The 72,089-nt window shown below is 36.9% G+C and overlaps 1 protein-coding gene and 2 long non-coding RNA genes across 4 annotated transcripts in view; all 3 read left to right on the forward strand.

Annotated features, from left to right (window-relative positions):
* Positions 1-12,697: 12,697 nt before the first annotated feature.
* LOC107762734 (uncharacterized) lies at positions 12,698-19,298 on the forward strand. Of its 2 annotated transcripts, none has more exons than XR_001642861.2 (4): positions 12,698-13,184; positions 14,416-14,530; positions 14,833-14,864; positions 19,110-19,298. It is a non-coding gene; the product is annotated as an uncharacterized LOC107762734 (long non-coding RNA). The 2 variants fall into 2 exon arrangements; XR_001642860.2 differs by having other exon boundaries at positions 12,708-13,184; positions 14,421-14,530.
* A 4,680-nt stretch (positions 19,299-23,978) lies between these two features.
* Positions 23,979-30,711, forward strand: LOC107762733 (putative protein phosphatase 2C 33). The gene is made up of 5 exons (XM_016581118.2): positions 23,979-25,079; positions 25,668-26,057; positions 26,150-26,267; positions 29,482-29,705; positions 29,845-30,711. Exons 1-5 carry the CDS (start codon positions 25,065-25,067, stop codon positions 30,325-30,327), a joined length of 1,230 nt encoding a protein of 409 aa, XP_016436604.2. The 5' UTR covers positions 23,979-25,064; the 3' UTR covers positions 30,328-30,711.
* Positions 30,712-68,628: 37,917 nt separating this feature from the next.
* The window catches only part of LOC107800591 (uncharacterized), a 4,270-nt gene continuing 809 nt past the window's right edge, over positions 68,629-72,089 (forward strand). Inside the window, exon 1 of the long non-coding RNA XR_001651443.2 lies at positions 68,629-72,089. This exon is cut by the window's right edge and continues 312 nt beyond it. This is a non-coding gene — a long non-coding RNA (uncharacterized LOC107800591).

Here is a 72,089-nt window from a genome sequence, read left to right on the forward strand (position 1 = left end):
ACCCAATTTAATTGTCCCAGCCCAAATAATAATCACCCGATACCCGGCCCAAACCCATGCTTTGACCCGGTCGGTCCCCCCCTCCCCCCGTACCATACGACGCCTTTTCATTAAGCTTAATCTGGGTCGTTGATATTTCCTAATCCAACGGATCAGAACTGGGGGGTTAATATATATATGTCCAAACGCTACCCTACCCCCTCGTTTCATCGTTCCAACACCCCGTCTTCAGAAACCTGCCCTCAAACCCTAGTAGCCGCCCAAAAATCCCATCACCGTCCAATGGCGGCGCAACCTCTAAATGCCACCAAAATCACACCACCGAACTATCCTAACCCCCTCGTTCCGAATCCCCATTCTGTTTCTCTCGAACATGCCCCGAGCTCGTCGAATCTTAAGTTGAAACTGAGATCTAAAATGTCAAACTTCAGAATCGGCAGATTTGGTGATGATTAAGAACAAAATGGACCTTGGTCATGTGTTTTCATCTGAGAACATGTGATTGAGGCCCTTTTCGGTCAAAATCGAGGGTTTGAGGAAGAGCTGCAAGGCTTGGCCAGCCCGTTAGGTATCTTTACATTTCTGTTGGCTCTTCTCTTGTATTTTTCTGCCTTTTTAAGTCATCCTGCTTCATCTCGTTTCTGTGTTTGTGTTTTTGCTTCTTTATAGCATGTCTGTTGTTATGCATGCACGACCCATTTGTTAGTCAACATAATTATCTGGTTGTTTGTTTAGAATGGGGTGAATCATTTTATTTTTCTCTTTTGGGTTTTGGGCTTTGGTTTAAAAGTTCTCGTGTCTCTTTCTCTTGGTTAATTTTAGGTCAGATTCTTTTTAGAATGTTGAGTCTTTGACTGATTTCAATCGATGCCTAAAAATTGAACCCAAAAGGAACTGAATTGGGTTTATTTGGACCCATTAACTTGGGTCAATTGGACCCAGGCTCTGATTGGTTAGAAGGGTAACAACAGGGTCATAGGGGGTAATTTAGGTAGTCTACTTAGGGGAATATTTGTGTAACTGTTTGGGAAGCTTCTAGGAAGCTGGGGAGGGGACTGCTTTGCAAAAAGTGAATTAAAACTAGGGATGTCTACGCTAAAATGGAAATTCAAAAAGGGTCGAAGTACAAATCTGTTGATTAGTTAGGTTGCCCTACTTTCTTGCCTATAAAGGCAACATTTCTTGCATTGAAAGGCAGAGGGAAGAGAGCTAAGAAACTCAGAAAAGAGAACAGCTAAAAATTGAAGAAAAATCACTGTTCCATTGAATACATTTCTGTTTTTTTTTAATTCCAACTTGCTTAAGGAAATTTTTGGTTCAGTGGGTATATGAGATGGCTTGAACTTGTTCTTCTTTTAAACTCTGGGGTTGAGTTCTAGGTCAAAGTTACTATTTCATTGATTATTCTTGAGCTGATTTCACTGTTCTACTGCTGAATCTGGGACTCTGTTCTGTTGTTGTTGCCTACTGATCCTTACTCCTTCTTGCTTTCCCCGTATTCCCAGGTACATGATCTCTGAGTTCTATCTAATGTGAGGCCTGATTCAAAGATGAAATGAAAATATGGAGTTTTGAGCATAATGTCACCTTGTTTGCTCATAGATTTACTTTTATCTTGTTTTAATTGCATTATTTTGGAATCGTATAGTGCATTGTATCCTACTGGTTGTTGATAGTACCCTTCTGAGAGCTGAGTTTGGTTTGTAATTGGTTGGTGACTCCATTTTCTATCAAATATCTCATAGCTAAATGTTGGTTCTGGGCATGTTGAACTCTTATCCCTAAATCTGATCCTAGACTATCATAGAAGCTTGATGAATAACTTGTTTAGTCGAAATAGTAGTTATACTTTACCATCAATCATACAAATCGAGTAATGTGGACTGTATGAAAGCTTCTTTTGCTGTGTAATTTATTTGAACTGTCACGGCAGGCTTGATGTACTTAAATAGTATTTGGTTTTCATGAATTGGCTGATTGGATAGGTTTTAAGTTAGTATTCAGTTTTATAGTATTTTGGACAAGGAAAATGTTTTGGTTCGTCACTTTAGGGTCTGAGACGTATATAGAAGTACCTTGATTATTTGTAAACATGTTAAATATGAGTCTATTGTTCAAGTTCAGATTCACTTATTTAGCAGTCTCAGGAGGTGTAATTTGTTATTGAAATGGTTTAATCAGGTGTAGAATCTCGCGTAATTGCTTTTGTTGAATTAGCTGAAGGGCTGATTTGTTTGAATATGATGGTCTGATGTCCAGGATCTCGGGTCTTGTTTGACCTTGCTTCATTCTGTTTAAAAAAAAATTACTTTGCCTTGGGGTTTGGATTTCGAATCCATGGTGAGACAAAAGGGGATGGCTTGTATTCACAGTTCTTCTGAGCCCATGATTAGAGCCCATTTGTTCCTCTTTAATCCTGAACAGATGCGCCACTTAAGTAATTGGGCCTGTTTTATTTGGGCCTTCTTATTAATTGAATGATTGTTATTTTGGTGCCAGATTTTTAGTTGAACAAGCTTGGATTAAGTCACTCGTTCGATAGTAGGGATTCAAATTCCATTAGTGCTTAATTAACTGGATTCCGTCAAATAGATTTGAGGCAAGCCATAGTTAGACATTTAGTAACAAAACAAATGGCTCTTGTGTTAATTTCATAATGTAGAGGTAAAATAATAAATGTTCATAGAGAAACCTTTTGGGGCCATTTAAAATATTAGCGTGATTGTGGATACGTTCACGTGACACGGTTATAATTTCTTTAAAAATAAATCGGAGTATACGTTCGCGTAACTTCGGTTAAATTTTCTTAAATAAATAAATAAGCGTTATTAATTATGGACACGTTCGTGTGACATGATTTTTGACCCGCCAAAGGAAAAGAGTATACGTACGCGGAACTCAATTCTTTAACTACGAATAATCAAGTGATTTAAAAGCGGTAAAGGGTAAGTGCACATAGGATCTAAAGTCAGTAATTAAACAATTTTAATAAGCTAAGTATGATCAAAGTGACTGTGCTGGAACCATGGAACTCGGGAATGCCTAACACCTTGTCCCGGGTTAACAGAATTCCCTACCCGGATTTTTGTGTTCGCGGACCATAAATAAGAGTCAACTTCCTCGATTCGGGATTTTAACCGGTGACTGGGACACCATAAATTATCCCAAGTGGCGACTCTGATTTTTAATGAATAAACAATTCCGTTTTGATTGGAAAAACTCCCTTGAATTTATACCCTTTACGGGGTGTGAGTGAAAAAGGAGGTGTGACAACTATGATGTGCAATTCGGGGTTTCAAACCCTCAGAACATTATTTACAATCACTACTCACCTCGAACCGGCTAAATTTCTAGCTCCCGACGCCTTTGCCCCTCGAATCGGCCTCCACGTGCGTCGAATCTATCCAAAATCAGAACGAGGACGTCAAAATATGCTAAGGGAACAAAGCCCACACGAAAATAATCTATAAAGGGCACAAATCCCGAAATTACAAAAACCTGACTCTCGGGAACATGTCTTGAAATTCAATAATTTTTATACCAATAGATTTCTTATCTCTCCACGAGTTCATACATATCAAAAGTCACAAATCCGACCCCAAATGGTCCTTCAAATCCCCAATTAAAGGCCTCTTAAACTCAAGCCTTAATCCCCAATTTTCCTTCCTTAATCTCCACTAAAACCATGATTAAACAATGGAAAAATGATCTTAAAGCCAAGTAATTAAGCTTAGGGAACTTACCCAACTGATATCCTTTGATTCCTCTTGAAATCCTATGCCTTAGCCTCTTTCCCGTCTTCAAAAATGATGAACTTAGCAAAATTTTACGAAGGAGACAATATATACTTTCTACCCAGACCTTTTAGCATCTGCGGTCCCATACCCGTTTCAGCGGTACCGCATTTGCGGTTATTCCTCCGCTTTTGCGGAAATCACTTAAGTTCCAGCCATCCACATCTGCGGTTCCTCGCTCGCATCTGTGACATCGCAGATGCGGTTCTCCTAGCCGCTTCTGTGGTCCCAGTCAACATACCTCTGGCTGCTTCTGTGGTCCCTCTCTCGCACCTACGGCACCGCACCTGCGGTCCCCAATCCGCAAGTGCAAAAATACCAGAAGCAGCAATTCAGCAGCTGCAACAACAATCCAAACTTCCCGTTAACCATCCGAAATCACCCTGAGGACCCCGGGAACTCAACCAAAAACATATCCTAATACCTTATTCAAACTTGTTCCAATCATCAAAACACCTCAAACAACACCAAATTCCCCGAAACACATCGAGTTCAAGCCAAACTTCTTAAAATCTTCCAAATTCCGCTTTTGATAAAAAATCCAACCAAACCACGTCCGAATGACCTGAAATTTTGCACACACATCCCAAATGACCTAATGGAACTATTGCAACTCTCGAAATTCCATTCTGACTCTTATATTAAAATCTCTCCTACCAACCGGAAAATCGCCAAAATATCAACTTCGCCAATTCCAGCCTAAATCTACTCCGAACCTCGAAAACCCATTCCAATCACACTCCTATGTCCCAAATCACCTCCCGAAGCTAACCAAACCATCGGAATTCACATCCGAACTCTCCAACATACAAGTCAACATCCTGTTGACTTTTCCAACTTAAACTTCCTTAAAAGAGACTAAGTGTCTCAAACCTTACTGAAATCATTCCGGATTTGATCTGACCAACCCGATACCACATAATAAGGATAACAAAGCATAAAGAAGTGGAAATGGGGAAAACAGAGCAGTAACTCATGAGACGACTGGCCAGGTCGTCACAGTTCTGGAGGTCTCCCTAAAGCTTCATTAGGTTGCTGGATTACTGAATTGGGAGTGTTGTTTGTAGATGTTTCATTTTGATTATTCTCAAACATGGAATGTTGCTCAAAGTTTGAAGTTGTATGAGAATTGGGTTCACTCAGCCTTGGTGATGAGGAATTTGGTGACATAGCTGGAAGATGTAGACTAGGTGAACTAGAAATAGATACTGACTCATGAGAGGGAAACAAATCTTGTGCCAAATCTGAATTTACTTGTGGAAATGAAGGAAAGAATCTATTAGAATCAGAATGCAAAGCAAAAGGGAATATACTTTCATGAAATACAACATCTCTTGATATATGAATTCTCTTTGTGACTAGATTGAGTACCTTATAACCCTTTATCCCAAAGGGGTATCCCACAAAAACATGAGGTAAGGATCTTGTTTCAAATTTATCTTTGTGAGTTTTGAGGGTTGTAGGAAAGCAAAGGCATCCAAAACTTTTAAGGTGAGAATAGTTGGGTTTTCTTTTGTAAAGTAACTCCAATGGGCATTTGTTTCTAAGGGTAGTAGAAGGGAGTCTGTTAATCAAATAGGTTGAAGTGAGAATGCATTCTCCCCAGTATTGCATGGGAAGTTTAAACTGATATAAAAGTGCCTTGTTGTTTCTAAAAGGTACTTATGTTTCCTTTCTACTATGCCATTATGTTAGGGTGTGTAATGGCATGTTTTCTGGTGTATAATGCCTTCAGACTGCAAGAAAGAGTTTGTCTCAGAGTTTATGAACTCAAGACCATTGTCAGTTCTTATGGTTTTGATGGAGCAATTGAATTGATTCTTTACAATAGCAATGAAAGCCTTGACTACCTGCAAAGCATTACTTTTGTAGCTAAACAGTTGTGTCCAAGTACACCTACTGTAGTCATCTACTAGGGTGATGAAGTACGTGTGCCTATCATGTGTTGTGACATGATAGGTTTCCCATAAATCAACATAGGATTTCAAATATTTTGGTTGTGACTGTAGTTCGTTTTTTAAAGGGCAATCTGTTTTGTCTAGCTATTGGGCATATAGGACAAATGAAAGGTTGTTTGGGTGAAAAATGAACAGGTATGGATTTTATTCCTTTCATTTTGGCAAAGAGTACATGTCCCAATCTATTGTGCCATAAGAGATCAACCATAATTTTTATCAGACATAGATGCATTGTATGTAGAAATAGCATTTCCTTTACATTGCATATGAGAGTTTGTGACAATCTTATTACATTTATGAGAAGAAGTGTGTGGACTAGGTACAACATGTGAAACAGAGTGTGAAACAACATTATTACTACTAGGTAGGCTAGATGGAATATTTGAAATAGACTGGGTGGCTATGTCATCTTTATTAGATAAACTAGATGAATTGACATGAATCAAGGAATTAGACTTGCAGGAATCTGAGATGTAAAGGTACATACCATCTTTGTTTTTACCAATTGCCAAAGTCCTCTTCAGTGAAGGGGCATGCAGAAGGATACAAGCAAATTTGGTAAATATGATAAAACAATCAAGTTGAATTGTTAAACAATGCACATAAATTAGGTTGAACTTGAAACTAGGGACAAACAAGACTCTTTTCCGAGTGAACTTAGGACTCATGACTACATCTCCTATTAATGTCACCTTCACCTTATAACCATTAGGCCATGTAACTAAGAAAGGATATACTAGAGTTTTTACATTGGTCAACATGGATTTGTTATAGGTCATATAGTTTGATGCCCCAGAATCAAGTATCCAAGAGTCAGCAATTGATCTAAAACACTCATACGAGTTAACACCTGAGTCAAAATAAGTTGAGCAAGCTGAAATACCTGCAAAGTTCACAACCCCTGCTTTCATTTCATTTCCTCCATTTCCAGCATGAAAATTTTCCAGGATGCTGAGCAGCTGATTGTATTGTTCCTTCGTAAGGTTCTGCATTGTTCGATCATGTTCCTACACTTGTCCATTGCCTCAATCTTCACCTTCAATCCCATTCTCTCTTCGACTTCCATGCACATTGGCAGCAATTCTTTTTCCCTTGTTGAACATTGAATCTTGTGGATAACCATGTAATTTGTAGCATATTTCCTTAGTGTGGCCTAGTTTCTTACAATAGTCACAAAAAGGACGGGGTCTGCTTCTAGAATATCCTCCCCTATAGTTATTTGTTTCCAATTATGTTTCCTTGTTGATTGTAGTTTGTATATCCAGTATTGTCTGAAGTGTTTGGTTGTTGATTATAGTTTGTTCTTAAAGAGTTTCCTCCTAATCAGGGCAGTACATTCAATTACAAACTAATTATTTGGCTTGACCTCTCTTTGTTTTTCTTCTTGGATGAGAATTAAGAAATCCTGTGCGAGTGAGGGCAACAGATTCTTCATCAGGATGCTTCCCCTTACCACAGTATACACTTCGTTTAGTCCCATTAAGAACTGATTAACCTTCTGTCTTGCTCAGCCTTTTGCATATTTGCTTTAGCACCACATGTGCAGTTGCACTTGCACTGAGCATGTGCATTCAATTTGTTCAGCTCTTCCCAGAGCTTCTTCATCTTAGTGTAATACCCGGTGATTTCTAGGGTTCCTTGACTCTTTCTACAATTGATATAACTTCGCTACGTTTGTCTGGTCATATCTATCCTTCAATTCCTGCCAAAGCTCTTGAGCATTATTAACGTATTGCAGACTATCTACTAAATCCTTCGATATGGAATTTAGAATCCATGAAGTGACCATGTCGTCACTGCGGTCCCATTGATCATAGCCAGGGTCTTCGGAATCTGGTTTCCTGCATTTTCCATTTTTGAATCTCACTTTTTGATACCTAATTTTTCCCTATATATTTTAAATATGCATAAATACCTTCAAAATAGCATATATATGTATATATAAACATGCACAAGATTTTTATAATTTTTTCCATAATTTTAACAGTTTAAATTGATTTATTTCCTCCCCTTTTATTCATAAAAACCCCAATAATTATTTTCAAAATTATTGTTATGATAATTTATTTATTTTATTTCTATACTTATGCCAAAATATAGCTAATGTAATTTTTATGCATTACATTTAGTATTTGTTTTAAAGCTAAATTGCATATAATTGTAATGTTAGATCATTTTAAGGTGTAATTATATTTTATATGCGTAAAATTAGTTCCTATATTTTTAAAATGTTAAATATGTATTTTAAATCATTTTGTCACATTAAATTATTTTCCAGAATTACCTATTATTTATTGTAAATTAAAATAGGGAAAGTGGCTATTTAAATAATAACCGGATTTGGATTTCAATTGTAGCCCAAGTCGGACCCAATCCCCAGCCCAATTTCCTATTAAATAACCCAACCCAGACCATATAAACCCTTACCTAAACCCGAAACCCACCTACCCGGTTGAATCCTGACCGTTGATCTCCCAGATCAACAGTCCACACACACCCTTTCCTTTTTAATTCCTAAATGACCCCCTAACCCTACTCATTTCCAAACCCCCACCGCCTTCAGATGCTCTCATCTCCCTTCTCTCTCAACCTAACCCTAATCATTCTTCAACCACCGCCTCCTTCTCCGGTCATCTCCGGCGACTATCTTTCAACCTCAAGCCTCCAATGGTCACTCCACCGCCTTACTCATAATCTCTAAGGCCTTCAAGGGTCCTGTGCCATGCCAATTTGGATCTAGGGTTTTTGTTTCTGTTATTCATGGCTTCTCCGGTGTGATTTTGGGCAAAATCACACCTTATATGTTACGATCGGTAAAGTTTACAACATGTTCTTTTGTTTCTATATGGGTTTCCTTTGAAACCCTAACTCTTGTCTGAATCTCTCAGATCTGTGCTATTTTTATGCTTTAAGTCTGTTTCTTCCTATGTTTTTCACTATTCTTGAACTTTTTCTGAAAGACTCTCAACTTTAAACCGTTTTACTTTCTTTAAAAATTAGGGTTTCTCGAAGTTTCTTCTACACATGTTTTAACCGATTTTTCTTTATGATTAAACTTCTTTCCTTGCTTATTTTGACTGATCTTATGTTCCTACTGCTTTTTAACTCGACTCTGTTAAAAAGCCCTAATTTTTCTAGATCTTCTTTGCTTTAGTTCTGTGTGTTAGCATGGCTGCCTAATTTTGTTAAGTTTCTGTCGGTTACCATGCTTCGAATGAGTTTTCTACTGAGTCTTTAGCCTACCTATGTCACTTCTGTATAATTGTGTTCATCTCTTTCTTCTTTCTGTCGATATGGCTGACCTTGCCTATTGTTACGCCTGTTCGTTCCCCTCTATTTATATGTTGAAGTACGGAATCATGACTCCCTCTTGATTGATTCTGATTTCATTAATTTATGGTTTGATTGCAAGATTTCCTTTCAAAACCCTAAAATTCTACTTGTCTGTTTAAATTGACTGATTCCATTTCCTTATTTGCTATGATACTTCATTCTTACTGAATCCTTTCCTTAATTGGTATGTTCTGTACTTAGACCCAATCATATGCTCTATACTTTTACTACCCCTTATATGGTAAAAATCAGTCTTTCTCAATTGATTTTCTTTCCTTGGTTATCCCTGTTGGTATCCGTTTAAGCTGTGATTCCTTGATTAAAGGGGAGTACTTGTATTACTTGGATTCTAATTGTGAATTCTTCCACAATTGTGCTAAACCTTTACTTGTTACCTTATTTTTTGCCTATTTTCAAAACTATAAATACCCTAAGTTTTTCATTAACAGAGACACTTGGTTTTCAAAACTACCTCTCTTACTAAAAATCTCTGCTCTCCCCTCTCTCTTGTGACATTTTCTGCTATTAGCCGGCTGCAAGCCAAGGCTAATCATCTGTGCTCTCTTATTCTTTCATTCTGCTTACTTCTCTCTTCACTGGTATGTCCTAGTTTTAATTTAAAGCTTCAATAGCAACATGTTTCTCTTATTGTTTCAGTTTCTCTTATTTCTAGTCTGCTTCTACTTGCGGTTCTGTTGTGAAACTTGTAGTTAAGTTACATTATCAACATGTTGTTATGTCTCCCCTTCCCTTTAGATTAATGTATTCCCTTATGTGTGTTTCAAAGCATGCCTTGTTAATTGTCTTTTACTTACTGTGTACTTACCATCTTATGAATCCCCAAATCCCTATCCCCCTCTATGTGTTTGTATTCTTCCTGACTGGTTTGTGATTATGCCAGTGTCAACTATTTCTGAGCATGTCCAAACAAGTACTAAAACCCTTACTGGGTTATATGTTTGCAGTCAAATGTCTATGTGTCCCAAACCCCTTGACACCTGTGTGACTACTGAATTCATTTGGATTCTGTAGACCAGCTGTGTGTAATCCTATCTTAAAGTGTTTAAGCTTTGTTCACTACTCCAACTTCTTTTCAAACAATCTCTGTTGCTTTACTAATTGCTTTCAAAAACAGACTTTCCGATCCAGTCATTAATAAACCTTTTTTTTCAACTTGTGTCCTGCACTTCCACTTTACTCTTAGTCAATAAGTTCTGCCCCCTTTAGTATGTGTACTGCCTTGGGATCCTCTTGAGAGCCCTCTGAACTTTGGCATACTGAGGCTGGCCTTTCCAAACTGCACTGGTTCAATTCTTGGTTGCTAAGTCTAGGTGTAAGCATTGCCCGGGGACCTTGAAACCCTTAGGGAACTTTGATGCACCTAGACTCTGATTTGTCTATGGAATTGAGGCTTATAAGACCATTGGAGGCTTTGGGGAAACTTGGGCTTAATTGCAGGCTCCCTATAGAATAGTTTCTTGATTTTCTATTTTACTTATGTAATTCATTCATTGGCCTGTAATAATTTGTAAACAGATATTTGAGGGTATTTAGTAAAAGGGTGGGTAGATGTATACTTTATGGGGTAATATGGATAGAAATCCTGCTCTTAGGATCCTATTTTTTAAAATTTGCCTGCTTTACTCAATAGAAAACATGCTCATAGGGTTTTACTCTTTTAAAACTGATTGCCTTGCCTAATAGAAATCATGCCTATAGGATCTCATTTCTAATTTCGTTTGCATCAAGCAGAAATCATGTTCCTAAGGTTCTACATTTTGTCATGTTAGAAACCATGTTTATAGTTTCCAAACAATCATGTCTTAAATCAGTAGATGTCATGCCTATAGGACTCAATTCCAATTCAGTTTTAATGAGCATTCTTGTATGTTGCTGCAAATCGATTACAATTAGTAATCCACCTAGACATAATGCCTATAGGGATTCTACTCGCAATACTGTCTGATAATTTAATTCGGCCTAATAAATCAACTTCACTACACCTTGTTCATTTTTTTTTAAAAACTAGTCTTATTAAGTGTTAAACATTTCCTGAAACAAGCTCTTTCACAATTGCCTCAATCTCATTAGATATCATGCCTATAGGTATTAAAGGAGTCTATTTCGAAAAACCTGTTTGTTTCAATATTAACATAGATACCAGTACTGCATATAGGCAAGCCTTAGGGCGTTTTCAAAAAAAAATGCATTTCCCTGAAGCTGTTTCTGTCGTTTAACATTTCTGATCCTAATAAGCTTTTAAAAAAAGGAGTCCCTAGGTAACTACTAGGTTATAACTTCTGTGTATAAAAGTTTTTGTTTGTTTCTGCATATTCACTTAGATATCCTGTTTTAGGACATTAATTAATAAAGACCTTAACTGTGTTTGAGTCGTGCTGCTTGTATATTTGTATGAGGAGGAAATCGTGAGCCTCTTAATTGCTGCCATTATGTGGAAGTCCTAAATGCTTTTTGACTGTCACCTTAGATTTTTTCCTTTTAAAACTTTAGGGGTACGTCTAGAACCACCTATAGGTAGAGTTCCTAACTCCCTCCGGGACTATTAAGAAGGGACGAGTAGCAGCACGCAATAGGAATCAGTGACCAAACACTCGCTTTGCATGACCAATAAGGGGATGGGAAGGGTAGACATGGGATATGATGACTACGCGTTAATGTCACGTGTTGCCCCTCATTGAGGAGTGTTTACCAGCATTGCGTGGGGTGATCCTATATGATAAACAACCTAGGACCCCTCTTACCAAATCCTCTCTCTCTCTATTTAAGCTTGTTCAAACCTTTATCTTGCCACTTGAGTTATCTAACGTGCTTTACTTGTAACTTATTTTGATTTAACTGTTTATATGGACTAATTTATAAATATAAGTTCGGCCAGGATCCACAGTTGTGGACCAAGAGGGGTGCCTAACACCTTTCCCTCGAGGTTACTTCGAGCCCTTACCCTAATCTCTGGTAATGCAAACCAACTTAGAGTTAATCGCTCTAGGTGCTCTAACGCACCATAACCCATTAGGTGGCGACTCTTCAAATACCCAATTCCCAAAAGGAAATGAGTCATTATACCCCATGAATATCGAAACCCGGACCTCTTCCCCGTCAAAAAGAGGAGGGAAAAAGGGGGCACGCCACCACCTTGTTTTTCACTGAGAGAGCTCTAAAAACTCCTCTTCTCCATGACCTACATCCAGATTCGTCGAAAGGTACCCGTACAAGCATAGATCATGCACTTTTAGATGGATGCATGTAAAGAGGATTTGTTGAATGTAGAAGTGGATTTGTGGAATCCGTTGGGTTTTCATCGATAGCCATACTTATCGATCAGTTTTGAAAGGAAATTGGTCTTGTCTGAACTTTTCCTGAATGATCAAATTGAAATTGGGGAAACTTCGCTACTCGCACAGAAAACTATTTTAGAGATGTAATTAAGTGAAGAATCAACTGATTGAGCTTAGGATTGAGAGCCTAGATTTGATACCATGACAAAATAGCCACTACAACAAATCTGGCCTAAGTACACACTAACTTTTGACAACGCGTAAAAAGTATTTCCAAAACTATATGTGGGAACAGTTTTCAAGGGTGGCCTTTGCTGATAGCGTTTGGCATCACATTTTATGGCCACGGTTGCAAAGCGTTTCTTTTTAAATTGAAAGGCAATGCAACTTAAGTGTTTCCAAACATAAATTAATTGGCAACACTTATGCATTTATATTGCGACGCTTTTAGAGTGAGCTGTATTCATAATTCTAAAAGCAACACTTCACAAGTGTGCGCTAAAGAAATTTAATAAAATTCCCCCTTCCTTTAAATTTCCCGTGAAACATTTCCCCCCATTTTGAAAGTGCAAACAATTTCCCTCCTAATGACATCAGTTCATTAGGTTTTCTGTTTTGCCCACCTTCACCGTAATCTCCATAGACACTATCACCTCATGTGCCAAATTTCCCTCCACCCTAAAATTTGCAGTGATGCCTCATTTTCTTTCTGAAATGTGCTCTTATATATGTCAATATTTGCTTAAGTGAAATTCAACAAGGAAAAAAAATTTCAACAGAGTTCAAATACAGATTTCATTCAGGTTTGTTTTATAGTACTAGTCTTAAGTTTAAATGTACTTGTGTTTAGATCTTAAACATTTCTATACTAGCTTTGCCTATTTGCGGAATTTCTTTTGGGATTGACCATTGCATATTACCTGTTTGATGAAATGTTTGTTTGGCCTATCCTTACCATTGAAATCATTTTGGTTTTGAAGCCAATTAATGAAGTGAAATTTGTTGGATAAATAGTAAGAATTTGAAAGAATTAGTAGGAAGCATAAATTAAGTATCAAATATGGATGGACAGAAAGCAATAATAAGTGTTTGAAAAGGAACTAAAGCATTAAGAAGGTATTTTCATGAGATGAAAATTTCTGGACCTATTTGGTTTGCCTTTTCTTATATGCTTATATGTTTTAATAACTTGTTAGTTTGTACGTGCGGCACAATTTTCATGTCCGCCACATCTTGCTTCATTTCATAGTACAACTATTATTATGTTCTTTTGTTATCAAATTACTTTCTTCAGTGCTTTGTATGTTTTTGTTTTGCATTTGAAGCATTATAGTATTACTTCCCAATTGTGGAGTTCAAAATGTTCGCATAAGTTTTTTACTTAAGTTTGACATAAAGTTTTTGTAGCATAAACGTATAAATGCTTATGACTTAATGGCATACATTGAGGCTTGGTAGTTGAAACTAAAATATTTTATTATTTATATGGTTTGATAATTAAAAGATGTGCAAGAAGATATGGTACTTTTTTCATGAAGCTTTATGAATTAGTGATAAAAATATGAGATAGTGATGAAGATATACTTCAATTACAATGAGATTTGGTTTTCTCTATTATAAATGATATTTAGTTATATGACGTTCTCTAGCCCATAAGGGGGAGGGATGACCTTCACTTGTATTTTCGTAGGAGAATAACTTTTTACGATTATACAATCTGGGCACAAATTCTTATTCTCACATTCTATTGTCTAGTAGTTAATTCTTGTTCTCTCTCTCTCATTATTAATTGTATAACTTCTGAAGCTAAGACTGAGGCTCTAGTTTGATATTGAATAAACATGGCAATATTTGAGTTAGGTAGATCAATTTGGCATATCAATTGACGCATACTATTTATTTTTTTATGCTAGCGCAATATTTAGTAATGTTATTAAGACTTTAACTTTGTGGTTGAAATATCAAATTTTAAAGATATTATCCTACTTGTGACTATATTGTATTTTGCATCAATTTAGTTCTTGCTTGCTTTAGTATAGGTTATACATGTGGACACTGCAGTGAACAGAGGATTCTTCATGTTCTCAAATAAGATCAACGTAGAGCAAAAGTGAGGAAGGCAAAGAAAAAGGATAGAGGTACTTCAGAGGTATGTTAAGGCATTATGCACTGGCATGTTTGGTAGGTAAAGCTGGGTAAACTGACTTTTTAGCTATTAACTTCCTGCTCTCCTTAAAATTGTTATATGAGGATTAGTTGATAGAAAATATACATCGACCAGGTAATCAAACTTTGGATGTGCCATCTTTGGAAATAAAAATGTTCTGCAGTATATCGATTTGTTGAGCATAATACAAAATTTGTCGTCTTTCTCCTACATTCTTTATCTCTTAACATATGAAACTTGCATATTTCTATTGCTGATTTGGTCTCTATTGTGTATTATCTCAGCTTAAGATCGTCCTTTGGGTTCAACTGAAGAGGTAAATTTGGATTTGTCTTCTTTGATTTACTATCTTATTTTCTGTTTGCTAGAATGGGAAGTACACAAATACAAATCTTGTTGTTTGAGAATTAATTTCAGATATCTTGAAATGAGTTTTTTTTCTAGTAACCTCAACAATTATGAATTTAAAGAGGATGCCAAGTTACTAAAGGTATTCACTACCCAACAAGTGTATATTTTTCACTCACTTTCAATCACACAAAACATTTTAAATACCCTCGCTTCCCTTTGTTTAGCTCAACTTTTAAGTGAATAGAGATCTATATGATTATCTTTGTTATGATAGGTATTTAAAATGTTGAGACCAATATTGCTTGAGGGTAAAATTGAGTTAGAAATTGTCTGATGAAAGTTTTTTAGTATCTCTCTATACAGATTGGAGGGTTAATGGAATAGAAATGTCACGACTCGGATTTCCCACCCTTGAGAACTGTGATGATGCCTATTAGTGTGAGCTAGGCAAGTCAATTATTGAACCATCTACCTTTTTTACCAATTTTATTCTCTTTAGCAATTACGAAGAAATAATATTTAAAGAGCGGAATATAACATAAGCGGAAGAAAACAATAAGCCTTCTAAACATGAATATCCTTTTACAACTGTTTGAGTCTCGACTACCCAGAACTGGTGTCACAGTTTCACAGACGGTCTAAGAATACTACAAATAAAGGTTTGAAAGAATTGATTACAACACTGTTTTTGGAAATAGATGTAAGAAACAGGAAAGTAGATAGAAGGAGACGCCAAGGCCTGCGGACGCCTATAGGACTACCTAGGGTTTCCTGATGATCAAAAATCAGCAATCTCATTGCGGTCCGAAGTCCACAACACTGGTATCTGCACAAAAGAGTGCAGAATGTAGTATCATCACAACCGACCCAATGTACTGGTAAGTGCCTAGCCTAACCTCGGCGAAGTAGTGACGAGGCTAGGACCAGACTACCAAATAAACCTGTACAGTTCAATTATATACAGCGGGAAAGAAATACAAAAATAAACAAGTAAAGTTGGGAGGGAAAAACATGCTCGGGGAATAGCAGGTAAAACAGAATATCAAGAGAATTATTAAGGAATCAAAACCACCCACTAACACGAAAAAGGGAACAAAGGTAGATTTCACTTTCTTTTCATATCTCGTGGCAGGCGTGCCATCCGCTCCCATTTCACTTGTCTTGTGGTAGGCGTACCACCCGCTCCCATTTTATTATATCTTGTGGTAGGCGTACCACCCGCTCCCATTTCACTTGTCTTGTGGCAGGCGTACCACCTGCTCCCATTTTATTATATCTTTGTTGCGGCGTGCAACCCGATCCACATATAATATTGTTGCGGAGTGCAACCCAATCCACATATAATATTGTTGCGGCGTGCAACCTGATCCATATATAATATTGTTGCGGCGTGCAACCCGATCCATATATAATGTTTACAATTATAATGAGAGTCCCGACAAGAGATCAATAAAGTCTACACTGTCCCGGCAAGGGATTCGACTTTATAAGCAATCACATCCCGGCAAGGGAGAAATAGCTATAACCAAACTTGATACCACACCTAACTACCTCAGCTATAACCAAACTCGTTACAACATCTAAACACCTCAACTATAACCAAACTCGTCACCACACCTAACTACCTCAGCTATAACCAACCTCATTCCGACACCTAACTACCTTAGCTATACCCATAATCCCTATCCAACACAAAGAATCCTCAACCTAAGCATCCGTAATATCAATTAAGAACACAATGCAAGGGAACCACAATTCAACAATAGCCCAGCAAGGGGGCAACATAATGATCTCTTCTTTTTCTCACTCTTACTTCACAATTCACTTCACAACTCGAGCCAATGCTCTAGAGGTTCAATTATTACTTATACTTTCACAATTTCACTATACAACTTGAGCTAACGCTCCTCAATGTTCATTGGTCACAATTCTTTCCACAAACTTTATACAACAATTAGAAATCTTCACCAAGGCATGAACAACGAAATCATGAAAATCACAATATAAGACTCACGGTCATGCTTGACACCAACGTATAGATACTCGTCACCATGCCTATACGTCGTACTCAACAAGAAGCAAATAGCAAATAGGACACAACTCCTAATCCCTCAAGCTAAGGTTAGACCAAATACTTACCTCGATGCCTCGAACACAACTCAAGTTTCTATTATAGCTTTACCCCTTGATTTCACCGCCAATTCGCTCGTATCTAACCACAAGTTACTTAATTACATCAATAAACGCTAAATGAATCAATTTGAATGCATGAAAATGAGTTTTTCAAAGTTTTACCCAAAAAGTCAAAATCGCTCCCAGGCCGACGTGGTCAAAACTCGAGGTTTGAACCAAAACCCAATTATCCATTCCCCCACGAACTCAAATATATAATTTGTTTTGAAATCGGACCTCAAATCGAGGCCCAAATCCCCAATTTTTGAAAAACTTAGGTTCTACCCAAAACACCCAATTTTCCCCATGAAAATCATTGATTTGAAGTTGAAATCATGTTAAAAGATGTTAATGATTGAGGAAAACTAGTTAAAAATTACTTACAATTGATTTGGAGAAGAAAGGTTGTTTGAAAAGCGCCTCTTATGTTTTTGGGGTTTTGAAAAATGAAAAATAACTGAAAATCTCGTCTATTTATACCCCTCGCAGACCCCCTGTGCGGACTACACAAAATGGACTGCGGCCGCACAGGCCTTCCTGAGGATACTGCGGTCCAGTGCCCTGTGCGGACCGCACGAAATGGACTGCAGCCGCACAGGCCTCTACCGCGCACCGCACAAAGCCGACCGCGGACCGCACTGGCCCCCTTCTGCGGTCGCACACATTTTTGTGCGGACCGCACTAGTGGGTTCAGAGACCTGCAACTTCTCTGAACCTGCCACAACTGTGTTTTTAGGCCTAAGGCATCCCATAACCTACCCGAGCTCTCGGGGCTCCAAGCCAAATATACACAAAATCCTCAAAAATATCCTACGGACTTATTCGTGCAATCAAATCATCAAAATAACATCATGAACATCAAATTAAGTCTCGAGATCAATGAAATTTTCTCAAAACTTCTTTAAACATCAACTTTGCGATTTAAGTCCGAATCACGTCATATGACATCCGTTTTTTACCAAATTCCACATAAATGTCTTAAATCATATATAAGACTTGTACCGAGAGCCGGAACCAAAATACGGGCCTGATACCATCATGTTCTAAGCAAATTTCATTTCAAATTTTTTAAAACAATTTTAGAAAATAATTTTCTTTAAAAAATTCATTTCTCGGGATTGGGACCTCGGAATCCGATTCCGGGCATACATCCAAGTCCCATATTTTCCTACGGACCCTCCAGGACCGTCAAATTATGGTTCCGGGTCTATTTACCCAAAATATTGACCGAAGTCAAATTTATTCATTTTACAGTCAAAACTTATCATTTTTCACATTTAAACTTTCCGGCTACGCGCCCGAACTGCGCACGCAAATTGAGGTGGTGCTAAGGGAGGTTTTTAAGGCCTCGGAACGTAGAATTTCATTGCAACATATGTGATGACCCAACAAGAAATTATGCCTATGCTTTTAATTTATTGCAAGATTCTAAGATATCAATGATAGCTAAGTGATTATAGTCACCTGTAAGAGGTACTCACTGGTGTCTGGTAGATTACATTTCTATCTCAAAAATTATTAATCGGATAGAATACTGGACATACCAAATTCTAGCTAACAACATCCTTGATTTGGGTAAGGTGTTTGTATTTAGTTATTTCTAGCTTAATTGAAAGTGAGCTGATTGAGTATATGATATATGCTAAAGTTAATGTTCCTTTTGAAAAAGAAATCCACTAATCTAGTTTTTCTATCAGTATACAGAAATTAAACAAAAAGAAGCAACATAATCATACTATAGAGAGAATATAACTAGATGCTTGGATGCTAAGAAAACAAATGAGGAAGGCCAATAAAGCATGATTTTTGTCCATAGGTTCTGTTACTCGAATCATTCGATTACATTTTCATCTCAATGCTACAACATATATAGATTTTCCTCTACTTTTGTCATTTGTTTAAATCGTGTATATGTATATCTCTTACTTATATATGATAGTATTGTCGTGAATCCCCAAGGGGACAACTCTACCACATTGCTCTGAGTTTGCACTTGCATACTATGGATTTCTATATAATTACTAATTCTATTTTGTAGGAAAGTTCTGGTGGACAATTAAAAATGGTGCCAAAAGACTATTTGATCTATTGGAATTTAACGATGAAGACTTTGGACAATTACGATTTTTGTAATTCCTGATACTATATTTGATTTTGTAAAGTTACAAGCATGAACCTTGAAATAATTTGCTTCATTGTATTACACAAGATTTAATCTTTTTTTGAAGTTCATTGCAAGTATATGCATTGGAATTATTCTTTTGTTATTTTTTTATATATAATTGAGTGTTTGAGATCTTCGTACGTGATTATGGGATACATACGAAAATATATTTTATTGAAAACAAATTACTTCATAGCTTAGATACAATTGCCACACTTCAAATGTGTGGCCATATGGATTGGAAAATTTGTGGCTTATATACTAGCAAAAACAACGCTTTCAAGTGTGATCTAAAGAGTAACAACGGCCACATTTTTCATGTGTTGTTGTAGTGCCGAAAAGTGTTACCATTGAGGGTATTACAAGCGTGGCTTTTATTAATTTTTAGCCACATTTTTTAAGCGTGGCTTCTAAAGCAACACTTAAAAAGCGTTCTCTTGAGGCAAATGTTACGCTCATTTAGGTCACCCCTCAAAAAGTGTTGCCTTAGGTCCGAAAGTGTGGCCTTTAGTCAAATGTCATACTTTCTGATAGTTTACGTCATGCTTTTCAGATGTAGTTAAAGGTCTAAAATGTTATAGTGAGCAGAAGAAACGAAGAAAGAAAGCTCACCTCAGTTGAGCTCTAATGGAGGATGAAGAAAGCAGTTGAGCTAAGAGACTTCTGGAACCTTCTCTTTCATTAGAGAGAATGAACGGAGCTAAAGAGAGTACAAAAAATATTAAAAATGTAAAGTCTTTTCTGTACAAAAATATCTAGGCCTATTTATACTGTATACATACATGTGTACAGCTGTACCAACTACACTACAATATGATTTGTACAAAAATAAATACACATATTCTCAATAATTTATCTTTACTAAAAATTAATAAGTATAAAATTAGATCAAATATCTGTTCACGAGTCGTGGAATTTGTAAACTAGTTGAATATATTAAAATAAAGTATTAGGTCTTTGTCATGGTAAAGTCAAGTACTAGGTGTGGTAGTTTAAGGTATGGGGAAGCAATTTAGGGGAAAAGTTATATACCAATCTTTAAAAAAAAAAAAAGTGGGTAAAAGCAAAGATTTAGCAAAAAATAAACCTAAAGAAGAAGAAAAAAAAGAACTTTATAGAAGCAGGGGCGGATTTAGGGGGCGGAAGGGGTCACCCGAACCCCCTTCGCCGAAAAATTACACTGTATATATAAGGCAAAATCTGGTGTTTATATCTATATATTAAGTTTTGAACCTCCTTAACACAATCTGAAAGTGTAGTTTAGTGATCAAGGAGGTTCAAAACCTTCATAAGGTTATAGGTTCAATTCCCTCCTAGCTACAAAAAAAATTTTTAAACCCCCTTTGTGGAGATCCTGTCTCCGCCACTGTATAGAAGAGAGGAAAGGGAAAAAAACCTCTGTAAAGAGAGGAATAAACCAAAGCCATTAAGAAACACCAACAGCAACATATAAATGTTAAGTGGTTACTTTTTTTAGGAGATATTCTTTTCTTTGATTTCATTCTTAACCCCATCAATTTCCCTTTCAGAATCTTATCTTCTTTTCTTTCTGTACACCTCTCTATCTGCCCAAAAAATTAATTAAAAATGCATGGGCACATAAGATACACGACCTATGGCATTAATGCATATGCATATTGTACACATGTTTATCTTTTGTGGAGTCGTGGTCTTATGAATAGAACTTCGTTGTCTTTTCGCGTGCTAATTTAGTTTGTATCTCTTAGAATATTACGAGAAATATATGTAAATAGTAATGGATTTTGCATTTAATTTATCTCATAGTATTCAGCATCCTCGTATAGATGAATAACACAGAGTATATAGGAAAAAGGTGGTTACATTCTTGTTATCGGACAGCTTGAGTTTTATAAATTAACAAGTAAAATAAAAGTAATTAGATAAGAGGGAAGGAATATGTACAGAGGGTTACCAAGAAAATGAGAATAGGTATAGAGCGACGTAGCTATTCCAATTTCAATAAGTCTAGTGTATAATTATATTTTGTCGAAAAAGGAGAAATATTCTTAATCTTTTTAGAAATTGTAAGAGTCTATTTTTTATTACTTTATTAGTCATATCTACAAAGAGGTTCTTGTGCATGAGTCTAAGTTCTCTCCTCTATATGGTCAAAGTCTCAAAGGTATCTTTATCATACATTTTAAATTTTAGGGGATGCACAAGAAACTGATTTTTATTTTATTTTATTTATTTTTATGTTTACCTACTTGGTGGTAATCCCTTACTTTTTTTTTAAAGAGTCGAAGCTAACAATTGAAGTGGGAAAACGTGATAATTAGAGCCCGTTTGGGCATAATTTTTTTCCGAAAACGTGATAATCTGTGTTTGTTTCATAAAATTACCAATTCATTTTGAAAAACTTCAAAAAGCTGTATTTCAATTTTTTTACTCAAATCACTCATAAAACTTCACAAACAACCCAAACTGAAATTTATGTCCAAACACAACTCTAAATTTCAAATACCATTTTCACTTGAAATTTTTTTCACCATTTTTTGAAATTTTACAATTCTTATGTCCAAACGCCTACTTAATTCTTTACTTGTACTTTGGACAGTGGGGGTTCATTTTCAGTCACTTTTGACTTTGCACTCCTTTAAAAAAATAATGAAATATATATTTTATAATTTTACCTATAATGAAAGCATTTTCAAAAATTTTGAGGAATGAGTAGTTAATAATAAGGGTAAAACAAAAAAAGTAATTATTTTTTTCTTGATTTAGTATAGTTGACAAGTAAAAGTAAAAAATATATTTACTATGGACAAGTAAAAGTGCACGGAGGGAGTAAGTTATTAAAGCTGTAAGTTTTGTTATAGACTTGGATCCACATACAAAATAATATTACATTATCAATTTCAAAGTTCATGTTTACCTTTTCTTTTTGTTTATATTTATAAACTAGTATTTAGTTTTCGTAAAAGAAAAATAAGTGTAACAGAGAAAAGGAAAAATAAGCTCGATTCGTTTTAATTTAGATGACACATTTTCCTTATTAGTCTGTTAAAAAAGAATTACACATTTTTATAATTGAAAATAATTCAACTTTAAAATTTTTATTTTACCTTTAATGTGAAGTTTTTATAACCACACAAATGTCATGTCTCCACAAAGTTTACCCTTAAGCTTCTAATACCACAAGTTTCAAAAGTCTCTCTGTTCTCTTAAACTTCGTGCCGAGTCAAACTAGTTCATCTTAATTGAAACGGAGAGAGTGTTTATATTCATGAAAGAAAAATGGGCAAAACATTTGCGGCAAAATTATTTTTTCTATTTTCCAATTAGATAACGCCTCTACAAGATTTTTCATCAATATTATTAATAAGCTGATACTAAAATTCAACATTTAAAATACTGTTGAAATGTCGAAAAGTTTTCTATAGAGTATTTCAAAGTTTAAGTTACACAGTGATTTTCCTAAAAGTTTTTATTTTTATGTGAAATTTATGTTTTTGTGTTATTTTAACTTTCACATTCTCCCGAATGTACAGTATAATAATTAAGAATGTTTTCCACTTACAGCTTGTTTGGATGATTATTACTTGTTGTATTGTATCGTATTGTTATTTTAAATACAATGTTTGTTTTGAATGTTACTTAAATTTATTGTATTGCATCTGTATAGGTCCAAATTTGGCGACTCGACGATAACGGATAAGTAAGACAAAAGACGGGGTCGACCATGATATAATGATTGAAAGTTGCTCTCACAAAGGCTGGTGCTAAAAGTGGGAAGCCAAGGTGAAAATATCGGTAGCATAATTCAAGAGGTGGACATAAAGAATAATTCTTTGGATATTTTTTATGCTGTACTTTTTAGAGTTTTTGGGGAATATCTCTTATAAATAGGAAGAGATAGAAAACAAGAGGGGATCTTCTTCACCTTTTGATAAGAGCACGTTGTAAAAGTTGACAAAAGAGAATATCCAAAAGTTGTCTTGTTCGTTGATGATATTATTGAAGCACACGATGTTCAATCTTTATCCATAGATCCAAAGATTCCATACTCATCTTGACTTCTCACTTTTCCACGTCGCTGACAGAGAAAAGGAACATCCCAATCACATAATAATTAGGTGGTAGATATTTTCTTATTATATTCATTGTCATTATTTACATTTATTATATATTCATGCTATCGTATTTATTGTCAATCATAGAGTATTAAATCCATTATTTAATGCTCTTGAGCACTGCTCGTCTCCAAAGTGTTCCATTTTATTCGGTCTAGAATTTATTAAGTTCAACTAAGATTCACCCTTTAATTCATCATTAATTGGTCTAGTTAAAAGGTTTAACACTTCTTTTCTCAAACAATATCGTTAAATTCGTTGTTACGTAATGATGTGTCACTTTATGGAACAACCGATTTGGTGTGGCCGCATTGTTACCTTATTTTTTCTCTCTCATCGATCTTACCCTTTCTTATTATTAAATAATCTTATTTTATCATTTACCTACCTTTTTATATAATGCTCGTACCTTATTTTTCTTTATAATATTACAAATTTATTGTTCATATTATTAGTGCATGACATCATGAAATGACGGCAAACAATATAATATAAATGTTATACATATGAAAATAATATAATACTTTATAATATAATATATTATGAAACGATATATAAGAACCATCCAAACAAGCCGTTAAGCAAAGCGAATTCGAATGAATCCACACCAATATATATGTATGTATGTAAATTACGCTCACACCCCCCCACCTAGACCCTAACCAACAAAAAAACACAAGTCCTTATTGGCGGTTTTTCTGTGATCTCTATTCTCTCTCCGTGTCTATAGAGTAGTTTGTTGTGATTCTTTTTTCTCTTTCTTTTCCTACTCCTCTCAATCTTGCCTCTTCCCATTCATTCATTCGGCTTCTGTGTCACATCCCATTTTCTATCCTCATTCTTGATCCATTTTCTGCTTTTGTTCTTATTGGATATCTTGTTTGGATTTGATCTGTCAATTTTGCCCCCAAACTTATAGTTCAATTTGGTGCTTTGTTTCCCTTTGATATTTATTGGACTATTATGCTTTCTTTGTGTGGTATCAATTTGGATTTTGTGCTATAAAAAATTTGTATGTGGGCGTAGTTTAGATAGATCTGCTCTCTTTATGTTTTATCCCTTTTTGGATGCCTCCATTTTTGCAATTACTTTTTCTAGTTTGAAGGGTTAAAAAAATTGGGAATTAAAGTTAGTGGTTATTATTTGGTGCTGTTGTTATTATTACTCCACCTATTATTATTCTATTCCTACAATTCTTGAATAATCTATTCAAGATTTTTTGTATAGATATTTTTAAAAGATTCAGCACTTTTTGAGGCTGAAAGATTTTTTGGGGGCACTAGATTCGGACTGTTTTTTTGGTTGAAACTGCACTTGTTGTAATGGTGCAGTTGTTGGATTGAGTGGAGAATTGGGTACTCGGATTTTAAACAGTTTTGTGTAGGATTGTTTGTTATTTATTAGAAGGGGAGGTGTGACGGATCCGAACACGGAAAATAGGGGGGTTGGTTGTGTAGCTGCTCTGGATTGTTTATTGAATATAGTCCGGGCTCTCCGGACGGGGTCCTGCTTAACTTATGAAAGCAGGACCCCTGTTCCGGGTTCTCCTACATCCGCAGTTGGAATTAGGAAAAAAAAGAGCTCAAAGAAGAGGCCAGTTTCTAGGAATTCTTCTTTTAACAGTCGTAAGGAAGAACAGTTGCGTAAGATTCCTGGCCGCTTATTCTTGAATGGCTCGAGTGATGTGGCTTCGCTCTTCACTCAGCAAGGCAAGAAAGGAACTAATCAAGATGCCATGATTGTTTGGGAGGTTTGTCCTTCATATTCATATTACTATCTTTGTAAATATTGTTGATTAGGATTTAACTTTATGTTCCCAGCATAGCAAAAAAGCATCTTTAGTTGCATTGGAAGAAGTTCAAAGGACAAAGTAGTCGTATTTTTTTTAGATTATGGTTTTTGGAGGTTAATGGTAGGTTCCCCCCCCCCCCCCTTCCTTTTTTTTTCCCGCAGAAATAGCCTAATCATAGTTAATTTTTTGCTTCAATCTTTATATAGTACTTGTCTGATCATAGACTGTTCACCTGAGTATTCTGATGACCATCTGATATTGTGATATGCTATAGTTTCCTGTACATGCCTAGAAAGAAAGTATTTCATTTTTTTATCAAGCTGAAGAAAATATTCCTTAGATACTGCATTTCTTTCTTATCGTTTTGGATCTACGGATTGTTTTCAGATACATGTCGAGGATTCTACCTTTCTCGGCCTTTTGGCTAAGGTTAAGTGTAGTATATGTCGAGGATTTGTTCGTACCTAGTGATCCTTTCGTTCAGATTGTCTCATTATAGCTATATGGAGAGCATCTTCTAATTCATCCTTTATAATTATATTTCAGAACTTTGGTTCCAGAACAGATACAGTATTCTGTGGTGTTTTTGATGGCCACGGTCCTCATGGCCATATGGTTGCAAAGCGAGTCCGAGATTCCCTTCCCTTAAAGCTAAGTGCACACTGGGAAGTTAATGTGAAAAGTGAGGATGTTCTGAAGGAGATCAGTCTAAATGCTGGGGCTAGCCTAAATTCTGAGGATGCTTCCCTTATATCTGCTGATGAGGAGTCGAGGGTCTCAATTGACGTTGAAGAGGCTGAAAAGCAACCAGAGGTCTTTCAGACTTTGAAGGAGTCATTTCTGAAGGCTTATAAAGTTATGGATAGGGAACTGAGAAGCTACACCAATATTGACTGCTTCTGTAGTGGGACAACAGCTGTAACCTTTGTTAAACAGGTCCCTTGACAGATCTGGAAATTTGAAGCTAGGTAGATTTTATAATGTGTTATTTAGAAGATTGAACCCAACAATTTTCATTTTTTTTGTAGGGTCAGGATCTTGTTATTGGAAATGTAGGCGACTCCCGAGCAGTTCTGGGTACAAGAGATAAAAGTGGTTCTCTTACTGCTGTACAATTGACAGTGGATCTGAAGCCTAATCTACCAGGTTAGATTCTATATCTTGTGTTGTGCAGATTGAGCTGATTTTGACTCCCGAGCACTTTTCTGGATTTTGCTTTGGTGTAGATCATCTTACAAGATTACCACTTAGCTTGTTTTATTTTGATGAACTTATTACTTTCTAGTCCTGATTCTTATGTCAGCATTTTGACTACTGTACAATTTCTCCAACTCTCGTATTTATGCAGCCATCAACTTGGATATGAATTAGCCATTCAGTTTAGCAAAAAATCGTCATGATAACTAACTGTCGTTCATATGTTGCTACACTTTCTTTCATTTTCCCTCGACTTCTGGAATAGTTTAAATTTAATCTTGACCTTCTAGTCAAGGATAAGAAGAGTCTTTTCTCATTTTATTTTTCATCTTCTTATTGCAATTATAGAAGTTAGAGAGGGAAAAAGAAGTTAAAAGATGGAGGACTTGGAAGGAAAAAGAGTTCAAAACTTCTCTATGCTTCTCATTCAACTATCGTAACGGACACCATATCCTATTTTGTTCTTTCTTCTTTTTCTTATTGTTTTTTATTTTGATAAAGTGAATCCCACGACCAAACCAACTCTCGAATACTCGAGAGTGGCCCTCTCCCTACCTTGCTCCTGTAATCACCTGAACTCCAACCTTTTAATGGGAAGTGGAGTGCTCTTGCCACTAGAGCAACCTCACTTATCATTTTGTGTTTTCTTCTTTTCTTTTTCTAATTAATTATTAATTATTAATTTCATCACTTCTTGTTTCTAGGCATTCTTTTATTTTGCTCCATATGTTTTTTTTTTGTTGAGAAATATTTTGAAAAGAAGAAGAGAATCATTACTTAATAGGTCAATTGTCAGGTTGACAGACAAGAAGAGAAAAGGAAGGCATTTGGCCTCCTTGCAGCATTGGAGGAATTGTTTTGGTTTAATAATATAATTTTGAGGGTTAAAAAAAAATATTCCTAGCAATTTCTCTGTACCTTTGTCCAAAAAAAAAAAAAGATAAATATCCTAGCAGTTTCTTGATGGAATCTCAGGCAAGTTCTTAGCCTAGGCAGAAGTGTCGATTCAGGGATAAGTGACAATGGGCCTAAAGATGAGTTTGTAGAATCAAATGTTTAACTACCCCCTTTTAATTTCTTATAGCCGGTTTTTGGTACACCCTGCAATATTTTTTAACTTCATCGTAGGTGTAACTAGTAGTGAGATAGTGATCATTCTTTTTGTTTTCCTTTTTCTTACTGCTGTTCTTGAGCTTGATTATGATTAGCAGCATCCTGAGAATTAACTCCATTTCTCCTGATTTTATATTCAACTTCTAATTACTATAAGAAACAAGTATCTATAAGTAAAACATAGTGATTTTATTTTGTGTTTCATACAACTTACACTAGTTGTGTGAGGCCTCTTTTTATCTCACATATTTGTGGACCCATATCTTACACATCTGGGTCCACAAAAATTCTGGGACCGCACAGTTGTGAGACAAAAAAGAGGCCTTACACAACTAGTGTCAGTTGTGTGAGGCACAAAATAAAAATTTTCAGTAAAACAGGTGTGCGCAAGCTAGCCCAGACACCATCGTCATAAAAGAAACAAAAAAAGACAAGTATTATAAGGAAAAAAGGTTACCAGAAACAAGTAACTTCATTTTGTTTTTATTTCTTGAGTGTTTTTGTTCAAGTCTCACTGTTCGGATCACTGGATTGCCTCTGTTATTAATTGCTTAGGAAGTGTTCATTGCACTGATGTTAGTAACAGACTGAAGGATTGACATCTATAAACCTTAAAATTCGAGATTTATATGTGAAATTGACAGTTATTGGGCAGTATGTGCAGAATATTGGGCAGTATGTGCAGAAATACATTATTTCTATGATCGACATGATAACGAGTGATGTCTGTTTGAGTTAATATAACATCACGATGGAACCACTGCATGTTTGAAAATGACGTGCTTCTGCCGGACCATATATTGGATTAATAGGAAAACATTGGCAGAGTTGTATTGAATTAAATGCTCATATGTTGTCAAAATAAGTGTGACAATTGTCAGAAACTGAAGTCTTAATTTGTTGACTGAAGTTCTACATAAACTAAAAAGATTAGGATCTCATCCATGTGTAGGTTCTGAATCAGGGGACTAGTTATTCAGGTCCTGCTGGTCAAATCATCTTCTTGTGGTGCCCTGCCATATGTAAACTACTTGCTATCAGAGCCAGTTGAACTGTCAATACAAACACATCCACTGTGATGAATGGAGAACTGATTTGTGATTATAGTTCATTTTTCTTGGAAGTTTTTTCTGTTTGTTTATCTGGTCTGATTCCATACTGCTCTCTCCATTGTATAAATCTTGTCGATAGCCAATTTGAATATATATGCTCATTTATTTAGAATAAATAAATACTGCGTTTGTTGTTGTTGTTGCATTGTTAGAAGTATCATCGTTAGAAGAACTGTAATTTGTCGAGCCGAGGTTTTCCCTTGACAAATTACAGTTCTTTTAAATTATGCTTCTGTTGAAATCCTCTTAAATTTTTGGTACGGCCATTCTGTCCGTCTTGCTTCCACGATTAAAGAGGTCTGTTGCATCGTTAGAAGTATCATGTTCGAGCCAGCTTTTTAAACTTTAAGAAGTGCTGTGCAATTCTACGCCTCTTTACATCCATGACCAGTTATAAACAAAAAATACTTGTGCTATCACAATGAAATAAAATAAAATGGAATAGAACACAGTTACCTAGATTTGAAGGACTAGGGCAGATACAAGGAAGAAAAGAGGATTGGGAAAAATCTGCCTAGCAAAAAAAAAAAAAAAAAGAAGATAGGAAAATCTATATCTCTGAGTGGAAGTTTACCGAAATAAATTTGATCAATATACCCTTGTGTCCGGCCCTTCCCCGGACCCCGCGCATAGCGGGGGTTTAGTGCACCGGGCTGCCCTTTAGATGTGTGCTTTGAAAAATTCGTGGAAGCTGAAGTTTTATACCTTTTGTTGGTGGATGTATTATACCGATAAAAAGCTTGGTGCTTTCTTCAAGAAAAATGAATACTTTAAAGTAGGGTGGTAGCCATCCTACATAGTGGTCAACCCCCTATAGATGGGTACCCCTTGAAAGCATAACTTTTTCTGTTTTTTTCAAATTGGTGATTCTGATTAATGCTATTGGTGCTTATTTCAATATATTGTTTGTTAATTTCCTTGTCCTTCTAAATGTACAGCGGAGGCTGAGAGAATTCGTAAATGTAGAGGACGTGTTTTTGCTCTTCGCGATGAACCGGAGGTTTCAAGAGTGTGGTTGCCACATAGTGACTCTCCTGGACTTGCAATGGCACGTGCTTTTGGGGATTTTTGCCTCAAGGATTTTGGTCTCATCTCTGTGCCTGAAATATCATATAGGCGTTTAACGGGAAAAGATGAGTTCATTGTTCTGGCAACTGATGGGGTATGAAACTTGAAATTTAGTACTTTTTATTACCATTTTACTTATTAAAAAAAAGAATTTATACATGGGTTCTTGGTATTACTTTCTCAATGGTTGTTACATTATATTTATCCTAGTCCAAAATTAATTCCGATGACAGATATGGGATGTACTTTCAAATGATGAAGTTGTAAAGATCATAGCATCCGCTTCATCCCGTTCATCTGCAGCTCGATCACTAGTTGAAGCAGCTGTTCGAGCCTGGAGGACAAAATACCCAACTTCTAAAGTTGATGATTGTGCAGTTGTCTGCCTTTTTCTTGATTCAAACTCAAATAACTTGTCTACTGCTTCTAATACAAACTACAATGATGAGACTGTCTCAATGGAAGCAAATGAAGTTGATGTCAAGACAGATGATGCCTCTGGTCCAGCTGCATTGCCTCGTTCTGGAACTGTTCGAGAAGGCGATGAGGTTTCAGGAGAAGGCGACGACGTATCAGAGGAAGGCATAGAGGAAACCTCAGAACATGAGGAACTGCTCGCGGAGGTTGGGACAGAATGGTCCGCGCTTGAAGGGGTTTCCCGGCTGAATACATTGTTGACATTGCCAAAGTTTGTGCCTGATAAAGAAGAGAAGTAAGATAGAGGTTTGAGATGTCAAAGTTTGGATTTATATCTTTTGATTATTTTCAATTTTTATTTAGTTCTTTCCATCCATTTAAAGGTCTGACATATCTACTGGGAGAAAAAAGAAAACAGAAAATGCAAAAATTTGATATTTGTTGTAGACAGGAGAGGTGGGCCCAGCAATATTAGAGTGTCTGGGAATCATCCTTTCTCTCCCTCCCTAGTGTTGGTAGAAGTGGAATTTTGTAAAAATCCAACTCTCCGTCTTCTTCATTCTTGGTTTCTACCTTTTCTTTTCTTCCGCATATATACCAAGATTGTGTACCTTATCAAAGATTGTGTGATTTTCCCTCATTGTTATATTGATACTAATGCAGTCCTTTTTTGTTCAAGTTGCATATTATGTTCATCTCTCTCGAAAGCTGCATTGTTCAAGTCCTTTTTTGTTCAAGTTGATAGTATTGATCTTTTTACTTGTCAAAAGCTAAGAACTCAAGGAAAGGGTGACAAGTTGCCATCTTTTGGCTCAATAGGGGTATGGCAACTAGCATTTGGGATGTCCAAGTGTGTAACTATCGAACTGATCCCTGTCTAGGAAGTGCAAGTGGTGATATAAAATCAAATGGTGGACCATTTTGCAATTTGCATGATTCACGTGTTCCCAATTTACATATATTTTTGTCCAAAAACTTAGAAATCCTGGGACCACGTTGCTGGTGGGTGTGACGCTTTGCGTTGCAACCACGAAGGGTATCTGTTAGGTCGCCAACGTGTCTTTGGAATGCAACTTACATTATGTCTTTATGTGGACATCCAAGAAAATTGAAACGATACACAAAAGATTAACATTGAACCCATTATATTTTTAAAGTTATAGGTTCAAATCTATTATTTTTGCAATTTTAATGAATTTTTACACATAAATTTCTATTCCGCGTCGAAAGTTATGGGTTCAATTGAACCCATAACTAACACACTACATCCGCCGGTTCAATTGAACCCATAACTAACACACTACATCCGCCTCTGCTCATAACAAGGATAACATGCACAAATCAATAAATGGTCTCAGAGGCAAAGCCAAGATTTGAAATGTATGGGTTCAGTATTCTAATTTTTTTAAGTTACTAAATTCTAAATTAATAATTCAGATATAATCTAATAATTTTTTAAAATAAATACAAGGTTTGGATAAAAGTTATTAAGTTCATCCGAACCCGTATTCGAAGGGCTAGCTCCGCCCTGAATGGTCTAACCACTTAACCTAGGCCGTGCCTGTGTACCCCTACCTGTGTTATTGTGAACATGGAGTTTTCTTCTTCTTCACTTGTCATTCATTAATTAATTTACTCTTTTAGCACGTTGAAAATTCTATCTTAAGGGAGGAATATCCAATCTATTCACAAACAAGTCAACACTAAATAGACTGGTAAATTATTACTTATTTCAGAGTTGCCAATTATTATCCCTTGATTGACCAACTGCCGACCTTTCTAGATCCTCATCATAGAATTCCCTTCAAATGATTTTCTTATTTCTTCATCCTATGAATTTGATAGCAGGTTTTCGTTGTCAAAATGTGATTACGTGGACTAGTATGTAATTTATGTGAACTAATAATCCTAAAGCAAGCCAATGACGCTACCTAGCTTTAATAGCAATATTCTCTGTGCTCTCAAAAAGTGATTATTTTGACTAATAACAACGCTAGTGAAGCTTTCTTTTGCTTGATTATGTTACACAATTGCAGGAATTCAAGAAAATTCGAGGATCGTATCACTGCTTCAGGATTAACTCGAGAAAAGCAATAGAGAATGTTGATGTTGCAGAAGAAGAAGAGAAGAGAGGAATGGTTGGTTACCGTCACTTGCTTGTAGGGCTGAACTTTAAGATAGACCAAATCACCAACCTCAAATTGTCTATCACTCCTCTGGGCATCTGCTTGTTGTTTCATTCTGTGTTGAGCGGTGGTGTTTAAGTAGCTATAGCTTTAGTTCCCTGTTGATCTAAGGTATTATCAACTTCAGTTGAAGGTGACTCTCTTGGCAAGTAGGGTAAATGTAGGGGGGGTGGTCGACCATATAATGCTTCATAAAGGGTGGTCTGTATGGCTAAGTGAAATGAAGTGTTACACCAGTACTCAGCCATAGGTAAGCAAGAGTACCAATTAGCAACATAGCACCTTAAGTAGGTCTCCAAACTTCTGTTCTATACCTCAGTCTGTCCATCAGATTGAGGATGGTATGCAGAAGATGTATTCAATTGAACTCCTTGTAGTGAAAACAACTCTTGCCATAAATTACTAAGAAAGACAACATCTCGATCACTAGTAATGGTATCAAGTAGACCATGTAACCTCACCACAGTGTCTAAGAACACTTGAGCGACTGATTGAGCAGTATAACGATGTTTCAGTGGAATGAAATGACTATATTTGCTAAGCCTGTCCACCACTACCAGTATAACCTCATAACTTTTTGACTTAGGAAGGCCATCAATGAAATCCATAAAAATTTGAGACCACACTACATTTGGACAAAGTCTTTTACCTCCTTCCTCATACTAATTCTACAATGAAAGTCTTGATAGCATCTGGCAAAGCTAGAACAGGAGCTTGAGTGAGTGCTTTTTTCAAAGCTGCATATGCTGCATCTGCTGAAGTCGACCATTTGAACCTATCCTTCTTAGTTAAGTCAGTTAGAGGTTTGCAAATTACCCCAAAACTCTTAATAAATCTTCTGTAATAACCAGCTAGACCTAGAAATCCCCTAAGTTGCTTGAGGGTTGTTGGTGTAGGCCAGTTTTGGACTGCATATCTTTTGAGGATCAGTAGACACTCCTTCAGCTGTGATGAAGTGTCCTAAATACTCAATCCTCTAAACCCCAAAGAAATATTTGCTCCTCTTTGCAAAGAGCTGATGTTTACTCATCTCCACAAAAACAGACTTCAAATGAGTTAAGTGGTCCTCTATAGTGCTGTTGTATATGAGAATATCATCAAAGAAAAGCAGTACATATTTCCTAAGGAACTCCTGAAAAATAAAGTTCATCAATCCTTGAAAAGTTGTAGGAGCATTTGATAGGCCAAATGGCATTACCAAATACTCAAAATGTCCAGAATGAGTCCTGAAGGCAGTTTTAGGCACATCTTCCTTGTCCATTCCGAGTTGATGATATCCAGACCTTAGGTCTATTTTAGAGAAAACCTTAGAGCCCCCAAGTTCATCTAACAAGTCTTTCACAATAGGAATGAAAAACTTGTTCTTTACAGTATGCTTATTCAAATCTCTATAGTCGATACACAACCTCCATGACTCATCCTTTTTACCTACTAGTACCACTGGTGAAGTAAAAGGACTGCAGCTAGGTTGAATGATACCTTGGTCCAGCATTTATTGTACAAGACTCTCAATAATATCCTTCTTAACTGAAGGATACCTATAAGGCCTTTTATTTACAGGTTCAGTACCATTTTGTAAAACAAACCTGTGATCAAAAATACTCCTAGAAGGAGGTCTTTCAGTAGGCTCTTCAAATAATGTAGAATACTCAACTAGTAATTGTACTAGCCTGTTATCTGTCTCAGGTTCCTCCTCAGCCTTAATAGCATGCCACTGTTCTTTTATCTTTCCCATAGGAACCACATGTATCATGCATAGTTGAGATAAATCCCCTGTATGTTTGACCAATTTCTCAGCTTCCTGTACTTTCACCTGATTACCAGCACCTCTGAGAAGGTGTTTCCTTCCCTTGTACCAGAATTCCATAGTCAACTTCCTAAAATTAAACTTAATGCCCCCAATTGTTAGTAGCCATTGCACTCCTAACACTACTACATATGAGCCTAAAGGTAGCAATAAAAATTCTGCTGAAAACTCAACACCTTGCAACAGCCAAGTGATTGTGCATACCCTATCTACCATCATATTCCCATTAGCAGCAACTACTAATTGGGGTTTAGTAGACTGGATTGTACATCCTAAGTGCTTGACCAATTCAGGATCTATGAAATGAACTACCAGTATCAATCAATATACGTAGAGCCTTCTTTACATGATAACAGTAACTTTTAAGGTCTTGTACCCTAGTGAACCATTCAAAGCATGGATGGAAATTTTCATCTGTTCCATACATTTAGATGGTTCTAGTTGATCCATTCTCTCCTCTTGAATTACTAACTCATGTCCCTCCTCTGCATGAGATCCTTCCTCCAACTCTTCTAGTTCTAATAAATATAACTGTTTTAAGCTATTAAATCTATGGCCTGGTACATACTTCTCATTACAGAAGTAACACAATCCCCTTGCCCTCTTTTCATTCATCTCATCTATGCTTAATGCTCGCTTAGTAAACCCCTTAGTATAAGTAGAACTACCAGAATTAAGAGTTGGTAATAGAGGATAACCACTACTATTTTGTGCTGCATATCTCTTGGTTGAAGGATTGGTTGTATAAGCAGGCTGTTTAGTTGCAGCCAAGTTAACTTCTTGCATCCTTGCAGTTCTATACACTTGAGATAGGGTTGTTGGATTAGTCAGCTTAACATTAACGTTCAACTCATGCTTCAGACCCCCAATAAACAACTGATTGCATTTTCTTGAGATAACCTCACCCTATTCAAATTTCTTTCAAATATAGCTTGGTATTCCTTCACACTCCCAGTTTGCTTAATCATTTTGATTTCTTCTATTGGATCATCGAAATCAGCTCCAAACCTTTCAACTAATGCCATCACATACTCATTCCAAGTGGCAGTTTGTAGATATTGCCTATACCTCATAAAAGAGAGATACCATTGTATAGTTTCTCCTTCCAACTATAATGCAGCTACTTCAAGCTTTTCTTCAGCATCTAACTTTTCCATAGAGAAGAATTGTTCGATTTTGAATCGAGCATGATATTTAGCATGATGTACAACTCATTTATTTTATCACATGGTGAAAACACAGATAATCAATAAAATAGGTCCACTATTCAATGTCCTAGATACAACAGAGTCATAACTCATAGGGTGCACGCCCACACGCCCGTCACCTAACATGTGTGTCACCTCAACACCAATCACATAATACATAATTTGGGGTTTTATATCCTCAGCATTAAGTTTAGAAGAGAACTTATCTTAAACAAGCCGATTCCGACACCGAACAAGCCAAACGATGATCCAAGAATGCCATCATGCATGTTCCAACCTCTGAACTGCTCGAAACCCAATTCATATGTTGAAAATCGCCTCGAAAATTGCCCAATTCCGAGCTCCCCAACTCAAAATATGTGAAATGCACAAAACCCTCGTTTTAACATTGTTCTGCCTCGTGTCTTGTGCCAAAAGATCTCAAAATGCACTTTTGATGCCTCCAATAGATTCCTTGTAAAATTCTAGTCAAGTTAGGCTCTTGAATAACTCCATTTGACCTTATATTGAAGGAGATATGTTGGTTTCAATATTTAAAAATAGTGCAGATTTTTAAATATGCAGCAGTAGCAATTTCGTAATTAATCTGAAAAAATTTGGCAACCCAATTCTCAGTAAAATGACCATAAAATCCTCATACGATGTCCAAATTTGATGATTCTTTTTGCTATGGCTCCGTAATTACGATACAGATCTAATGCTTCAATTAAAATAGAGACCGGAGCTCATTTATTCAATGTGGTACCATTTATGCTTGAAGAAACGGCGTCGGAACATAAGAAAAATGAGTGCAATACAGCCCAAACCTATACGAAACTCACCCGAGCCCTTCGGCACCCCGTACGGACATACCAACAAGTCCCATAATATAATACGGACCTACTCGAGGCTTCAAATCATGTATAACAACATCGAACGACGAAACACACCTTAAATCATACTTAATGAACTTTCGACTTCCAAAACTCGCGCTGAAACATATCAAATCAATTCGAAATGAACTCAAATTTTTCACAAAAGCCCTAATACATCATATGGAGCTACTCGTGTCCCTCTAACTACCAAGCGAAGTGCAAATGCTCAAAATGACCGATCAGGTCGTTACATTCTCCCTCACTTAAATATACGTTCATCTTCAAACGTGCCAAGAGTTGTTCCTAAGCCGTCAAACCTCCATGTAACCTTACCATGCACATATCCGGGGGTGATCCCACGTCACCCTATACCATATAGGCCTGACAAGATGATATAACTGAAGAACATTACTTCAACCTTAGTCCGTAAACCACAAAATCCAATTTCCAACATCCGGAATTTACTACAAGACCCGAATTTTGTATTTACATAGTGTATAAGTCTAAACAAGTTGTATCAAGCCATAACACCAACCCAAGATGTAATCATCTGACATACCACACGACTCACATACTCATAGAAAAATGTCTGATCACAGTAGCTACTCAAAACAACTCAATACCGGTAATAAACCTCATGTCAAATAGAGCCTCATTCTAACACCTTCATATACTGCCAACGATGAAAGAAACACGCATAAACTCATAACCATTCGTCAAACCAACAAGTTGTGGAACTCCATCTCTTTTGATAGGAACTATAGCAAATTTCTAAGCCAACTTTCGATGATGTCCTTCCAACCATGTTGTAATCACATTCTGATAGTAACCATTCTAGGTCTAATGACCTCATCTCATCCAACACGACCACTCTGGTGACATGACACATCAATACAATCTAAAGCCATAACCTGTGCAATCCATGCACCCAATAACAACATTCCAAATGTACTCAAATATGGAAAAATAACATCAAACAAGAGAACCATCCCGCCAGCTTAACAAGTACCATCACAACACCATGCTAAGAGCCTAGCACACACCGTAGAACCAAAACACACGAATCCAACACAAAGGATCATATCTCAACATAACTTCGCTGCAATGCGTGACCCCATCCAAACGCTGGTTGTTACAAGAATGTGAACATCGCCTCAAAAATCCATAACCACTCGAAATTCGACATCAAGTACCCAAAGTGCATTACCATAACCACATAGAGAAAATAACATAATTGTAAGGCCCCGTGAAAATTTTTGCTCAAAACCCGAGATCTTGAAGTGCCAAGTTAGGAATATGTGTTAGAAATTCATTGCGGTTCGGACCCTTTGGATTGATCTGTGCATTAAAAAGTTAAGGAATAATGTTTTTCAGAAGAGCAAATTTCTGCGGTCCATTATGCGGTCCATTATGCGGTCGCATAATAGCTATGCGGACCGCATAGTCGTCGCAGAGTGAGGTAGTTTGATGGTTAATTTTGAGGTCAAATATGCGGCCAATTATGCGATCGCATAATCAATATGCGGGACACATAGTCATTGCATAATCTCCTTGGAATTTTGCGAGTGACAGTTCTGCGTTACATTATGCGACCGCAGAACAGGTATGCGGACCGCATTCTTGTCGCATACTCCGACAATTTGTTTATGTTTTGGAAGCCATTTCGCGGTCCCTTTTGCGGGCCTCATGTCAATTATGCGATCGCAGATCTGTTCCGGGGCTCCAAATTTCTAATTTTCTTACCCGACCCCATGTCGATATATTATACACTACCCTTCATTTTAGGCATATTTTCTGATGCTTTTAAAGAAAGAGAGAGAGAGAGAGAGGGTCCTAGAGGGAGAAGGGGTTCTTCATCAACATTTCTCCTAAGATCTTGCTTAAACCTTGAAGATTTGTCAAGAAAGGCACCTAGGTCTTCTTCCTAAAAGCTAAGGTTCTATAACCCAATCTCTTAATTACTAGATATAACTAGGATAGACCATTAGAAGGGTAATCCATGAGGATGAGAGTGGATATCTTGCATGCATGAGTTCTTAAAGTATTTGGTGAGGTTTTGAGCTAAGGATGGGATGAGGGACGGTAGGATTTTTCACAGATAGTTTTAAAAGCATAACACCCACTTAGTGTTTGAAAATATGCTCAAATGAGCTAGAACTATGATCACCTCTCTAATTTGTGGTTCGATTTGTCATGTTCCTAAGAGATTGACGTTGCTAAGAGTCTCGGAGTATAGTAGGACTTAAGGAAAGCTCAATCGAGGTATGTAGGCTAAACTTTCTCTCTCGGAAGTGAATTCCATATTGTTTTATAATTTAAGTGTGATTTGTCTACCAAAATGGTATAGCCTTGAGTCACATTTTAAATGAAAGTTAGTATACTAATCGGGTGAGAAGAATTCGATCTATTTAATGCTCCTAGTTGCTCTTATGTGTACTAAATGCCTTGATTGAATGTGCCTATTTGTTGATAAATTGTAAAGATGTTTAGAGATGAATCGAAGGAGAAAATGTGAAACAATTATGAAATAAGCATCGACTCAACTCTTATGAACTAACTTCAAAAATAGAATGGCCTAAGGGCCTTCTACCTGAACTATGCCCATAAGTGGTTGTTTTAGATAATGCTTTGTCTTATAAATACATTCAATGTAATGCTAGTCCTTACACATTCCGATGTTGAAATTGTGCATTTGTCATGATGGAAAAAGGGGTAATTCAAGGATAATTGAGGTGATTGCTTGCTTATAATTCAATGTGTATTTCAATTATTGGTTGGCATGTTCCCCTTTGGGAAGAATCCTTTGTGTTTGATGATTTTATTACTATTGACTCGAAAATATATGATTCTTGGAATATTCGGTACATTGATATTGGTTGGTGGTCCTTGGAAATAAAGGAGATGGAAAATGTGGAAAACCAAATGCGGCCTTCGTGCCATGAAAAAGATGAAACTTGTGAAAGGCCCAAAGGGCCAAAGAAATACTGTTATCGTGAGAGATTGAGAACCTTAATAAAAACTATAAAATGTGAAAGGTATTGAGGTAAGCATGGTTGTGTTTATGCTATATTTGTATACTTGTATTTATACTACAATTGTGTGCAATATCAAATCAAATCAAAAATAATTTTGGGAGTATCATTAGCAAAATTGAGGAAGGGTGGGTCATAAGGCTCACACCTGAAACTACACGTGCCGGTGTAGGGATGGATAGTGATCATTCCCCTTAATTAGGATGAACTTAGTAACATTTGTAAATTGGTAATGCCAACCCACACGTTATATGTGGGAAGGCAGCCTAGCCGATCGGGCCGTGATCGGACGCCATACTGCACACATGGTGGTATTGTGCTGGGAATCAAAAACTGGAAATTGTGATTGTGGTACATGTCTCCAAAGGGACGACCTAGCTGATCGGGTCGTGATTGAACTCCTTGCTAACAAAGACGGTGGTATAACTTATATCAGTGATAATGATCTCCCAACCAAAAATTATATATATTATTTTTGTAAACTACAAGACTTACATGTTTCAAATTGGATGTTAGTATATTGTTGATTTTGACTTACTGTTTTGTGGTTTCTTTGCTTGTATGGTTATTTTATTCTGAAAGAGGACTTTTAGCCTTACATACTAGTGCTATTCGACGGCGCTAACGTCCCTTTTGTCGGGAGTGCTGTATCGTTTAATGATATAGGTGGTTCCATAGTGGGCGGCATCGGCCAGTGATAGCGGTACTCTCTTCCCAGTAGTCTTGGTGAGCCTCACTCCATCCCAGGGTCATGTCATGTATCTTTTTTTCATTTTCTTATCACGTTTTGAGGTATAGCCGGAACCTTGTTGCCGGAATTTCCCTATTACTCTTCTATTGTATTTAGAGGCTCCGTAGACTGTTTGTGGGAGGTGGTTGATGTTGGGAGTCCAGACTAGAAAAGTTGGTACTTGATAAGCATGTTTTTCATTAAACTTATAAACTTGTAATATTTTGTAAACTATGAATGAAGTCATTGACGGAAATGAAATGAGAGTTGCTAATGGAAGAATGCTTAGTGTTTTGATAAATGGGATAGCATTCCCTCTTTATTCATGAACTAGCTTGGGTAGAATGAAATCTAACAGGCTTGCTCAGTCGGGTTTACTCGGTTGAGCGTCGGTAGCGTTCCACGGTTTTTGGGGCGTGACAACAATGCCACCATTCGAAAAGAACATAGCCAACGCGCAATCAATCATTCAACACCCAAATACCCATCTCGCTCAAATTCTGCTATAAAGCCCGAATAAAACCGCACCGTGTGTGTATATAATCAATGATTCACAACTCCTCGTAGCATAGAAGAGTAACTCACTGATCATTTCAGAAAAAATAAGCTCAACAATAACTGAATATCACATCCCTCAACAATAGTAGTATGGAGGCAACCAATCCGACCCGGTGTAGAACACACATCCTCATTGGGCCTACAATAGACCCTAAACCAACTTTGTTTACCCAAAAATAGACACATAACACTCTGAAAGTCCACAATGACTGAACCATAAAGCATACTATTATCTATCTAGCTTTGGCCACATCTTCACAGTCCACAACTACGAAACAATCTGTTTTTAAGAACTCCCGTTCTCCAAATTCATAGAACACACGAATCACCTTATCTGATCCCAACTACACCGCTTGAATGTATAACACATCTCTCATACATGATCATCCTACGAGGAATACTTATATAATTCTTTCGTGCCACAATCGATCAACCAAGCGAGTGCCGCAATACTAATGAAGCATCCATAAATCATAACACAGTGCCCCTTTTGAAATTTACACTCTCATCAAGCCATATCTAATAGTAATATCATTTATCTAGTCCTCTGAAGCCGTCCATGCTGCTTAAGAATTCATGACCTTCCCTTTAAAACTGAACCATGACCTTGCACATGTCAATCTCAACCCCACACAACACACTGTACATACCATGCCATTATATGAAAAATACGAGAACTTCATAATCCGCTCCAAGTCACAAGAAACTACTCGCTCAATCAGCAAAGAACTTTCCATTTGATTTCATCCAGAGAAAATCACTATACATCACATGCTCCTCACGTCAGTACAAAATATACTCCTCAAACTGTGGTAGAAACCATTGAGATCTCTTCGAAGCCTATTTTCACATAATTAAGCCATCACTGAATTCCTCGAACTCAGCCAAGCTACGGAGGCCATCAAAATCCAAGAGTATCGCCACAAAACACCTGTAGAAACTCACTACACCATAAGAACCAGAGGAGCCAATCACATCTGTTGCCATGCTGATCCAACCCGTTACCAAGTTGTCCTAATTCTCTGAGTTCCTTTCGAATTGCCTTCAAATTGATACTTTTCCTTACTAGAACACTACTATCCTTAACCAAAACTTGCCCCACAAACTCTAGCATAGAATCACACCGCCCTAAGGGTTATAGCCGCTGAATTCCCTTTTTAAGTATCCCAAAAGTACCACAACCAAAATTCTTACTCTGAAGAGACTTCATACGAATCTAAAGCCATTACCTTCACCTTCTCGATATTGATATGTAGAATCCATAATGATATAGAAATGTCACAAGTCTTGACACCATCCAATGTAAATCTCAGTTTCTAGCCAAATACACATTCTGAAGATTCCTAATTGTTACATATAAATCTTGAACCCATTAGAACCATTCTCGAGAGTCATCCACTCTACTCAACTCTCAATAGCACCGCCCAAACAGATCGGACGACCAGTGCCCCATTAGCACACCAACTCCCTAAGAAGTAATCCATACCTCTAAGCAACCGAGCAAATTTATACTCCATGAACACTACATCCTTCACTAATAACCACTCAATCATTCTATGATTTTCATATACACATAGAGTGTAATACAACCTGTATCTAGAAATTCCCTTACTCGAGTCATCCTCGACCTCAACCTCTGTAAGCCATAACTAATTCACCAGTATACCTCAAAATGAGTCTAATACAACACACAACTGTGCAATCAACCAGTCGATAATAGACTCCCCCACTTGGTGCAAAGCAAAGGAATAAAGCATCTGATAACTTACAGTACCCTTACTCTATTGCTGCCAAAATCCTGCGCTGAAATTCAACTAAATCGTTCATAATCTCATGTAACACAAACCATCTAATATCTTAGATCATCTTCAAATTCTCGCGTTCACCATTGTAACAGTCAAAGCCAACTCTCATAATGATCCATACTCAAATTTTGACACGTATAATTCACTAGTAAAAGAGAAATTGCTACAAAACAACATAGGGATCACACAACCTCAGGACACCTCACAGGAGATAACCCACCTGCTTTGCCTCAAACCGACATCTTTCCATACCCTTCCACAGTCACAAATACTACGGAATTACTTAATCTTCCTGATTCTGAACTCATCAACAAGACATGAGAATCTAATTCGTTCCAAAGTTAAACAACATGAAATATCCTCCAATATGCTCATAACTCGATACTATACGTCACATCAAGGCAGAAGTCAAGCACCCAATTTACATCTCAATCAAACTCTTTTTTTCAAATTCAACCCATATGAACACATCTCGCAGCCACATCATACCCATCACATAGCCATCCAGCCACAAATCCCACTAATAGGGACATTACCGGACATATAAATGCAATGCACGTGCTCACACAATCAATATCTCTGAGCTCAAGCTACAGTCAAAACCCGACCTCAAGTCCTCCAGACTGGACCATCAACAACACACAGAAATCACATCTCGCACTTCATCTAGGGAATCATAAAACGTCGATGCACAGCTAATACCGAATGCTCAAGTGCGCATATGAATGTGTGGAAGGAATTCAAAGGATTACACTTCAAGCTGAATCAATGCCGCACGATTAGGAAAGAAAGATGGAAAGTATATCCTAAATGCCTTGTAGCCTCTCAAAGATAGGTATGGACGTCATCATACCATCCACAAGACTCTACTAGATACTTGCTCATGACTTGTAGAATCTATGAACCTAGAGCTCTGATACCAATCTGTCACGACCCAAAATCCACCAGTCGTGATGGCACCCAACCCAACCTGGTAGGTAAGCCAACTAATAACTATTCAATTACAACAATATTAAATAAATAATTAAACATAGGAGTTATCTGAATCCTATACAATTCCCAAGGACTGGTAGTACAAATCATGAGCTTCTAAGAATAAAGTTTACAAAGCTGACACGAAAAGAATACATCTTCTGTTTGAACATTACATAAACAAAGTTTTATAATCTAAGGCTACCGTGAGAAAGAGGCAGCTACAGCAAGAACACATGTACGCCTTCTAATCCAGTAACCATCGAACACATCAACATCGACATCCGAGATCTATATGCACTGTGCAAGAAGTGCAGTATGAGTACAACCGATCCCATGTACTAAAAAAGTAACAAGCCTAAACTTAGGTTGAAAGCAGTGATGAGTTGGAACATAGGTCGGGTCCAACACAAATAACCAACAGCAGTTCATACAACGTAGAGCATATAAACAAGGAAATAATTTCAGAGATAAAAAAATGTCCAGCTTTCGCATAGTTTTCCGAAAATAGTTCCACTTTTCAAGAATAACAGTGAAAACCCAAATTTTTTTATCGAAATCCTCGAAAAATTTTGAGATAGTTTGAAACCTGTAGTTTTCTTGAAAATCCTTTCCACAGTAAATAAAAATTATTTCATTTCCATTCCAAATAACAAGTGTGAAATACCACTCTATGCCCACATATCAATGTGTGTGAAAAGTCATGAATGATGTGATACCATACAACATGAGGAAAATGCGTCTCTATGCATGTATGCCATATATGTATTCCAATGCCATGTATCTCATAGATGAATCATGTACTCACACTCTCAGAGTACTCAACCTCATTATATCACACTTTTCACTCATCATACTCAACCACTCGATATTGTATATGGCACATGCGGCCCAGGGAAGATCCATCCCGGAATATGTATACATCACTGACTATAAGTCACCCAGTGATAATAAGCGAAATCTGGGTGATTTAGCTATTGTTTATGCTTCTGCTTGATGATATTCCAATGATATATTGTGATTAATTGATGAATTATGGGCTTTAATAGTGAATTGTATACATTTCAGGTAAAGAAGCGTATATTACGTAAATCAAATATGATTGGAACCATTTTGGAGCAATAAATGAAAAACCCCTCGGAATTAATTAGAGTGGAAGAACAAGAAAAGAATCAAGAATATGGGACAACTGGACTAGCGCGGTCAGATGCGCGGCCAGATGCGCGGCCGCGCTAGTCCAGACTTCGGGAAAGGTTGTTTAAAGGGGTAAAATTGGAATTTCTTCAAAATTCCACTCAATTTACAAAAAGCAAGAACTCCATTATTGGAGTTAATCAGATTTTGAGGAAAAGAGCTGATTTTTAGAGAGAGAAGGAGGAGGAAACTCATCTTCAACTATCAAAAATCAATAGGAACATCAACTTGGAGCAAAGATTGAAAGAGTTTTTCTAAACCTTCTCTTAGTATTTACATATATTATGTTTAAAGATTTTTATTGTTGTTATTTTTATGTGAATATGAGTAGCTAAAAACTCAAGTATTCTTGGGTCATGGATGTTAGATAATTATGTTATTTGAAGCCTAGATTGAAGATCTTGAATCTATCGTTATGAGTTGTTTATTTGATTCTGCTTCTAATTATTTTACTGCGTAGCTAACAGTGAAATATTATTTACGAATCTTGAGTTAAACTTGAAAAAGGAAATTCTTGATTGCATATAGAATCAAATAGAGCAAGATCCGAATCTTGGGCATCGGGTGAAAGATTTGCAATTAAGATAGACATATACTTAATTGCCTTGTTTGGTTGAAAAATAGGAGTTGTAAATGCATTCTTGCTAATATTAATACTATAGACGTATAGGTATTAGTTTAACTTGAATAGATTCATAAGAACTCGAAAGATTCTTATGAATATTATTAACCCTATAATCAATAACCCGGATAATTCAATTAATTAATCTAAAGCTAAAATAGTAGCATAATTTCTAGCAAGTCCATGACCCGGGAATATATTTATCCAAATTGTTATAAACATATTGTGTAATTGGTGTAGTAATTTTGTGTTGAATTATTGTGCAATTATTAAGTAAGTTGTAAATTGTTTCTTTATATATTTTGTGATAATTTAGCTTGAATTGATAATTGTTTGAGTCTACATCAGTCGATAAGTTGATCACAATTCCTCGTGGGAACGATACTTTACTTACTACTATATTACTTGTCGATCGCGTGCACTTGCGTGAGTGTTTTGGTCGCAACAAGTTTTTGGCGCCGTTGCCGGGGAATTTGAAATTAGCTACTTGACTGTTTTAAGATGTTATTAGCTGTTAATAAAAACCTAAATTTTCCATCTACTTTGTTTGTGTTGCGCAGGCTCTTCTCTTGAATGCGGAGGAGTAGAAGCACAAACACTCTCTTCCCTTTTGGTCCTTAAATTGAACGAACAATTCATAGAATAATGAAAGAGTGGGAAGCTAGAAACAAAACATAAAGAGAGTTGGACATTCAAGTTCAACCATAGCCAACAGTGATGGCAGGTAATCAAGAACATGCGATGATAGAAGCAGCAAGGCCAAACCTTGCTAATATGACTCAGGCCATTGTGAAGCCTGAAATCACCGGTCACTTTGAGCTTAAACAGTACATGGTGCAGCTGATACAGTCCACTGGGTAATATGTTGGTCTATCTCATGAAGACCCACAAAGACACATTCAAATTTTTTTGGAAATAACGGATACTTACAATTATCCAAATGTTTCCAAGGATTATGTCAGGCTGACCTTATTTCCCTTTTCATTATTGGGGGATGCTAGAGAATGGTTGCAAAAAGAGCCAGCTAATTCAATCCACAATTGGGATGATTTAGCAAAGAAATTCCTAATCAATTTCCCCACCAAAAAGACAAAGTTTTTGCGGAGTCAGATTCTTGGGTTTCAACAACGGGATGGTGAAACTCTTCGCCAAGCTTGGGAAAGATACAAGAAACTACTTTGGGATTGTCCTCATCATTGTCAAACTGATGAAGTACTGGGCCATACTTTTGTTGATGGATTAGACGAAACTTCCAAAATGAATCTTGATTCAGCTTGTGGAGGTAGTTGCATGGAAAAACCATACAGTGAAATACAACTTCTGCTAAATAACTTTACTGCTAATGATCATAATTGGCAAGGTGAAGAAGAACCTAGGAGAGCAATGAAACAGAAAGCAGGGTTACTTGAACTGGATGACATTTCCGCCATGAGAGCAGATTTAGCAAAATTGGCAAATCAAATGACCAGAATGACAATGGGAACATCACAACCAATGCAGCAGGTTCAACAAATGTCAGTTTGTTATGAACTGTGTGGAGATAATCACACAAGTGATATGTGCCCAACGAATCCTGAATCTATTTATTATGTGGGGAAACAAAGCAGAGGGCCGATGAACCAACAGGCACAGTATGGGAACACTTACAATGCAAATTGGAGGAATCATCCTAATTTCTCTTGGGGTGGAAATCAATCAAATCAGAATCAATATAGACCCCAAGGAAATTTTAATCAACCTCAAAGGCCACCACAACAGGCAGAAGAAAGTACAAATGATTTATTAAAAAAATTGTTGCAAGACAATCAGCAACTCAGAACGGACTTCAGAAATATTGAAAGGCAAATGGGACAACTGGCTACAAATCAAAATACTAGACCTGCAGGGGCACTTCCTGGTGATACAGAGAAAAATCCTCAAGTGAGTGCAATTACACTTAGAACAGGAAGGGAGTTAGAAGAAGTTTCATCAAAGAAAAAGAACAAGCAAATACCTGAAGGTGAATTGATTCCCAAAGCAACACAAGAGGAAAAGAAAGATGATACAATTCCAGCACCTGTAAACATTTCAAGGCCACCACCACCATTTCCACAAAGGTTGCAGAGAAAAAATGACGATCTCATGTTCAACAAATTTCTCTCTATGTTGAGTCAGATTCAATTGAATATTCCGTTGGTAGATGTGAGTCATGATATTCCAAAATATGTAAAATACATAAAAGACATTGTGGCTAACAAGAGGAGACTGACTGAATTTGAAACAGTTGCACTTACTGAAGAGTGCACTTCAAGGGTCCAAAATAAGCTTCCTCAAAAGCTTAAGGACCCTGGCAGCTTTACTATCCCTGTAAGAATAGGCAATGTTGATGTAGGCCATGCACTTTGTGATTTGGGAGCAAGCATAAATTTGATGCCATTGTCTTTGTATAAACAATTGGGTTTGGGAGCTCCAAAACCCACCACAGTGATGTTGCAACTAGCAGACAGGTCCATAGCTTACCCGGAAGGGGTGATAGAAGATGTGCTACTGAAAATTGGGAAATTTATTTTCCCAGCTGATTTCATTATCTTGGATTTTCAGGCCGATGAAAAAGTTCCTATTATATTGGGAAGACCTCTCTTGGCTACAGGTGATGCTATAATTAAAGTAAGAGAAGGAAAAATGATCATGAAAGTTGACAACGTGGAAGCTGTTTTTAATGTATATAAAGCAATTCAACTTCCTCGGCAGTATGAAGAATTGTCTATGATATCTGTCATGGAGATTGATGAACAACTTGTTACCTCAAGTGTATATTTGCAGGATTCTTTAGAAAAAGCAATTGTGTTATTTGAAAGTTTAGAGATTAATGATGAGGTTGAGGAGATGAAACATAATTTGGATGCAACATGTGAATATATAAAAGGTTTTAATCCCTTTGAACCGTTGAACAGGACAGATGGTCCTCCTCTGAAGCCCTCGGTTGAAGAAGCTCCCAAATTGGAATTAAAGCTTTTACCTTCTCATCTTCATTATGCTTATTTGGGTAGTTCTGAAATGTTACCTGTTATTATTTCGGCTGACTTGTCTGAATTGCGGGAGGAGAAATTGTTAAGAGTACTACGTGAGCATAAAAGAGCAATTGGATGGACAATGTACGACATAAGAGGTATTAGTCCAGCTTTTTGCATGCATAAAATTCTCATGGAGGAAGAGCACAAGCCAAGCATAGAACAACAATGCCGCCTAAATCCGAACATGAAAGAGGTGGTAAGAAAAGAAGTGATTAAATGGCTTGATGCAGGTATCGTATTTCTAATATCTGATAGCAAATGGGTAAGTCCAGTCCAATGTGTTCCAAAGAAAGGAGGAATGACCGTAGTAACAAATGAAAATAATGATTTGATTCCCATTAGAACTGTTACTGGGTGGAGGATTTGCATAAATTATAGAAAATTGAATAATGTCACCCGGAAAGACCATTTTCCCCTTCCCTTCATTGACCAAATGCTTGATAGATTAGCCGGGCAGGAATACTACTATTTTTTGGATGGTTACTCGGGATATAATCAAATTGTTATAGCCCCAGAAGACCAAGAAAAGACCACATTTACATGCCCCTATGGGACATATGCATTTAAAAGAATGCCATTTGGTCTTTGCAATGCACCTGCGACTTTTCAAAGGTGTATGATGGCTATTTTCACTGATATGGTTGAAAGATTTGTGGAAGTATTTATGGATGATTTTTCTGTATTTGGATGTTCTTTTGATGAATGTTTAATGAATCTTGATAAGGTCCTTGCTAGGTGTGAAGAAACAAATTTGGTATTAAATTGGGAAAAATGCCATTTCATGGTACGTGAAGGCATAGTCTTAGGGCATAAAGTGTCTAAGAATGGATTGCAGGTGGATAAAGCAAAGGTGGAAGCAATTGAAAAATTACCTCCACCAACATCAGTTAGAGGCATTCGCAGTTTCTTAGGCCATGCGGGCTTTTACCGTCGTTTCATCAAGGAGTTTTCAAAAATCTCATCTCCTTTGTGCAGGCTTCTTGAGAAAGATACATCTTTCAAGTTTGATGATGCTTGTCTGAAAGCATTTGATGAGCTGAAACGAAGATTAGTTACTGCACCGATTATCATTTCTCCAGATTGGAAACTTCCATTTGAATTGATGTGTGATGCAAGTGATATAGCCATTGGAGCTGTTTTGGGGCAGCGGAAGGAGAAAATATTTTGTTCCATTCACTATGCGAGTAGAACTCTTAATTCATCTCAAATGAATTACACTGTTACTGAAAAAGAGTTGCTCGCAGTAGTATGGGCATTTGATAAGTTTAGATCATATCTAGTGGGGACAAAAGTCATAGTTTACACAGATCACTCCGCTATAAGGTATTTATTTGCAAAGAAAGATGCCAAGCCAAGGTTAATTCGATGGGTTCTTCTTTTGCAGGAATTTGATTTGGAGATTCGAGATCGAAAGGGAATAGAGAATCAGGTTGCAGATCATTTATCCAGGCTGGAAAATAGAGGCCATGTCACTGAAGGAGAATCAATCAAAGAAACATTCCCTGACGAACATTTGCTAGCTATCACTTCGGATGAAACCCCGTGGTATGCTGATTATGTGAATTTCATTGCAAGTGGGGTGACTCCACCAGAATTCACAGCTGACCATAGAAGAAGGTTCTTACATGATGTGAGATTCTACATGTGGGACGAGCCTTTTCTATATAAGCAATGCGTAGATCAATTGGTAAGAAGGTGTGTCCCTGAGGAGGAGATGAATGCAATATTGCATGACTGTCATTCTTCTCTTTATGGAGGTCATCATGGGGGAGACAGAACTGCACAAAAGGTTTTAAAATCAGGTTTTTACTGGCCAAAATTATTTAAAGATGCACATGCTTTTGTTAAAAATTATGACAGGTGCCAAAGAACAGGAACGATCACGAAGAAGCACGAGATGCCTTTACAAAATATTTTGGCAGTAGAACTCTTTGATATCTGGGGAATAAATTTCATGGGACCATTTCCATATTCTAATAGGCATAGATATATTTTGGTTGCAGTTGATTATGTGTCTAAGTGGGTTGAGGCCATTGCTCTTCCCACTAATGATGTGAAGGTAGTGGTAAGTTTCGTAAAGAAGCACATTTTCACACGCTTTGGAACTCCAAGAGGGTTGATAAGTGATGGAGGAACGCACTTTTGCAACAAATTGTTGAAAAATATCCTAGCAAAATATGGTGTGAGATACAAGGTTGCTACTGCATATCACCCTCAAACGAGTGGTCAAGTTGAAGTGTCAAATAGGGAAGTAAAACAGATTTTGGAGAAAACTGTGAGCGCAAATAGGAAGGACTGGTCCGGTAGGTTAGAAGATGCATTGTGGGCTTACCGAACTGCATACAAGACTCCAATAGGTACTTCTCCATACAGGTTGGTTTATGGAAAGGCATGTCATTTGCCTGTTGAGCTAGAACACTAAGCTTATTGGGCAATCAAAAAGCTAAATATGGATATGGACTTAGCCGGTGAAAAAAGACTGCTACAACTCAATGAACTTGATGAGTTTCGGTTGCATGCTTATGAAAATGCCAAGTTATATAAAGAAAGAACCAAGAGATGGCATGATAAGCACATCCAACATCGTGAGTTTGTGTCGGGTCAAGAAGTTCTTCTGTTTAATTCAAGTTTAAAGCTTTTTCCAGGAAAGCTTAAGTCTCGTTGGGCAGACCCTTTCGTTGTAGTAAACGTGACTCCTCATGGAACAGTTGAATTACGAGACACAAATTCAAGTGGTACTTTCTTGGTAAATGGGCAACGAATTAAACATTATTGGGGTGGTGACATTCAACGTCACAAAACCTCAGTAGATTTAATTGATGTATAATGCAATATGGCGTCGTGCCGCGACGTAAAATAAGGCGCTGGTTGGGAGGCAACCCAACGATCATGGTATTTTTGATTATGATGTTTATTGTGTACTAATAAATACAGGTGAACGAGGGCTGATGCTTTTAATTTGAAAAAAAAAAATCAGAAATCGCTCAGGTGCGCGGCCGCGCACCTGACCGCGCATTTGACCGCGCTACTTTGGGTTGCTCTCTGTCTTGGACGCGCACCTGACTAGCGCGGCCGCGCATTTGACCGCGCTAGTCCAATGAAATTTTTTGTTTTTTTTTTATTTTTTTTGTTTTTGTTTTTGTTTTAATTTGTTAATTAAAATTACTATCCTACCCCCCTAAATACCCCTTATCTGACCGCCCCTCTCCCCAAAAACCCCCATTCCAACAAATTACTTCTCTCTCTAACCCAATTTCCCCTCTTCAAAACCCTTCTCTTCTCCAAACTTTTCTTCCACCATTTTTTCTTCACCAATTTCTCCCAAACAATCCCCATCAAATCTTCTTTTCTATCTTCACCTTCATCTTCTTTACCATTCTCTTCCAACAAAGGTATGAATTCTTGTTTTGTTTTCTTTTATTTTTCTATTTTTTTTCCTTTTTCAGATTTTTGTTTATATGCAAATAAAGTAGTTATAGTTGTTAAAGTTGGTTTCTAAGAATGGTGTTGATATTATAAGTTGAAATGTTAGTAAGAAATTAGTTTTAAGTTCTAAGTTATTCTCTTCTTTTATTTTTCTTGTTATTTTCCAGATTTTGTTTTTATGTTTTAAGTAAATATAATGATAGTATTGATGGGTATTGTGTAATAATAGTGAACTATTCTCATATAGTTCTTTTATACAGAGAATAATGTTAGTGATAATTTAGTTTTATTTTTATTGCTATTTTTCGAATTTCTGTTGAAGTATTTATACATATGTTGTGTTAATTGTACATAAATTGTATGTATAAATTAGTGAAATACTTGGGGGTATTGTTGGTTGATGAGTGCAGGGAGGAGAACCACTTGATTGGTGATGTTTTATGGGTGAATAAGGGTGATTATTGTTCTAACAAGTGTAAAAGGGGTCATGATAATACAATGCATGCAATGTGTTTGTGAAAAAGCCCCCATGAATAAGAAAATGTAGTTTGTGACCAATGATGAGTGTGAAGTCTAAGTAACCCTATTGAGCCATGAATTTTGGATTGAGCTATGTTAATATGTTATTGTCTGGCAGGTATAATGACTAACTCCAGAAAAAGACGTACCACAGGTCCTTCCTCAAGTAACCAAGCAGGCAGAGCTAGGTCACGAGAGGCAGCAATTGCACGCCCATTTGATAATACAAGATTTGTTTCGGCCAAAGCTCAGGACCGATTTGTAGAAAAAGCTGAAAAGAAACCAATTCCTGAAAGAGGTGTTGACATGAGAAAACTTCAGCGGTTGTGCCCTCATATGCACGATGAGTTGCTGAGAAGGGGCTTACACACATTCGTCAACGAACCAGGTGAGGCAAATCTCATGGTTGTAAGAGAATTTTATGCCAATGCTCCAGAGCATACAAATGGAATAGTCACAGTGCGCCAAAGAGCAGTGAATGCTTCACTTGAGGCAATTCGTACTGCTTATCAGCTGCCTGCACCTCCAGAGGAGCATAATGACTTCTATAACTATGGTAAGGCACCCACATACGAAATTTGGGAAAGATTCTTTGAGACCATTTTGGCACCTGGCAAGGAAATTTCCTGGATGACTTATGGGCAGAAATTTCATTCTAATGCACTCACATTTGAAGCAAAGTTCTGGTTGCATCTCATATGTGCCCGATTGATCCCATCACACAATAAAACGGAAGTCAATGGACCCCGAGCTTGTCTTGTCTGGTGTTTTGTTAATGGACACGACTTTGACGTATCTAAAATCATGTATGATGAGATGTTCACTCGCTGCAAAATCAAGAGGTATGGATTCTTCTTCCCTTCACTAGTTACTCAACTATGCAGGGCTGCTAGTGTGCCAGAATATCAACCTGCTGATGGGTTGGTTGAAAAAGAAAGCAAGCTCCGAGCTGATAAAGTGACAACAGGGAAAGAACCGGAGGTAGTAGAGGTGGTAGAATCGAGCAGCTCTGATGATGATGACGACGATGGTGAGGAGGAGGAAAATGAGGCAATGAATGTTGAAAGTGAGGCGCAGCCAGAAGCACCCCGTGCATCAACTGCAAGACTGTCATCAGCTGCGAGACTGTCAAGATCAGCATCACAAGCAGCACCAGCAACAACATTATCACGAGCAGCTTCATCTTCTCGATCTACCAGATTGCCTCGTCAAAACACATTGGAAAAAGAAGTGGAGGATCTTCGCATCACTATGACTGGGTTGGGCAACCGTGTGGAGGAGATAGCTGACCGACAAGTCAAGTCGGAGAAAAAAATTATGGGTTGGCTCAGAGCATTGGGGCGTGCATGTAATGTGAATCCTGACACTGTCTCGGATCAGGAATGAAGTTTCGGGGAAGTATCTTTGCCTCTTTTCTTTTTAGAAATGAAAGTCATGGGGACATGCCTTACGTTTAAGTGTGGGGTGGAAGGATGGTAGTAATTATTATGAATTTTTAGGTTGTTTTAATTGTTTTGGATTATTGGAATGTTTTGGTGGTGTGGTACAAAATATAATGTTTTGGGATTGTGTGATAATTTCACATTTGTTTTTAAATGTTTTGGTGATTTAGTATTGTTGGAGTAATTGTGCTTAAAACATATTTTTTTTAGTAGTAATATTGGCGTGGCCCGATGACAGATTCTTTTGGATAGGAGTTCTTGAGGGACTGAGCTTATTGAAAACAACAAAAAGATTTTTGTTTTTATTTTTGGTATTTTTAGGTAGTATAACAAATCTCCCTTGGTTTTTCTTTAAGCCACGGTTCTTTTCCAAGGGTTTATTTTGAACCGGGCATATGTTGTTTTTCAGTTAGCATATACAGAAGAGAACTCATAACGTTGACACACCTGAACACAATAGAACTTAGAGTGTAACGCTTAGTCTTAATTGTTGAATCTCACCGAAAGTGTCGTAAATTGTATGTTTGTACTGAATTGAATGCTCGTAATGGAGTGTCTTGATGAGCTGATCTGGAATGAGTCATATGCCATGTGTTGTGAGTATTTGTGTAGTCCATGCATTGTATTTGTGTCTAGAACTTGCCCGGTATGTGAATTAATGCGAAATATTAGGTGATGCTCGATTTGAAAAATGATGTTAGGCTTTCTTTGCCCTTTTTGAGCTTAATTGCTTATCACAAATAAAATTTGTCCCTAGTTAACCCTTTTGAGCCTTTAGACTTTTGTTTGGCACCCACATTACTAGCCTATACACTTTTGTTCTTAATTGACAGTGTTTTGGTCCTTTTACATCTTAAAGCACTTTAATTGTGTGAAGAACGTTAAAAAGAAGTAAGAAGGAAATAAGTGTGGGGTGGCTTTTGAGTGGAACCAATAAAAGGATGAAAGGTGCACTGATGTTGTAAATGAACACACCACTAGCAGAAATTGAGTGACAAGAAAAAATTACAATGTGTTTTGCTCTAGTTAGTGGGAATGAATTAATAGAATGCTTAAAGAAGAAGGGCGTATTTGTGGGGATGACATTGTGTATAAATGAGAAGTAGGTTGAAGAATTTATGCTGAAAATTGAAATTAGCTGATGTGTTAAAGTGCTTAGGGGTTGAGTCACTATTCCTAAATACATCCTACCCGTCCCTTAGCCCTCATTACAACCATGAAACAGTCCTAATTGATTTCGGATTGAGCTAGCCTACATTAGTAGAGATTTACATTAAGGGCAAGCTTATGGTACCAATTGCATGCATGTGACTTCTTTTGTGAGAGTGAGTGATTTCCTTGATATATGTGAATATATGAATTGAATGTGGGGGATTGAACTCATTCTTTGTTAATGTAATTGTGAGAGCATATGAATTGTGACAGAAAAGAAAATCTTGACTTCTGTAAAGAGCAAGTTGAGGAAGTTTGAATATGCATGGCACTTGAGATTCAACTTTAAAGCTAGGATTGTTCACTGCTAGGAGCAACATATGTACATTGTTCTCGGTGTAATGCGTTAAGGGAAATAGTTGAGAAAAGGGATCTTTAGAGATAGTTCTAATATAATAGTTTGATTGCTCGAGGACTAGCAATGGATTAAGTGTGGGGTGTTGATAATAAGCAAAATCTGGGTGATTTAGCTATTGTTTATGCTTCTGCTTGATGATATTCCAATGATATATTGTGATTAATTGATGAATTATGGGCTTTAATAGTGAATTGTATACATTTCAGGTAAAGAAGCGTATATTACGTAAATCAAATATGATTGGAACCATTTTGGAGCAATAAATGAAAAACCCCTCGGAATTAATTAGAGTGGAAGAACAAGAAAAGAATCAAGAATATGGGACAACTGGACTAGCGCGGTCAGATGCGCGGCCAGATGCGCGGCCGCGCTAGTCCAGACTTCGGGAAAGGTTGTTTAAAGGGGTAAAATTGGAATTTCTTCAAAATTCCACTCAATTTACAAAAAGCAAGAACTCCATTATTGGAGTTAATCAGATTTTGAGGAAAAGAGCTGATTTTTAGAGAGAGAAGGAGGAGGAAACTCATCTTCAACTATCAAAAATCAATAGGAACATCAACTTGGAGCAAAGATTGAAAGAGTTTTTCTAAACCTTCTCTTAGTATTTACATATATTATGTTTAAAGATTTTTATTGTTGTTATTTTTATGTGAATATGAGTAGCTAAAAACTCAAGTATTCTTGGGTCATGGATGTTAGATAATTATGTTATTTGAAGCCTAGATTGAAGATCTTGAATCTATCGTTATGAGTTGTTTATTTGATTCTGCTTCTAATTATTTTACTGCGTAGCTAACAGTGAAATATTATTTACGAATCTTGAGTTAAACTTGAAAAAGGAAATTTTTGATTGCATATAGAATCAAATAGAGCAAGATCCGAATCCTGGGCATCGGGTGAAAGATTTGCAATTAAGATAGACATATACTTAATTGCCTTGTTTGGTTGAAAAATAGGAGTTGTAAATGCATTCTTGCTAATATTAATACCATAGACATATAGGTATTAGTTTAACTTGAATAGATGCATAAGAACTCGAAAGATTCTTATGAATATTATTAACCCTATAATCAATAACCCGGATAATTCAATTAATTAATCTAAAGCTAAAATAGTAGCATAATTTCTAGCAAGTCCATGACCCGGGAATATATTTATCCAAATTGTTATAAACATATTGTGTAATTGGTGTAGTAATTTTGTGTTGAATTATTGTGCAATTATTAAGTAAGTTGTAAATTGTTTCTTTATATATTTTGTGATAATTTAGCTTGAATTGATAATTGTTTGAGTCTACATCAGTCGATAAGTTGATCACAATTCCTCGTGGGAACGATACTTTACTTACTACTATATTACTTGTCGATCGCGTGCACTTGCGTGAGTGTTTTGGTCGCAACACACAGTAACGAGGAAATAGGTCAATCCAGCCTCATGAAGAAGATCCATCTCCATACCAAGGGAAGTTCGATCCCTAAATATAATTACCTGCGCTCACTGGGGGTGTGCAGACTTCGGAGGGGCTCCTTCAGCCCAAGCGCTATAACAAGCCAATCATGGTATAAATCAATCAGGCCCTCGGCCTTACTCAATAATCAATAAAACATGATGTGTCATGCAGCCCGATCCCATAACTATTACTCATAGTTAGGCTCTCGGCCTCACTCAGTCATCAATCTCTCCAGCCTCACCCACGGGATCACAATGTCATGAAAACTAACCCGGAACAATGATATGATGTATCAATAAGTAACAACTGAGACTGAGATATGATATGAATGCGTAAATGTGACTGAGTACGAAATATTAATGAATTCAATGAGATGACATCAAGAAACGGCCACTATGGGTCCCAACAATATAAGCATAAAGCCTAAACATGATATCTAACATAATATACAGCTCATTTATTTTATCACATGGTGAAAACACAGATATCGATAAAATAGGCCACTATTCAGTGCCCTGGACACAATAGAGTCACAACTCATAGGGTGCACGCCCACACGTCCGTCACCTAACATGTGCGTAACCTCAACACTAATCACATAACACATAATTCGGGGTTTCATATCCTCAGCACTAAGTTTAGAAGAGAACTTATCTTAAACAAGCCAATTCCGACATCGAACAAGCCAAGCGATGCTCCAAGAATGCCACGCACGTTCCAACCTCCGAACGACTCCAAACCCAATTCATATACTGAAAATTGCCTCGAAAATTGCCCTATTACGAGGTCCCCAACTCAAAATATGTTAAATGCACAAAACCCTCGTTTTAACATTGTTCTACCTCGTTTCTTCCGGCAGAAGATCTCGAAACTCACTTTTGATGCCTTTAATGGATTCCTTATGAAATTCTAGTCAATTTAGGCTCTTGAATCACTCCATTTGACCTTATATTGAAGGAGATATGTTGGTTTCAATATTTGAAAATTGTGTAGTTTTTTAAATACGCAACAATCGTAATTTCGTAATTAATCTGAAAAAAATCTGGCAACCCAATTCTTAGTAAAATGACCATAAAATCCTCATACGATGTCCAAATTTGACGATTCTTTTTGCTATGACTCCGTAATTATGATAAGATCTAATCCTTCAATCAAAATAGAAATCGAAACTCATTTGTTCAATGTGATACCAGTTATGCTTGAAGAAACAACGTTGGAACATAAGAAAAATGAGCGCAACACAGCCCAAACCTATATGAAACTCACCCGAGCCCCTCGACACCCCGTGCGAACATACCAAGAAGTCCCATAATATAATACAGACCTACTCGAGGCCTCAAATCATGTATAAAAACATTGAACGATGAAACGCACCTCAAATCAAACTTAATGAACATTCGAACTTTCGACTTCCAAAACTCGCGCCGAAACATTTCAAATCAACTTGAAATGAATTCAAACTTTTCACACAATTCCTAATACATCATACGGAGCTACTCATATCCCCAAACTACCGAGCGAAGTGCAAATGCTCAAAATGACCGGTCGGGTCATTACAAATCCTAATGTTACTGATCATTTACATGTACTCCTGTGTACTTGCCTTCTGTGTGATAGTTATACTGTTGGCACGTGAGTTGTCCGTGCAGTTAAGGGTCATTGTTATTGTTTGTGTCACGACCCAAATTTCATTATAGGTCGTAATAACGCCCAACACTGTTGTTAGGCAAGCCAACACTGATAAATTAGTGAATTCCCATTTTACATAAATTAGTACGTGATAGCTTCTCCTTATTTGATAGAAATTTAGGAGTTTGAAAATTTAACATAAATAAATGAAAGCAATAAATACGAATCGTAATCATACAAGTAAAACAAAATCATAAGTCTACTAGTGTGTGTGCCAAGACCCGGTGTCACAAGTATGTGGGCAATCTAGTAGAATATACAAAACCATGCTAGCCTACTGTCTGAAAAGAAATAGATAGAAGAATAAAGACATAAGAGAGACTCCAGCTGCTACAGAACGGCTCAAAAGGGCAGCTCACCAGGAAGTCTTAAGCCGGGGAGTCAAGTCTACGCACCGAACTGGTGGCTAGATGCACCTGTCTCAAATCCTGTACAATCAAGTACAGAAGTGTAGCCTGAGTACATAAAAATATGTACCCAGTAAGTATCTCGTCTAACTTCGAAGAAGTGGTGACAAGGGGTCGACTCCGACACTTACTAGGGCCAACAATATAACAATATGAAGTTCCAACTTTTAAATCGTAATGTATGTAGATAACCATAAGCTCAAAACAAGAATAATAACTGGAAAATCCTTCCATCACATTTAAGAATTCAAGGCACTTTCTTCATTTAAAACATGTGACCTTTCAAGCAGCAAATTATACAAACTATAAAGAGCTTTGATTCTATTATCACAGACAAATACCATCGAGGACGTTCGGCCCGATGCAACATAAATATAAATTGTACACTGCCGAGGGTCGAACGGCTGAACCATAGATACATTTATTCACCCCGCTCACGAATCATACATGCAACGCGGTCAAATATAAATTTAAGAAATTACCCCGCTCGCGGATCATGCGTGCTATCACGCCCCAAACCTGGGGGGCGAGACTTGCACCCGGTGTCTCACCTATCCTTGCGTACCAATTTACGACTAAGGAATTTTGAACATATAATGTCATACTTTGGTCATGGGCCCCATTGCAAGACAATTTGCAAACACTGACTAAACATCAATATAAACTGGGCCGACGAGGCCGTCATAACTACTACAGCTGGCAAACCAATCAAAATATACATACAAGGCTTACAAGCCCAACATATTGTACTAACTGAAAAGATATGTCTACAAGCCTCTGCTGATGGATATACTGTGATCGGAACAGGTCTCAACCTACTCATAACATATATACATATATACACAAGATGTACATAAAGCTCTAGACCCGGCAACTCCGAAGGGCATGGAGCTTACCGATCAAGCTGAACTCGGGCAACACTTAACGAGGACGTCTACCCGTTTGTCTGTCTGACCTGCACGCATGAAATGCAGTGCCCCCCAAAAAGGGACGTCAGTACAAAATAATGTACCGAATATGTAAGGAAATATACTGAAAGCTGAAACTGAACTGATAATATAATAACTGAAAGTAACTGGAAGTTAAAAATAATCTGAAGATATGCTCACCTGCTGATACTGACTCAACTCTCTCAATATAGTAAGTAAAATAGTTGTCTGGCCCTATAAGGCTCGGTATATATATAACTGCTCTACCGTAGTAGGCTCGCTCATAGGCGCTCGACCATACTAGGCTCTGTATCTCGACCAATTGGGCTTGCTCATAGGCTCTCGGCCACAGCAGACTCGTTATATAACTTACCATCTGATCAGAGGTTGCCTAATAGGGGCATGTCCATCGATTATAGCTCGATGGTAATAAAATACTTTAATACTGTATATATATAAATTCTTTGCTCTCTTGACTGGAAGAAGGAAATATTCAATTAAATATGAAGTCCCGATAAGGAGAATATTATAACTTACAAAACTAGAAAAATATACGTAACTTGCGAGACTAGGAAAATATACATAAATTCCAGGATATGAAATGTTCTTTATGCCTCGTTATCAAACTCGTGTAATTACGAGATCATGCAAAATAAAGGAAAGGCTTAGCCTTAACATACCTGAACCGATTATCTTGACAATTCCTCTAATACACGTCAATTGCGACAAACACGTGACAGCAAGAGCGGAGTAGGGAAAAATTCGTATGATATTCTTAAGAAAGATTGCACCGTACTTCCTTAGAATCGCAAAATATCACGTTACAACTCAGACCATTGTAAATCACATTCAAAAGGGCTTAAAGAATGCTAAGGTGCATATATTTGTGTAAATCACATTCAAAAGGCTTAAAGAATGCTATCACGTTCAAAAGGGTTTAATGAATGCTAAAGTGCATGTATTTGTGTAAATCACATTCAAAAGGCTTAAAGAAAGTGAATTTTGTTAAAAGCTTTAATAATGTGACACCTTGCCATGTCTTATGTGAGTCACTTAGTGGCTTTTAGTAACAAATTCATGGGCTGCCACGTTAAAGGTAAGATCCCTTAAACTTATCTAATTTTAATTAATTGATAATTTATTAATCTCTCACTAACCAATAATTAACCAATTACCCACATAGTTAAGAATTATTTCAACTTACTTAAAATACTACTCACTTTTAATACACTTTATATACCTTACTATTATGGTCATGTAATACCTTAAATGGCATTAGTCCATAAATACAGGGTATTATAGCTCGGGCCGTATTTTTATCCCAAAATGCCAAACTTCGACAAAAAATTATTTTTTTCGATTTGCTTACCCTCTTATCTTCACAAATTTATTTATCACTTGCTTGAAATCGCATGACACTAACAATCTCAAAATAATCTCATTCCCGAGCTTGCGTTGATTAACTTACGACGAAACTTTAACGTACAAAAATGCAAGATGTAACATCTCATTTTCGAGCTTTCATCAATTTATTTATGGCGTACTTTCACGTACGAAAATATAGGGTGTAACACGTGTGATGCGGTCAAGTACAATTTTATCATTTAAATCATAACCCTTTCTTGGTTCTTTCTTAAAAATGAAGACAATTCAACTTGAAGCCTTTAAATCCTAAGAAATCCTCAACGCAATTCCTTTTGTAACAATTAGCACGTATAATCAAATAACAGTGTCCAAAAAGCATGGTGTAAACCTAAAACTACTCAGACATAATAGAAATAGTAGCTATGTACGGACTTTCGTCATTTCGTGCGTACGCAGCCCCCACAAATAATCACATGTTAATAAAGTTCACCTATGGGGAAATTTCCCTCTTACAAGGTTAGAAAAGAGACTTACCTCGCTTCAAAGCCTACTTCCAAACTCAAGAATGCACTCAAACCCTCAAATCGGAGCCGAACAATCCAAAACTATTCAAATAGTATAAAAACCAATCATTATAGGTTCAAAAGTTCATATTCTAACTATTAAAGTGATTACTCAACCCCAAAGGCAAGATTCCTAAAATTTAACCTCGGGCTCACGTGCCCAGATTCCAGAAATTTTCGAAGGAAGTTGTTACCCATAACATAACAAACATAAATATATGATTATTACTAAGTCATGGTCAATTTCATGGTAAAAATCTCATTCTTGTCAAGCCCTAGGCTTTTCATCTAACCCATGATTTCTACCAATTTCATATTGGAATCTACCCAAAATTTATGTATTGAACTCACTATAGGTAGAAATTACTTACCTCCAAAAGCTAGGTGGAAATCCTTCTCAAAAAGCTCTAATAATCACCCAAAGAGTGAGAGAAAATGAGTGAAAATGGCTTAAGTCCCGTATTAATTGAACCTCACTGCCCTAACAGTTTTTGCACCTGCGGTGCGTGAGCCACACCTGCGGATCCGCTTCTGCGGAATAAGCTGGCCCGGTTGGGGCCGCACCTGTGGACAAGTTCCCGCTTCTGTGAAAAAGGAGATGCATCTGTGGAACCTAGGCTCCTCTTCTTGGGTTGCATCTGCGAGGCTCTACCCGCACCTGTGGCTGACCAACCGCAGGTGCGGTTATGACACCAACTGGAGCTTCAGCTCTTGCTCCCAACTTTCAACTTGGTTCGGACCTCGTCCGGTAGACGCTCAGGGCCCCCGGGGCCTCTTCCGAACATACCAACAAGTTCATAATCATAAAACCAACTCGCTCGAACTCTCGAAATGCCCGAAACAACATTAAAACTAAGAATCACACCCTAAAACCAATTGAATCAAGCTTATGAACTTCAAGTTCTTCAATTACTTTGAATGTGCCGAAACGTACTTATACTACTCGGATTGACACCAAATTTTGCGTGCAAGTCTTAAATGATATTACGGAACTATTTATAGTCTCAAAATTCCATTTGTTCCTTGATATCTCCAAAACCCATTCCAAACCAAATTTAAAGAACTTCAAAGTTCCTCAAGAACCAACTTTCACTTTTAGGCGCCAAAACGCTCATGGGTCATCCAAAACGCAATCCGGACATACGCCCAAGTCCAAAATCATCATACAAACCTATTATAATCGTCAAATCCCGATTCCGAGGCCGTTTACTCAAAATATTGACCAAAGTCAAACTTGGTCTTTTAAGTCAACCTTAAAGAACCAAGTATTCCGATTTCGATCCAAACTCTTCCAAATCCCAAACGAACCATCCCCGCAAGACATAAATCAATAAAATCAAGTACGAGAAGTCTTATTTAGGGGAACAGAGTTCTATAAAGTAAAATGACCGATCGGGTCGTTACAGTTGGCATGTGAGTGATCTGTGTAGATATTAGATATTGCCACTCTCTTGGCACGTGAGTAGTACGTGTTGTTATGAATTGTAATGTAGGCACAAAATGCCAAGTGATTAGAGTTCATGAATTGGGACCCGTGATTTGTAATTTTGAGTTTTGGTACCTCGTGGAAATTTTGGATAAACCAGGTGTGAAAGTGGTTGTTCTTATTGAGTTGTTACTTATTTTCCTTTATTTGGTTTCACCAGATTTGAACAGTGTTCAGCTTACTCTATAGTGTTATTAATTATTGTGTCTCATTGTTAACTGTTGCTTTTAGTTCCTATTACAGACACTGTATTATCATTATCATCATGCCTAGCTTTATATTGATATTGTTCCTTGTTAGTTCTACAATTATACTTGTTCAAGTTGTTTAGTTTAGTGGGTGTCTTGTCTATTCCTCGTCACTACTCCACTGAGGTTAGTCTTGATATTTACTGGGTACCGATGTGGTGTACTTATGCTATGCTTCTGCACATTTTTGTGCAGATCCAGGTGCCTTGGATGTTGTTGATTATTAGCTAGCTGTTCAAGCATCGCCATGGAGACTCAAGGTAAACCTGCCGTCGCATTCGCAGGCTTCGAAGTCACCTTCTAAAACTTCATCTTGTACTATTTATTTTTCTTCCAGAACAATTATATTTAGAGATTTTCTAGTAAACTCAGTAGATCTTATAACTTGTACTACCTGTTTTGGGTTGTAAGTTTTATATAGAGATTTTTATTTCAAAGATAATTGCTGTTGGTTGAATTTTGCTATTAATTCAGTAAGTGCTAGGCTTACCTAGTCCCTAAGACTATGTGCCATCACGACATCATATGGAGGGAAATTACGATCGTGACACGATGTCCGTTTGGGATTTTGAGCCTTGAAATAGGTTCGTATTATGATTTGTGACTTGTACATAAAATTTGACGTCATTCTGGGATGTTTAAGTGTGATTCAGACGTGTTCAGCGAAGTTTGAATGTTTGAAAGTTAAAAAGAAGGATTTTGATCGTCAATTCGTGGTTTTGATGTTATTCATGGCATTTTAGGGATTTGGATAATTTTGAATAAGGTATTGGGACTTGTTGGTGTGATTAGACGGGGTCCGGGGGGCCTCGGGTGTGAATCGGGGTGGTTTCGGACCATTTCATCTTTTCTTGTAATTGCTGGTTTCTGGTGTCAAGGATGTTTTTCACGATCGCGGATGAAAGCTCGCGATCGCATAGTATTGTTTGGGAGCTGAGTGAATTATTTCTTTGTGATTGCATATGGTGGCTCATGAAATTGCGGTTCTTTGTCTTGCTGTTTATCGCGTTCGCTTGGCAAGGGTCGCGAACACGTAGTATTATATATGGATTTGAACATGAATATTAGTGAAAATTGGATATGAAATTGGGAATAAATTATATATTTGAATTCGTGATGTATTGGGTAATAATTATCTTTAAAAATTTCGGAATCCGGACATGTGGGCCTGGGGGTTGACTTTGTTGATTTTTCGAGCCAAGTTGGAAATTGTTATAAATTGTTAAGTTAAGAGTATTGGAGTATATTTTTTTATTGGTTTTCACATTGTTTGACTTGTTTCGGATCGATGGGCATCGGTTTGAGGTGTTAGAGAGGTGTTGGAGCTGATTATGAAACTTCATAGCGAGGTAAGTCTCCTGTTTAACCTTGCGAGGGGAAATCTACCTCATAGGTGTTGTAATTGTTTTGTGCTACATGTTGTGGGTGCTACGTACATATGGATAACGACTGTCCATGCGTATGCTAGAATTCATGATTAGGTCCGGATAGACTTAGACTCACGCCATGTTTTAAATGTAATATTTGAGTTACCATTTCCTGCTTAATTGCTTTAATTTATGCTCTTATCTGAGACTAGACTTGCTTAAAATATCGGACATATGAATTGTGATATATAGTTAGCTACTTGAGTGACAGTATGGATTATACTTCCTTTTACGGATTTCTCTCGTGTTGTACATAATTTTCCAAAAATTTCTTGAATTTTACAACTCACACATATTCGTGAGTGGGGCCAGTGACCCGTCAAGTCTTTGCTATTTCCTGGGAATCGGGCGAACGCCTCGGTAGTATATATTGAGATGCATCCGTGGATCGCGCCGTACGACTTCGGCAATGTATATATACAACTATATGAATCGGGTCGAACGACCTCAGCATAATTTGTGTGTGAAATCGCTAGGAGTCCGAGTATCCACGAGATTACCCTCTTGATTGAGACTTGGAAATTACATGATATTCCCTTTATGATGTGAGATCAGATAATTACTTGATGGTTCTTATTTATTGAGGACATGTGGTATTTGGGGATTATGCCCAACTCTAGTCCTAAAAAGAATAAGCGGTCTCTGCAAATATAATTCGGTCTAAGAGTCCAGTGTCGAATCTCACAGAGAACTAAGGTTTAGCTACAATTGTTCACTATCACCAAGAAGACAAGTTCGAATAATTTCTAAGTTATAATATAAATATTCTTATGTCTAGCTAATTAACTAATAAATTAAAGGAGTGAATTAACAAATAAAGATACTAAGGGTTGGAGACAAGATTAAGGAGATCTAGAGTTATGATTTCCCCAATTGTCAAAATCTTTTCCGCTACGTCTTCTATTATTTCGCCTAAGTATTCTCTATCAATCTTGAGCACTTTAGTTGTTGTAATTCTTTCCCGAGAAACTAAAATAATTTACTAGACATATTCTCCCAAACTACGCTAGCTGACACAATCTTACCGCTCACTATGACCACGTCAAGGCTTTGTTATTCCTAAACCCACCTTTAAACCTGCCGTATTGATTTCTCATATACGTTAGGAGTGACGTTGTTCAACAACTACCTAAATATGTAACCTTTCCCAGGTAATACATAAAAAATAGGCACAGTTAATTGATGGTCATTCAATCAACAGAAATAGGCACGTAGTTGAAAAGGTAAAGAAATTCAAAGGATAAATTATATTCAAAATTAACTAGAATCATCCTCTGAAAGGTTCCATCAAAATCTCTAAATAATAAATTATCTACTCATAGTAGTATGTGAAAATACATTACTAAAATTCATAACCAACAATAGAAAACAGGAAGAAGAAAGGAAAAACGCGTGGTTGAATTTTCCTCCTTGCTCCTAGTATATTCTTGCCTCCAACTGTGTTGTGTAACCCTAAAGTAGTGTCTTCTCCTCCAAAGTTATATTTTAGGATGTATTTATATGACCTAGGTGGGGTGGAGGGCCATCCAAGGCAATCCAAAATCGGATTGGAGAACTGGAGGGCGTGTCTGCCTTCGTGCAGCGCGCGACCATAGACGCAGACTTAGCTTTTGTAATTTTTCGGTTCGGAAGCGATCAGTGCCTTCGCTTCGTTCGCTGTTTGGTGCCTTCATTTTTCTCCTTTTTCTCATTCATTTTCCTGCCACGCACGAAATTGGACTAGCTCCCAATTCTTTTTACCTCTTCCTTTTGAGTTGAATTGTCATCGTTTGATCATTTATCATCCAAACTCGTTCCTCCACATAAGAAACACATAATGAGCATATTTCACTTCATAAACCATGTAATCTCCCTCGCGACTCACACAAGAATTAATATACAAATATACTCAAAAATATGCACTTTTCATCATTTATCACCACCCCACACTTAAACTCTTGCTCGTCCTCGAGCAACTTAAAATTAAGCGCATAGGCAAGAGATACCTTTCAAAATATGCTCAAGCATCACACCAATGACAATGATTTTTATCAATGCTTAGAACCTAACATATACACTCTTCATACATTCCTCAAGTTCTAAACTCATGCCAAGATTATTTAAAATATTTGTATGACTCATCTAACATCCTAACCTCAAAAATTGACTCCACTACATTCCTCTTTGTGACTCACTTCTTGTGCAAACTAAAGATACGAGTTCCTTATCAATCCGTTGTAAAGCATGTGCCCTCACCAACAAAACAAAGAGAGTAATCAGTCTCCACACTCAAATATGAATTCAAATATAATTTAAGGACTCACAAAATGAAAGAATTCACTCACTCTCGCAAAGAAACTCATGTGCCCCAAAGCTCGTACCATAGGCTTGCCCGAAATATAAATCTCTACTAGTTTAAGCTCACAAAGTCTAGGATCAATTAGGTCTTTATGGGTTGTAATGTAGGCTAACTGATAGGTAGGATAGATATGGATAATAGTGACTAACCCTCCTAAGCACTTTTAATACAATACGTTCTAATGTTTAAGCACATCCTCTTCATGATCACTCAACATATCGCTACGACACCGTAAATAACATAACCCATTGACTTTAAGCATATCTGCATATGCATTAGCACATATCAAAGTGAATTGGAGGGATTTATATATATATATATATATAAATCTTTTCAACACCCTCCATAAATTGGTATTTTCAGCTAGTGGCTCTCTCTATTCATATATGCACCTTTTGGCATGTCTATGGTTCCACTCAAACTACCCAATCTTTTTTCCTTCACTTCTAGCGACATAAGTGCTTTTGGAGGTAAAGGTTCAACAAGATTTAATTAAGAACAAAAGGGATTCGTCTTGTAATGTGAGTACTAAAGAAAAGGTTTACAGGCTCAAACGGGCTAACAAAGGATAATATTTATCACTGGTAGGCAAATAGACTGAAGGGTCAATCAAAGAAACTCCTATATCATTTCCTAAACTCACAAGACTTAATCATTTCGCTTCGAGTCATACACGGGGCAAGTACTAGATTAACAAGGGATGACACAGAGCACAACCAAAATCTCACCTCACACAATGCACATGGCTTATTCAGGATGGCTCTGACTCGACTCTCAAGTTAAAGCAATTAGCACAGTCATAATATAATTCAATCACATAGGATGTACATAATAGGAGTCAAAAGACGAGCCCAAGTGTCAGAATAAGTCACATATACTCTCAAGGCATATAGTCACAAGGCTCAAGAAGAAAGTACTCAGCACAAATGCTCCAGCTCTAAGCCCCAACATAAAACATGTCAAAAAACATAGTTACTCAAGTTCTTCCAATTCCATTATCAATGAGAAAAAACAATAATTTTATTTTTATTTTTCTTTGGCCTTTAAACCCTCAAGAAAAATTTCTAGGAGGTCCATCGTCGGGAAAAGTCCAAATTTTATTTTTGAGAATTTCACCTACAAGGAAAAAAAATTACTACCCCGTTCAAAGAGTCATCCCTTGAAAAAGAATCGTGGCTATAAGAAAAACCAAGAGTGATTATTTCTACCTAATTTTATTTATTTATTTAATTTTTGATTTTTTTTCCAACACACATAAAATAATACAACTAAAATAGCATAGAAAATCACCCAAATAGTCTCTTCACCACATACTTAATATTGTGTATTGGTTCCAATGCACACTCATAAATATAAGAGGGTAAAAGAAACTCCATGGTAGGCCAAAGGCCGAAGCATTAGCAGCTCATGTGGTACTCAGACTTCTCCCAGACTTGGTTCTTTGTACGGGCACCCCACACTTAGTTCTAACCATCTCACTTGCTTTTGCTTTCTTCTATTGGCTTTGCTTCCCAGCTCCTAGAAAATAAAAAATGACACTAAAAAATAATACAATAAGATAATACAAAAAAATTAAAAATAAAAGAAAGCAGTAAAGCTGGGTTGCCTACCAACATGCGCTTGATTTAACGTCGCGGCACAACGCGAATCACTTTTTACCTCCAGCTTGAGCATATGGATTGAACTCCAAGTTTTGATTCAAGATTATGATTATGCGCTTAGGGTGGTACAAATTTTTTCGAGCCAAAGTTTAAATAAATTTTCATGCGCTTTTTGGCTCTAGACCGAGGATTGTCACCTTGCCTAGATGGCTTTGAAAATTTCAAAATACAAGGTTCATCGACCTCTGCCCTTGACTCGTTTTTATGCTCATAAGGATCAATTTTCATTTCATCATCTGAACATAATGTAGAGAAGTGTTTGGAATGAGGTCTAACGCGCTCAAATACATGAACCTTAAGATTTTTGACCTCCTCTACATCAATCATACTAGAGTCAACTAAATTTGTACCTTTAGTTTCTTGGCTGGCTCTAGTATTACTTCTTCAACATCGTCATCCTCAAATTTTAGTTGTGTCACACCTCCTTTTTTCGAAAAATCGGGGTTTTTTTCCAATTAAAGTGACATTATTCAAAATGAGATTATTTATTAAATTAGAGTCGCTACTTGGGATAATTATTATGATGTCCCAAGTCACCGGTTTATTTTAAAATTCCAAATCAAGGAAATTGACTCTATTTATGATCCGCGAACACAGAAGACCAGATAAGAAATTTTGTTAACCCGGGAGAAGGTGTTAGGCGCTCCCGAATTTCATAATTTTAGCATGGTCGCTTTAGTCATACCTGACTTAGTTATTTGTTTAATTTTGTATTTTTTAGAACCTATTTGTATTTACTTCTTAACCGCTTTTAATTATGGCATATGGATTTATCTTTGAAATGGATCACATGTGTGTAAATTCGTTTTATTTAGTATGCTAAAATCATGTCATGCGTATGTGTACACAATTAATCACGCTTTATTATTATTAAGATTGTTTGGCTAAAGTCGCGCGAACGCATACTTTGATTTATTCCAAATCTAATTTGTCTTATGTGCAAAGCTACATCTACTTCTAGTTAGACTATACGACCCATTATATCAAGACATCTCATATGACCCACTTGAATAAAACCAATAAAATAGTCAAGCCCAAATCAATTTATTTACACTAACTAATTCATCACTCAAAACAAAACTAATTAATCTTCGGATCAACATTAAATATTAATAATGGTGAGACATACAACAATATGACAAAATAAAGGCAACAAGAAGGAAGCCAATGGGGCAAATTAAGGCCACACATATTTGATAGCTGAATGAAGTAACAAACTTTAAAAATAAAAATGCAAAAAACAACAAAGGAAATGAACCTTTTCTTTATTAGCTTTCAATATTCGCAAGAGCCTCCGGTCAACATACAAGGAAAGGCACGCCACAAAGCTAAAAGAAAACAGAGCTTCAAAAATCTCAAATGAGCTTATCAATCAGAATCTTGGACTGGAATCGACGACCTCGAACGGGTTCAAATCGAACTCGCTCCGAAAATTCTCAAATGAGCTTTTCAGTTTTTGGAGATGGTAGGCTAGTCTATAGGACTATTTTGTAGCTGTATTTTGTGGAGTTCATGGCTGGATCTTTCCGGAGTTTAGAGGAGATTCATGATTAAGTTTGGGGCTGGTTTTGAGGCATTTTGGAGTCGGTTTTGGCAGGGAATTTGAGGTCATTTTGGAGCTGCATTTTGGACGATTTTGAGGCTGTTTTTGGGTGGTTTTTGGCTAGTTATATTCAGCAATTTTGGGGCTGATTGAAGCTATTGTTTAGCTGATTTTTGTGGGGGGAAAACAATTGGGTTTGGATGAGTTTAATCAATGGAAAGGCTGAAAATTGGTGCGGGGATTTTAAGGTTGGTTCTTCAGTGGTTATTTGCAGTATTTTAATGGAGTTTATGTGGGTTTATGGTGGCTTGGGGAAGAAGAAGGCAGCGCTAGTTTTTTTTTTTTTTTTTTTTTTTTTTGCGTTTTTCTGCTGCTTTTTTTGGTATAATTTTGCCTATCCTTCACCCAGATCTCTTTCTCTCCCTTCTTCTTCGTTTTTTTTTTTTTTTTGTGTTTTTTTATGTGGGAAAGATATATAGGTGTAGTTATAGGGATTAATTAGTGGCCAAGAAAAAAGAGCGTACATGTGCATGTGAGTTTGTTATAAAAAATATAGAAGAATCTTGCTAATTGGCATTTTTGCACTGGTTCTTTTTTTTCTTCCTTTTTCTATTTATTAAAAATAATCTAAATTAAAGATACTAAACTAAAACTAAAAACTAGAAAAATATAAGAAACTATTAAGGAAAAGGTTATAAAATTGCTAGTCTTACCAAAATTTAGGGGTGTTCAAAACCGATCCGAAATCGAAAACCGAACCGAAACCGAAGCTTAATGGATTATTGGTATCGGGTTAACGATTTAACGGACGGGAAACAGATTGAATTTTTTTTATTAACGGCTTATCGGTTTGGGGGCGAATTATTCAATACATCTTAAGATATACTATATATACATCTTAAGATATATATATATATATATATATATATATATATATATATATATATATATAATATAAAAAACCCTTCCACAGAGTTGCAATACTCTGTGTCTACTCTCTAACGCGTAAGACAGAAACCCTAACGCCTAAACCTAACGCCTCTCTCGTCCACCACCAGCAGGTATCTGTGTTTTTTACCTTGCAATTCATACATTTTCGCTCGATGTGCAGTGCTCTGAATCGATTTTATGCAGTGAATCAGTGTTTAATTAATGGAACATTCCCTTGTCATATGACTGAGTTTAAGCCGTTTTTGATTGCTAATGTAACATTGCCATCACCTTGGGTTAAAGTTCCATAGTACTTCTAGGAAGAACCGGATTCAAGTACATAGATGCAGTAAACAGTGCACCCATTGTACCTTTATGGATGTGGCGTTAATTATATATTTCAATGTAAAGGAACAAACAAAAGGGGAAAAGGAGGAAGAAAGGTTAAGATTTCTCAATGTCAAATTGTTGTGTCTTGTAATGTCGATATGAATATTGTGTTATATATCCCTAATTGATAGATTTTAGAAAGAAAATGTGGTAGACATTATTTGTTGTATATAAGTGTTGTTGATATGCTTATATTTATCGCACGACTCATTGTTTTAATTTTTTTCTTCAGATTTAGCCAGCAATGGAAAAGAGCCTTCCGTAATTGACGTGTAGTGTTAATATATTTTGTAAGAATTCGAATTTGACCCATCAAGGCTTCAAGTATTTGTTGTATATAAGCTTTAATCGAACTAACAGTGGGAAGCACTAGAATTAGCACATGACTTTAATATTTTGATAGCTAAATGTGATCAGCTTAATGTACATAGGATGACATGATAGCTCCTGCTTGCTGCTGTGTTGTAGATTTTACTGAAACTAAAGCTGCATTCGCCTTTCTATAATGGTCTCTGTGATAAAGAAAACATTAAATCAACTAGTAGTGCAATCAATGTTGTGCCAACCAAGCATTTACTTAGCAGGATGCCCTCATGTTTCCTGTTGAAATTGAGTTCTTGATTCTTAAAGTTAAATACTAGTGCTTGTGTGTTTCTT

Source organism: Nicotiana tabacum, chromosome 11 (genome assembly GCF_000715075.1).
Source record: "Nicotiana tabacum cultivar K326 chromosome 11, ASM71507v2, whole genome shotgun sequence".
Classification (NCBI taxonomy): Eukaryota; Viridiplantae; Streptophyta; class Magnoliopsida; order Solanales; family Solanaceae; genus Nicotiana; species Nicotiana tabacum.

Excerpts from the sequence above, each read along its gene's own strand:
- LOC107762733 (XM_016581118.2), top strand. Across the intron at positions 26,058-26,149 it reads CTGTAACCTTTGTTAAACAG|GGTCAGGATCTTGTTATTGG; the intron begins GTCCCTTGACAG and ends TTTTTTTTGTAG. Across the intron at positions 26,268-29,481 it reads TCTGAAGCCTAATCTACCAG|CGGAGGCTGAGAGAATTCGT; the intron begins GTTAGATTCTAT and ends CTAAATGTACAG.